At 42.5% G+C, this 72,089-nt stretch overlaps 3 protein-coding genes across 3 annotated transcripts in view; 1 reads left to right on the top strand and 2 right to left on the bottom strand.

Annotated features, from left to right (window-relative positions):
- LOC146561482 (tumor-associated calcium signal transducer 2-like) overlaps nt 1–1,303 on the bottom strand; it is a 2,772-nt gene extending 1,469 nt beyond the window's left edge. Inside the window, exons 1-3 of the mRNA XM_085297599.1 lie at nt 950–1,303; nt 280–387; nt 1–184 (exon numbers count right to left, since the gene is read on the bottom strand). The exon at nt 1–184 is cut by the window's left edge and continues 78 nt beyond it. Coding sequence (XP_085153725.1) covers nt 1–184; nt 280–387; nt 950–1,007 — 350 coding nt within the window. The 5' untranslated portion in view covers nt 1,008–1,303. The remainder of the gene's footprint in view (nt 185–279; nt 388–949) is intronic.
- Nucleotides 1,304–26,974: 25,671 nt separating this feature from the next.
- On the bottom strand, nt 26,975–29,166 carry LOC146561481 (tumor-associated calcium signal transducer 2-like). The gene is made up of 9 exons (XM_085297598.1): nt 29,059–29,166; nt 28,509–28,616; nt 28,152–28,413; nt 27,997–28,062; nt 27,842–27,905; nt 27,652–27,750; nt 27,357–27,563; nt 27,227–27,268; nt 26,975–27,129 (listed from the first exon to the last, which is right to left on the bottom strand). Exons 1-9 carry the CDS (start codon nt 29,117–29,119, stop codon nt 27,106–27,108), a joined length of 933 nt encoding a protein of 310 aa, XP_085153724.1. The 5' UTR covers nt 29,120–29,166; the 3' UTR covers nt 26,975–27,105.
- An 11,562-nt stretch (nt 29,167–40,728) lies between these two features.
- LOC146561480 (uncharacterized) lies at nt 40,729–71,875 on the top strand. The gene is made up of 25 exons (XM_085243196.1): nt 40,729–40,979; nt 47,690–47,745; nt 47,834–49,912; nt 50,581–50,703; nt 50,843–52,828; nt 53,708–53,841; nt 54,264–54,431; nt 54,637–54,816; nt 55,581–56,172; nt 56,303–56,452; nt 57,315–57,532; nt 58,009–58,084; nt 58,507–58,797; nt 59,116–59,352; nt 59,445–59,597; nt 59,849–60,027; nt 61,568–61,754; nt 61,851–61,970; nt 62,055–62,174; nt 64,440–64,460; nt 64,576–64,637; nt 64,736–64,922; nt 65,441–65,566; nt 65,784–65,922; nt 71,734–71,875. The coding sequence occupies exons 1-25, from the start codon at nt 40,729–40,731 to the stop codon at nt 71,873–71,875; spliced, it is 7,977 nt and encodes a 2,658-aa protein (XP_085099322.1).
- The last annotated feature ends 214 nt before the right edge of the window (nt 71,876–72,089 follow it).

Below are 72,089 nucleotides of genomic sequence, written 5' to 3'. Positions count from 1 at the left end.
CAGCACACATCTGTGTTGTTGCACTGCTTGGCCTTGAATTTGCCGTCATTCTCACATTCAGGGTCATAGATGCCATCGTTGTCCACAATGGCGGTCTCATGTTGCTTTCCTCCAATAGTGCGAGTGCTCAGGCCCCTTCTAGCTCTGTACATTTCAGCTTTCATCAAGAAGCACTTGGGGACCACTGAGGGGGGAACAAAGTGCACACCATGAGCAGGCTGGAGTGTCAAACAGAGGACATGAAACAGGAAGGAGCCCCTTTACCACTTCTAAACTTACATGCTGTGCAGTCTATGGGCTGTCTTGTACCATTACCAATCAGAAGAGTACATAAACATGGGGGTCCGTCGCACGTAGCCCACTTCATAGTGGCACATGTTGTTGGACCTAAAGAGGAAAAAACACCACCACACTAGCAGGTTATTAACAGGAACTCAAATACATAACCACATTACTATACTGTGACTTCCCGAGGCTTAACACACACACACACACACACACACACACACACACACACACACACACAGCTGGAATACAATAGAAAGATGAATCTTTGGTATGACAGTGTTTGAAAAGATTTAGTCTTTTGTCTTCCTTATAGCTCGAAACGGAGACGTTAAATCGTACAGGTAGACCGGCAGGTTTGCCTGGGCGTTGGTTTCTCCCCACAGAGCGGAACAAACCTTCCCAACCCCCACCCACCTGAACTAGCTAGTGTTACATTAAAAACAGATTTTTGGTCCAACTCTGGCGGCTAATTACATTATTTTAACAAATAAAACAAGCAAAACTACATCTCATAGAAAGATAATGTATCTATGTCTTAAATAAAGCTGGTTCAAACTTTAAAAATGTTTGTTTTTGCGAAAACTTCCATCAAATCTACGTCAAAATGAACTGTGCGATTTTTCAGCCGGATACAATTTTATATCAAATTTAAACTACTTACACTGAGCCGAGGCTCCGACCGCGAGAGCGGCGAGAACAGCAAAAATCCACATTTTCATGATCAAACAAAAAAAGTCTTCGTCTGTCCGCTTCCTATGCGTCCGTCTCCCGCAGAGGTCAAAGACCGAGTGAAGAATGCCCTCGACGCGCCCAACAAGGCTCCTTTTCTCGGCGCAGGTGTGTCCCGGTCAAACCTGTTTTAGAGAGGAACTAAAGCGCGCGCACTCACAGGTGAGACGAGGAACCGAACGAGCGCGAGCACACGCTTAAAAGTTGAATTCAAATTCAAAGCAGAGCTTATCCTGGATTATATTCCGTTTGGTAGTTGTTGCACACCTGATGGAGGAAGGACCTGAGCAGTAAAATTTATAAGAGAATTACTCTCATGACGTCAGGCTAATTTGCATAGGCGGCGCAGTGCGGAGTGGGGAGGGCGCGGGGGAAACGCACCTATATCCGGTATGACCATATTTGCCCTCTCTGTCTCTGTTGAGATATTTTCATTTTCAAATCATAAATAAATTTAACGTTTACCCTTGTGACGTCATCGTCTTGTTATATTTATCAAAAATTATCTGAAACTGGTTTAAAATTTGGTTGAATTCATCTTTAAATACCTTTAAATGCCTATGTAACCATCGGCTTTTAGTGTTTTGGGTTCACTAACACAGAAAGGAGTCCGTTAGGAACTGCAGGGAACTGGTTATTAACGTGTTTTCCCCTCTTTTCCCCTGTTTTCCGTGTTGATATTTTCCTGACGTGCTTGTTGAGTTTCGTGTAAAACATGTAGAAAAAGGCAAACTCTCCTAGGCTATAGAAGCCATGTCATGTGGTGTTGATTCATGTCATAAACCTTACTTTTAAACAAATAAAAGCGTTTATTATAATTATTATTCTCAACGTATTTTGTTGTAAGACCGCCATCATAATATTCCCGCAACATTTTGTGGCAGATAACTAGAAATCCCATGTTGCTACACTGAAACTACCTAATGGTGTCGTTTCACTTTAAAATACATAGTGTTGTTCATGTAGATGTTTTTCCTTGTTATGAATTGTGAAACACCGCGATGCGATGACATCATCAGCAGGTATCTAACAGAAACCGGAGAGGGAGAAAACATTTCTCAGGTGTTGTGAGTCACATTCTCACGGATGAGTCACAGCCTCGGGTCTCTGTCTGAGAGATACTCTCACCAGCTCTGCACAAATCCTTTCCTACCTGATCTAGCTGGGATCAAGTGGCATAAAGTGTTGTTTTAAAAGATTAAACTTTTAAGTTGGGGACAGTTCTTATTTGGGCTTCATGCACAGCGAACCAGACGAATGCTCTGCTGCCACCTATGGCACACAGTGTGTTTTTTGTGTTTTTCCTGACACACCTTTCTTTTTCATGAGCGTGTTTACAGATTGAGAATCTTTAACTGCCTCTTCTTCAGTCTGGATAGTTACCCGTTTAAAGAAGACAGTTGTTAAACACTTAAAACTTTAGCAGGGTTTTATATGTCACTCCAGAAACACGAAAGGAAACAAAGACACATATTGGAAAGAAATCGCTTCACTAGGAAAAACTGAAAAAATGTGTTGCATGTATTTCCCAATTAAAAAACACGCCCTATTCTTTTTGTATACCATAAACAAAGTGCTTTCTTTATATTTTTTAGACATAAATATTGTCTACAAGCAGATACTTGTGATTAAATGTACAAAATTTGGTGGTAAGGAACAAAAGGTCTGCTTTTAGTGTGATCGCTAGTGTCCGAGCCAATCTGACAAGGCCGAGAAGGTAAACAGTTTTTCAAAAGTCTAATGGATATCATGCATTAAATTCAAAATGATATAGATCTTTATTTCAATTAGTAGCTTTTTTAATTCATCTGCATACAAAAGCCGTGCCTATATGAAACAGGAAGTTGTAGCCCATAACTACTAAGTACACAGAAAGGTCAGGCGAACACCAAATGGGTTTCCAGATTTGTCATGAGAACAACATATTAAATCTTTGGAACTAAATGTAACAAGAAAGTGTGATGTCTGTCTGTTTAAAGACACCAGATCGTATCTGTAAGTGGTGTAAGTCTTTCATATCGTGCACCAAAGTTATTATAGTTTACTAAAACTAAAACTGGAAACTACATGAAGCAAACCTCCACCGACACAGCTCACTCACTGGTATTTATTTTGAAGGCAAGAGTGTCGTATTTATATATATTTTCTATATATTCATTTTGTTTTCTTTGTTCTTTTTAAAGAGGAAAAATAGAAGAAATATGTATGTAGCTTGTTACAGCTTCTTTTATTTTATTTGTATATATTTTGCATATCTTGTATTTTTACTTTATTTCTCAAATGCTGTGTCACTGGAGAGTGCCATACAATAAAAATGTTTACAATTTTTTTTTTTTGTAAAAACATGGCTTTGTGTGTGCACTGTAAAAAAAAAAAAGCACTACAGTCATTTCAGAAACAAATGGTTCGAGATATTTGTGCTTCAGTTTTGTTGCTGGAGGTTCTGGTTTTTTAATTGAAGGCACTAATTAGCAGGTCACTGTGTCACTGTGCCTGGATGACGCTGGTTAGCCTTAGCTGGTAACGTAGCGCTCCATTCTCTGGTCACATTTAACTTAAACAAAAAGGAATTGCCTTTTAGCTACAATAAAAATGAGGCCGATTCATAAACACAAAGGTTAGCCAAATTGTTCAAAACAAGTACACATAGGTGCAAAAGTATCAGTCTTACAGCTTTTCGTATTAGCTCTACATACTAGATATTATAATCTCATGTCTCTCATTACAGTCTGTGATAAACTATTAGCTGTAATTCCAGCTCATGGCAGACATTTGCGGTAGGAGCAGCACACAAGTAACAATAGTTGTTGTGTAAGGAGTGACAGTCTGAGTAATGAACAAAATAACACTGAAACCAAGAACAAAAGGACAGCTCACTGTCATCGTCCCAGGGTTTCCTGGACTGTCTGTTATTGTTTTTCCTTCACTCCTCACCACCAGGGTGGAGTCTGGCTCTGGTCCCCGCCTCAGTACTCATCTGTTCAGCTCTACTCACCTGTCTGCCATCAGTGATAATTACACACATGCCATCCATTGCTGCTGATTACTCCTGCACTACTTAAGGCCTTGGTGGAGGCTGACTTGTTGTTGAAACTTATGGTTCACCATGGCTAAAATGCAGCGAGAATTACAAAAGGTGGAGGGGTGGGCTCTGGAATGGGGGTTTAGGTTTTCTGTTTCAAAAACAAAATGGATTGTTTTCACACATAAGAGAATAAATTGCTAGTTGAGTCTCAAGCTATATGGGAATGACATAAAAAAGGTTGATTGCTTTAAATACTTAGGTATTTGGTTTGATGAACGGCTTACATGGAAAATGATATTTTACTATGTTTAAAAGGTAATGACTGGGGTGCAGATAGGACAACATTGAGAGCTCTATATGTAGGTCTCATTAGGTCAGTGCTGGATTATGGGTGTCTGGTTTATGGTTCAGCAGCTAAAACTTTGCTAAATGACCTGGACAGAGTTCAATATGAAGCTCTGAGGTTGTGTTGTGGGGCTGTTAAGACTACTCCAGTGGCTGCTCTGCAAGTGGAAATGGGGGAGCAACCATTATAACTAAGGAGGCGTCAAATTGCTTTGACTTACTGGGCAAATTTGAAGGGACATAGTGAAAGTCATATAGCGCAGAGTTTTACTTAAGCCTTGCCAAGAAAAAGGGATTGGGCTATAGGGAAAGAAGTCAACAAGATGGGATTTAGTGGCACAGACCTTAGCCCAGCAGTAGCCTTGTCAGTGTTGCCACCTTGCTTATATGAGCAAATAATTCCTGACTTCTATTTCCTACGTAAGGGAGGGGGGGTGACTACAAGTGTTGGATAACAGAGTGGGTGTTGCATTTGTTCTCCCAGACATAAGTTTCGTGGCGAGTGAACGAATTACAGATGATTTGGCAGTTTATACTGGGGAGCTTGTAGCAATTTTACTGGCTTTGACCTGGATGGAGGACGCACCAATAGGGAGGTATTTGGTTTGCTCGGACTCTAGCAGCGCACTAGTGAGTATAGATAATGTCTTTGAACTCTAGACAAGATATTGTTTTTGAGATATTTCATTTATTGTAAAGAATTAAACCTAGAGGGATAGAAGTGGTTTTCTTATGGGTTCCTGCGCATATCGGTGTTGATGGTAATGAACAGGCCGATAAGTTTGCAAAAGGTGCAGCAAGAAGGAGTCATGTAGGTTTGCCTGTAAAATACAGCAAAAGTGAGGTGAAAAGTATAATCAAGGTAAAGTTAAAGGAGAAGTGGCAGTCACAATGGGACGGAGAGGGGAAAGGCAGGTATTATTATAGCATGCAGAAAACAGTCGGGCAATGTAGAAGGAGCTTTAGAAGTAGAAGAGATGAGGATATCATCTCGAGAGTAAGATTTGGTCACACAGGCTTGAATAGCACACCTAAAAAGATGGGCAAACATGACACAGGGACTTGTGACTTCTGTGGACAAGAGACATTTGAGCATGTAGTGTTGGAGTGCAAAAAGTACACGCGAGAAAGGGAAGTATTGAAGTCTGAATTGTAAGAAAATAGTGTTCAGTGTGTTCAGGGTGAGGGACATATTTCAAAGGGATGCAGGGGATGTTATTTATAGGGCAGTGTTGGGCTTTTTAAGATCGACGGGTGCGTATCCGAGGCTGTAGATTACAAAACTGTTCCGACCCACACTCCATTCCAGAGGGTGGTGGTAAATGCACCTAAAAGTTGTTTGCCAACCGCCATTAAAACGTAGGAGGAGAAGAAGAAGACTTGTTGCTGGAACTTACAGGGTCAGGGGACGGATCACCCTACATTAGATGTACTTAGACCTTGCTGGGAGAAGGGCGGGAGGGAGTTAAAGAGTTTTGGATGGGTGATAAGATAAGATAAGATAGAACTTTATTAATCCCTCGGGTGGGTTCCTCTGGGAAATTCAATTTCCAAAAAAAGCACAGCACCGACAGAAGTTACAGAGTTACAGAATATTATATATTGTGTGTATATATATATATATATAGCAGCTGGATAGCGTAGTGGTTAGACTACACGCCTTTGGAACAGAGGATCGCAAGTTCGATTCCTGCCTGGGGCGTCTGTATCCAGTAAGGGTCCTAAGGCTAGACCCCCTATGCTAAGCAAGCCTACCGCAGACATGAGCGAGACAGATAAATATGAAGGCATGCCGGCTCGGACGTCGCCCGGATCAACAAGGTCCGCGTCAGGTGTTGAGGAACCAGGGCACCCTGACGAAAAGTGGGCTACTGGAACAAGAAGGCATCGTTGTTGGAATGCTACTACGCAAGTAACCCCGGCGGAAGGGGCTACATGAATAGGATGAGGGACCTATGGATTCTTCGATACCCAACATCCACAATGACGGCGAAACAACTAGTAGCTCAGTGTTCCAACATTCGAAAGAAGGGACTGCTCTCACAGCTAGAGATTGACGAGGTACAACACAAATGCTACGGCAAGGAGGAGTCAGGACGCCAGGTCAGGGGGGAGATATCATCACCCCCACCCGAGATTGGGTACATAGCCCCAAGTGTGATAGGAGAAGGATCGTTGAGTGCGAGAGGAACTGACCTGAAAAATAGGATCATGGCCAAGCTTGAAACCTGGATCCCCCGTAGCTGGTTACCAAGATTACGTGAAGTACCCTCAGAAGGTCTGCTATATGATGTTAATGCAGCACTACGGGCAATACCTACAACCACGATTACCGACACTAACAAGCTGATCTACAATACGGCAGCAGTGATCAGTGAGATGCTTGGCTACAAGTTGAACAGCGACAAGGGGCAGTACCCTCCATGGAGAAGGAGGCTAGAGGGCAAGATCAAAGTAGCACGGAGAGAGGTTAGCCAACTAACGGAGTTGCAGAAAGGTGCGACGAATAAGGTGCCTAAGAAATACAGCAAGCTGTCCATACCTGAGGCCTTGGAAACTGCCAAGCAAAGACTCACAGCCTTGGCCAGCCGCTTGAGGAGGTACACCAGAGAGATAGAAGGCAGGAGAATAAACCAGCTGTTCTCCACAGAACCAGCAAAGGTACTCTCAGTGGCAAGGGAACAATAAGAGAACAGCACCACCAAGGCTGGAGATGGAGCAATACTGGAAGAGCATATGGGAGAAGGATGCAACCCATAACGGCAATGCTCAGTGGCTAGAGGATCTGAGGGCAGACCACAGCGACCTCCCTGAACAGGGTCCAGTAACCATCACAGTGGCAGATATCCAAGAAAGGGTCTCCAGTATGAAGAGTTGGACAGCACCAGGGCCCGACATGGTTCACGCCTACTGGCTGAAGAAGCTAACTGCACTCCACGAGCGTCTGGCAGCACAAATGAACCAGCTGCTAGTTAACGAGAGACACCCGGAATGGCTAACTGAAGGCCGGACGGTCCTGATCCCCAAGGACCCAAAGAAGGGACCGGTCCCCTCCAACTACCGACCAATAACCTGCCTCAGTACTACATGGAAGCTCCTGTCAGGCATCATATCGGCTAAGATGAACAGGCACATGGGTCAATACATGAGCGGGACACAGAAAGGAATTGGCAAGAATACCAGAGGCGCAAAACACCAGCTACTGGTAGACAGAACAATCAGCCGAGACTGCAAGACCAGACTGACCAACCTGTGCACTGCCTGGATTGATTACAAGAAGGCCTATGACTCAATGCCCCACAGCTGGATACTGGAATGCCTAGAATTGTACAAGATCAATGGGACCCTAAGAGCCTTCATCAGGAACTCAATGGGGATGTGGCGTACAACACTAGAGGCCAACTCCAAGCCCATAGCACAAGTCACCATCAAGTGCGGGATCTACCAAGGAGATGCTCTGTCCCCACTGCTGTTCTGCATAGGCCTGAACCCCCTCAGTGAGATCATTAACAAGACTGGCTACGGATACCGACTACGGAACGGAGCAGTTGTCAGCCACCTCCTGTACATGGATGACATCAAGCTGTATGCCAAGAGTGAACGAGACATCGATTCACTGATCCACACTACCAGGCTATACAGCAATGACATTGGAATGTCGTTCGGACTGGAGAAGTGTAGTCGGATGGTAACAAAGAGAGGGAAGGTAGTCAGAACTGAGGGGATTGAACTACCAGAAGGCAACATTGCAGACATAGAGGACAGTTACAAGTACTTGGGGATCCCGCAGGCGAATGGGAACCATGAAGAGGCCGCAAGAAAAGCTGCAACCACCAAGTACCTGCAGAGGGTCAGGCAAGTCCTGAGGAGTCAGCTGAATGGTAAGAACAAGATCCGGGCCATCAACACATACGCCCTGCCCGTGATCAGGTATCCTGCTGGGGTAATAGGCTGGCCAAAGGAGGAGATAGAAGCCACTGACATAAAGACAAGAAAGCTCCTTACCATGCATGGAGGGTTTCACCCCAAGTCCAGCACCCTGAGGCTGTACGCTAAGCGGAAGGAAGGGGGCCGGGGACTGGTGAGTGTCAGCACCACAGTCCAGGATGAGACAACGAACATCCAAGAATACATTGGGAAGATGGCCCCAACTGACCGAGTGCTCAGTGAATACCTCAGGCAGCAGAAACCCAAGAAAGAGGAGGGAGACGAGGAACCATCATGGAAGGACAGGCCCCTGCACGGTATGTACCACCGGCAGATAGAGGAGGTGGCTGATATCCAGAAATCCTACCAGTGGCTGGACAAAGCTGGACTGAAAGACAGCACAGAGGCACTAATCATGGCAGCACAAGAACAAGCTCTGAGCACAAGATCCATAGAGGCTGGGGTCTATCACACCAGGCAAGACCCCAGGTGCAGGCTGTGTAAAGATGCCCCAGAGACAATCCAGCACATAACAGCAGGGTGCAAGATGCTAGCAGGCAAGGCATACATGGAACGCCATAACCAAGTGGCCGGCATAGTGTACAGGAACATCTGTGCGGAGTATAACCTGGAAGTCCCGAGGTCAAAATGGGAGATGCCCCCAAGGGTGGTGGAGAATGACCGAGCTAAGATCCTGTGGGACTTCCAGATACAGACGGACAAAATGGTGGTGGCTAACCAACCGGACATAGTGGTGGTAGACAAACAGAAGAAGACGGCCGTAGTGATCGATGTAGCGGTTCCGAATGACAGCAATATCAGGAAGAAGGAACACGAGAAGCTGGAGAAATACCAAGGGCTCAGAGAAGAGCTCGAGAGGATGTGGAGGGTGAAGGTAACGGTGGTCCCCGTGGTAATCGGAGCACTAGGTGCGGTGACTCCCAAGATAGGCGAGTGGCTCCAGCAGATCCCGGGAACAACATCGGAGATCTCTGTCCAGAAGAGCGCAGTCCTGGGAACAGCTAAGATACTGCGCAGGACCCTCAAGCTCCCAGGCCTCTGGTAGAGGACCCGAGCTTGAAGGATAAACCGCCCGCAGGGGCGTGCTGGGTGTTTTTTATATATATATATATATATATATATATATATATATATATATATATATACGGCCGTAGTGATCGATGTAGCGGTTCCGAATGACAGCAATATCAGGAAGAAGGAACACGAGAAGCTGGAGAAATACCAAGGGCTCAGAGAAGAGCTCGAGAGGATGTGGAGGGTGAAGGTAATGGTGGTCCCCGTGGTAATCGGAGCACTAGGTGCGGTGACTCCCAAGCTAGGCGAGTGGCTCCAGCAGATCCCGGGAATAACATCGGAGATCTCTGTCCAGAAGAGCGCAGTCCTGGGAACAGCTAAGATACTGCGCAGGACCCTCAAGCTCCCAGGCCTCTGGTAGAGGACCCGAGCTTGAAGGATAAACCGCCCGCAGGGGCGTGCTGGGTGTTTTTATTTATATATATATATATATATATATATATATATATATATATATATATATATATATATATAATATATATACATACAGACACACATATATAAATACAGAGACAGATATAAATAAAATATACGAAGGGGATAAATAGAATAAATAGGAATAAAAATACAAGTGAATTGCACATTTCAAGTATTGAGTCTATTGCACTGTTGACTATTTACAAAAAGTATTGCACAAGGTATTGCACAGTGAGGTGAAGAGGCACTACAGCTTAGTTGTCCCCCCCTCCTTTGTCCTCCTGTTTCCCCTCCCTCTCCCCTCCTGTTTCCCCTCCCTCTCCCCTCCAGAGAGGAGTTAAACAGTTTGATGGCGTGTGGGACAAAGGAGTTTTTAAGTCTGTTGGTTCTTGTCTTGGGGAGAAGCAACCTGTCACTGACTCTTCTGGTTGTTTATGACCGTGTGCAGAGGATGCCCAGCATTGTCCATAATGTCCATCAGTTTCTTTAATGTCCTTTTCTCTGCCACTGTCACCAGAGTGTCCAGCTTCATGCCGACCACAGAGCTAGCCTTCCTGATCAGTTTCTCCAGGCTGGATGAGTCCTTCTTTGCTGTGCTGCTCCCCCAGCACACCACAGCATAGAAAAGTACTCCAGCAACCACCGACTGGTAAAACATCCTCAGGAGCTTCCTGCAGATGTTAAAAGACCTCAGCCTCCTGAGGAAGTACAGTCGGCTTTGGGCTTTTTTTATACAGGTGCTCTGTGTTGCATGACCAGTCCAGTTTATTGTCCACCCACAGCCCGAGGTACTTGTACTTGTTGACCACCTCCACCTCCTCCCCCTCTATCTGAACCGGCAGTGGACCTTCTCTGGACCTCCCGAAGTCCACAACCAGTTCCTTGGTCTTTGAGGTGTTGAGTTGCAGGTGGTTTGTGTGACTCCATGCGACAAAGTTCCTCACCAGACTCCTATACTCCTCTTCCTGATCATCCCAGATACACCCCATGATGGCTGTGTCGTCTGCAAACTTCTGAATGTGGCATAATTCAGAGTTGTAGCAGAAGTCAGAGGTGTACAGGGTGAAGAGAAGAGGGGACAGCACAGTTCCCTGTGGTGCTCCTGTGCTGCTGACCACAGTGTCAGACGTGATGTCCTTCAGCCTGACGTACTGTGGTCTGTCGGTGAGGTAGTCGGAGATCCAAGCCACCAGGCAGGGGTCCACCTCCATCCTGTTCAGTTTTTCCTGAAGCATACAGGGCCGGATGGTATTAAAGGCACTGGAGAAGTCAAGAAACAGGATCCTGACCGTGCCTTTTCCCCCATCCAGGTGTGAGTGGGCTCTGTGTAGGAGGTACAGGATGGCATCCTCCACTCCGACACCCGCCTTGTATGCAAACTGTAGTGGGTCCTGGGCATGTTGTACCTGTGGTCGGAGGAGGTTGAGGAAGAGCCGCTCTAGAGTCTTCATAAGATGTGACGTCAGTGCCACCGGTCGGAAGTCATTCAGCTCATTGGGCCGGTTCCTTTTGGGGACCGGGACGATGCAGGATGTCTTCCATAGGGCGGGCACTCTCCCCAGTCGCAGACTGAGGTTGAAGACTCGTTGTAGCGGCTCCCCAAGTTCAGCAGCACACGCCTTTAGCATCCTAGGACACACCTTGTCTGGGCCTGCTGCCTTTCTGGGGCGAAGCTTCCTCAGTTGTCTCATGACCTGATCCACTGTGACACTGGGAGATGTTGGGGAGGAGGGGAGGGGGGGAGATGTCTTGCTGCTGAGAGAGGGATTGGAGGAGGGGGGTGGTGGGGGGAAGAGCTAGAGAACTTAAATTGGAACACTTAGACATATGTCAGCAAGTGCTGAGGCCTGCAATCCCTCCATGGTTACTTCCTGAAGCAGCTGTAGATTTTGCTTTATTGTGCCAGAAGAGTAAGGACAGGACAGGCGGTCTAGACTCAAATATAGTTCAGGGTTACATCGATCAGTATTATGGTTATGTGCAAGTATATACGGATGCTTCAAAGAAACCAGCTAGTCAAGTGGGGGTGGCAGTAGTAATTCCAGACTTTATGGTAAAAATTGGGAAGAGGATTAATAATGGATTGTCTGTGTTTACAGGAGAAATGATAGCGATTCTATTAGCAGTACAGTGGGTGGAAGATTTGAGGCCTTTGAAACCAATTATTTGTTCAGATTCAAGTGCAGCCTTGGTCAGTCTACAGAATGGTCATTTGAAAGGTAGGTCAGATATTTTAATAGAGGTTCAGCAAACTCTTTTCAGGATACATATGATGGTCTGTCAGTAGTGTTTGTATGGGTCCCGGCTCACTAAGGGGGAATGAAGCAGCGGATAGGTTAGCAAAGGAAGCCGCTAATCATAAGATGGTTGATCTGGCGGTGAATTTTGGTCAGGAGGAAGTATTATTAAGCTAGAAATGAGGGGTAGATCAGAATCAGAATCAGAATCAGAATGGGGTTTATTGCCAAATGTTGAGCAGGTTTACAACATTTGGAAATTGCTGCGGTGCTTCAGTGCAAACATGCTGTCATAAATAGCACTTAAATAGACATGAAAAAAATAAAAGTAGGGATAAGAATTAAGAGTGCTACGTTGAAAGATATATACATGAGTGCAGGTGGTGATCAGTGCCAAACATAGAATGATGCAGTGACACAGCGTAGGGTCATGTGTTAGTGGCGGGTACAGTCATATGGTTATTGTTCATGTGTCCAGCAGCAGAGGGGAAGAAACTGTTCTTATGGCGAGAGGTTCTGGTGCGAATGGACCGGAGCCTCCTGCCTGAGGGGAGCAGGTCAAACAGACTGTGTCCAGGGTGAGAAGGGTCAGCTGAGATCCGAGCTGCACGCCGCAATGTCCTGGAGGTGTGCAGGTCCTGCAGAGATGGGAGTCTGCAGCCAATCACCTTCTCAGCAGAGCGCACAACACGCTGCAGTCTCTGTTTGTCCCTGATAGTGGCTCCAGCGTACCACACGGTGATGGAGGAGGTGAGGATGGACTCGATGATTGCAGTGTAGAACTGCATCATCGTCCGTGTTGGCAGGTTGAATTTCTTCAGCTGCCTCAGGAAGTACATCCTCTGCTGGGCTTTCTTGATGACGGAGGTGATGGTGGGCTCCCACTTCAGGTCCTGGGTGATGGTGGTACCCAGGAAGCGGAATGAGTCCACAGAGGTGATGGGGGTGTCAGTCAGGATGATGGGGGGGAGTGGAGCTGTGTGCTTCCTGAAGTCCACAATAATCTCCACTGTCTTCTGGGCATTCAGCACCAGGTTGTTGTGGCTGCACCAGGACACCAGACGTTCAACCTCCCTCCTGTAGGCAGACTCGTCCCCGTCCGAGATGAGTCCAATAACGGTGGTGTCATCTGCAAACTTGATTAGCTTGACAGACTGGTGGGTGGAGGTGCAGCAGTTGGTGTACAGGGAGAAGAGCAGAGGAGAAAGAACACAGCCCTGAGGGGAGCCGGTGCTGATGGTCCGGGAGTCCGAGACATTCTTTCCCAGCCACTGTTCTGCCAGTAGATGGCAGAAACAGTGGGACGAAGACAGGAGGGGAAGGTGGTTATATAAAATTCAAAGGGGGGTGGGAGTGAGGACAGCCACAAGAAGGAGTAGGCGAGAGGAGGTGGTGGTGTCAAGACTGAGATCTGGACATACGGGTTTGAATTCTACACCATTCTTGATAGGGAAACATGCCTCAGGGAAATGTGATTATTGTGGAGAGGATGGAACTTTGGAGCATGTTATTTTGCAATGTCGGAAGTATAAGGAGAGGAGACGAGTGGCCTAAAATCTCAGTAGCATTGCTATGAAACTTGATCTTGTTGGGTTATTACAGGAGTCGGGGGATAAATGTTATCAGGCCTTGTTTCAGTTTTTGAGAGAAGGAAGGTTGTTTGGGAGGATATGAAGGTTTTTTTTTTGTTTGTTTTTTGAGCGTGATTCCTGTCCACACTCCATACCAGTGGTGGCGGTAATGCACCATGCAGTTGTTTGCCAACCGCCAATAATACGTACAAGAAGAAGAAGACTTGTTGTTGGATTGTTGTGCTAACCTGTGTCAGTGTAACCCAGCTCACCTAGTGATTTCTTCATGCGCTTTGCTAACGTTGACTTTCCCCTTGTGTATGGACTTCCCTGAACCGCTTCCCTTCTTTGTGAACCCTGAGTGGATAAGGGTCCAGCTTGGGCTGGAGTGGCTTTTGGATTATTGTGAGTCACTGGCAGTGTGAAAAGGAGTTTGGACCTTGCTCTGCACCCCCTGCCCTGCCCCAGAACAGCACTATATGGATATTCTCACCTGGTGTCACTTTTATAAATAAACCCCCTTTTGACTTTCATTCAGACTGAGTCATGAACCTTGACACTCACAAAGATTATGTTGTTAGTGACACAGATGTAACTAATAACATGAATGTGTGAGGCCCCAAACCTGTAGTTCAGGTATTTGTGGTCCAAATCTATTCTGTCTACTAAGTGATTCTAGAAATGTGTCCAAAAGCTGCATGAATAAGTTTTGGTTCCCCCATAAGATTTTTATGTTTTATTATACAGAATTGTTTAAGTAGACTTTTTTTAGTAACAGTCAAAGAGCACACCTTTTACCAGTTTAGACATTCCTCAGATTTTGGCACATGTTGACATGACAGCATCACACATCCATGATGTGAGTCTCTGGTTTCACTACTTCCCAAAGGTGCTCTATTGGACTGAGATCTGCTGACTGTAGAGGCCAGTGGAGTGCTGTGAACTCGCTATCATGTTCACGAAATCAGTTTGAGATGATCTGAGCCTTGTGACATGGTGCGTTATCCTGCTGTAAGAAGGCAGAGAAGATGAGTACGCTGTTGTCATAAAGTGATGGGAAGAGTCGGGAACAAGACTCAGTTAGGCTGTGGTGTATAAACAATGTTCAGGTGGTACTAAGGAGCCTAAACTGTGACAAGGTCAGGTCAGACTTTACTGTAAACAACCATGAATCTGTTCTGCCTTTTATCAGTGGTTCAGACAGCTGCTGGTGGTTCAACATGTATTTTTCCTTGAGGTTACCTGGTGTGTGGAGGGACAGAAACTGTGTGTGAATTACCAATAGAGCTTCTCACACTGCAGGTTCTGGTCTCCCTTGTCAGTTCGACGAACTCCAGAGTTGTTGACGCACCAGTAGTGATGGGTAGATGAGGCCTCGTGAAGCGTTTCAGCACATTCCCCAAACTGTATCGGCACAGTTTTGCTTTTTTGCTCCATACTGACACCTGCTGGACCTTAAATATCATTGCAGGCAACTTACTTGAGACTCACAACAGACACTGATTCAATGACCTAGTCATACTTATATACACTGTATACACGGTAAGGTATTGTACTTTCCATGGAATCATTTTATATCTTCTATATTACAAATATTGTAGACATCTTTAAAATATATTATGAATGACATTAAGTGAAAATTAAAATGAAAGTATTGTGAATGTAATATTACCCATTTGACTCAGTTTATTATAAATTTCTATTCAGAAAAATAGGTTTATCCAATGTTTTTGCATTCAGTCTATTGCGGTTGTTTTTTTGTTTTTTTTATACACCATTTCCCCAGCTTTGGAAACTCACAGGAACAGATGAAGCTGGGGTACACAAAAGCTGTAAAGCCAGGTGGATAAGGTTCTGATAAGATGTCTTCCTATTCCCCCAGTACGTTACACTCACTCTCCACAATACTAAGGGGTTGGCAGTCTGGTTCATCCGTTTCACTCAACAATCCGCTTTCCCCCTTCTCGTTCTCCGTTGCCGCTGTGCTTTTTCGGCACTGCGCATGCGTGTTTTACCCATATTCTATCACGATATTTCATTTTCTTATCGTTAGCATTGTACCGGTATTACCGTGAACGGTAGTGATGTGCGATACCACTGATTTCCTTTCCGATCTGATACCAAGTAATATTCAGGGTGGTATCGACGATACTGATCCGATACCGATACTTTGTACAAAAACTTATTTTATTTATTGTATCTCAAATTATAGCATCATAATGATTACAGGGCATCAGATTACTTGTTCTTATTACTTAATAATGCAGGGTTCATCATATAGAAATAAAAAATCTGAAGTTCTGCCTATTTGAACACTTTGCCTGCCTGCAGCACTAAAGGGCTCCGTGAGAGACGTCTGTCTCGCCCTAGCAGCACCTGTCCCTCTCCTCCTCTTCAGTTCGTCTCAACATACGCTCGTCATATTCTGTGATATGATTTACTCTGAGGTGTTTGACAAGGTTAGTGATGTTGCCACAACCATACATGCCAACCCTCCAGATTTTTCCGGGAGAATCACGAATTTCAGTGCCCGTCCCGAAAATCTCCCGGAGCCACCATTCTCCTGAATTTCCCCCGATTTTCCACCCGAACAACAAAATTGAAAAACCGTATCGCAGAATTCATAGCGTGGCCCAGCCAATTCCAGCAATGATGGCAGCGACTTAGTTTTAATATTACTCTTATTTCTCTTTCTGGGTCGCAAAAAAAACTTTTAACATATTTTCAGGTGAGAATGTAGCTGTGTAAACTTCAAATATCTGAGCCGACCGACACATCGTCTTCAAACCCCCGCGGTCTTTCGCTACTCGGGTTAAACAGGATATATAAGTCACTTTGATAACTTAAAAATGTTATTGTTTGGCTTTTTCAGTGTTTTATTTGTTCGTGGGTAAATCGGTTTGGCTGAGATTAAAGTTATTAGATTAGATTAAATTAAACTTTATTAATCCCTCGGGAGGGTTCCTCCGGGGTTTTCACACAGCTGAATAAACATCAAACAGAAAATGATTAAACAGAAGAGTCTACGCCAGCGCCCTGTTATATCTAGATAGCAAGGAGCAGACGGCAGAGTTTCTCTCCACCGAGGGAGCCTGTGATGCACTACCCGGCTTTCTTTAGACCGCGAAGGCCGGGTCCTCAGGTGGAAGCAGCCTCTGAATTTGGACACCCCCGCTGTTTCCGGGCCGGCCAATAATAACGGTGACATTTAACGTATTTTATCCTATAAATAAACCCTGTAAAATGTATTTATCCCCCCCCCCCCCAACAGGCGTTTTGAATGTCTCCCTAGTATGGCCACACCTCACTTTTTTGCCAAATGTATTGCAAACCACGTCTCAGCTGTTTGTGGAGGTAAAATACATCCACACAATTACGCTCAGCCATCGTTGTGAGTGCGCACGCCAAGGGGCGGCGAGACATTTATACAGACGTATTTCGCACATGACTATGAAAGGCGGAAGAGGAAGTAGTTCCTTTGAATGTAGACAATCCGAATGTTATAGTTTCCTTCCACTGTGTTCCTGTTAATGATAAACTACAAATTTACTCTAAATTACTAAAATGTCGATATTGTAATGTGAGAATCGATTTTAGAACATAAATGATTAGTATCGGAGGAATCGATATTTCAGGATCGATCCGCACATCACTAGTGAACGGTATAATATGGCCCAGCCCTACTTGGGGACCACTGATGGGGGAACAAAATGCACACCATAAGCAGGCTGGAGTGTCAAACAGAGGACATGAAACAGGAAGGAGCCCCTTTATCACTTCTAAACTTACATGCTGTGCAGTCTATGGGCTGTTTTGTACCAATACCAACCAGAAGAGTACATGAATATGGGGGTCCGTCGCAGATAGCCCACTTCATAGTGTAGAATAAAAAGGGGATGTTTTTTCCTCTTCTAGTTTCATCATTTTAATATGGCACTATTAGTTCATTAGAATCATATAACCAGCTTTGCATTAAATATATACTGAAGTTTTGATCTTACATTAGCCTTTGTACTACAGTGATTGTTATAACTCTAGTTTGATTTTTTACTTACAGGTACCAGAATAATAATATGATCTTTCATTGCAGATGTGACCATGATCAACTTATACATATTGCAGTTTGTTGCTTATTATAGAGTTGTGCTCAAGTTAATTAAGGGTTAAAAGCTACAGTCAGCGTGAATGTCTGACTGATCTATTGAGGGGAAAGGCTTCGAGCATAGAGGGCCGCACACGCTTACATACCACTGATATCATATTATTCTTTGTGGTCTTCTATTCAATTATGTTTTGCTAAGTTTAAAGTGGTAGTAATTAAATGACATTGATTAAAATATTAAATGCCTGAGTCAGTTTCCGGGCTTTTTTAGAGAATCAGTGAAAAGCATAAATCATCACTTTCATGTTTAATCATTAATGATTGAAATGAACTGAATAACGTTTAGAAGATTTGTTAATTTGTTTGTCTTTTGTTAAAAAGAGTGGTTTCAATAATTTCAGACACACCTTGCAATTGTGCTTATGATGAGTTGGCACTTGGTCTTTTGAAGGTCATAAGCTTCGTTCGGCGTGATGGTCCGGACTGATATATTGCAGGTTTTGACTTTGAGTGCAGAGGGCTAAATGCAAACATGCTTACACAGCACTTATACGATGTTATTCTTGGTGATCTTGTACTCAGTTATGTTTTTTGTTATGTTTTAAGTAGTGGTAGCTGACCAAGCATTATTCATTTAGTATTATACACTTGTTTTAGAGCAATACACACTGATCGTCTTAATCAATGTGGAAGTCCTTGTAGTTGCAATGTTGTGTCTCTGCAGGGGACGGATGGCTCCAGGAGATGGGGGGCAGTCAGCGTCTGCCCTCGGGAAGGAGACAATGTTATTTTTCTGTGTTAAATAAAACTGTCAACATTGATTGTATAACACCTGTCATTACGCATGAAGGGGCGTTCTAATACCCTGATTTTTACAAAACTATGGAGATGTGTTTTTTGTGATGAGATCTGAGGCTGTCTGCATACAGTTTCCATCTCCCACGTGTGTGACCATTAAAATCATCGTTTGACTTGACCCGGCCGGACCAGTGTTGTTATTGTGGTGTTTCTCTTGTCTCCATCCCCAATATTTTGAACCTTAACAATAGTGGCACATGTTGTTGGAACTAAAGAGAAAGAGGAAAAAAAACCACCACCACACTAGCAGGTTATTAACGGGAACTCAAATACGTAATAACATTACTGTACTGTGACTTCATGAAGCATAATTTTTTATTTTTAAAAGATGCAGTATTATATAAGGGTGAATCTTTTGGCTGTGAGTCCCAACACAGCGGAACAAACCTTCCCAACCCCCACTCGCCAACAAAACTAGCTACAGCTTTTTGGTTCAACTCCGGCGGCTAATTACAATATTTGATCAAACAAAACAAGCAAAACTACATCTTATAGAAATATATATCTATGTCTTAAATTTAAATTTGTTGTTGTTGTTTTTCTGAAAATGTCCATTAAATCTAGGTCAAACTGAACTATGCATTTCTTTTCAGCAGAATAAAGTTTGTATCAAATTTAAAAATAATAATATTAATAACAATAATACATTTGATCTAAAAGCGCCTTTCAAAACACCCAAGGACACTGTACAAGAAAACAAACGTAAACCACTCGGAGTATAACTCAACTTAGAATATAATCTCACCCAGATGAAGTCTAAAACATAACATGACAGCTTGTCTTGACCATGTCTACATACTGCATTGAGTTCCTGCCATGTGATTGGCTGATTAGATATTTGCATTAACAAGCAGTTGATGCATGCACACTTCCTTTAAAAATAAGAGAGAGAATGTTTTTTTGTTGTTGTTGTTTTTTCCATCTGTCCCGTTTCGTTCTTTAGCCGTCAGAATTGTTGTCTGAAGGTCAACAAAGATACCCAACGGATTTACAAATGGATCATCACGGCTTTGCCATATTGGTCCATTTGATCGACCTTTTTGTTATTATTATTTATTTTATTTTATTTTTATTTTCAGTTGTTACAGACGGGACAGACATGGCTGGGGGATAAGAAAGGTAAAAAAGAAAGATGAAGGAAAAGAAAAACAGAGGGGAAGAGGGACAGTGAGAAAAGACACTTAAAAAAATCTCCCGGATCAACTGTTGAGAGAAAAAAAAAGAGAAAACAAAAAAGAGAGCAGCATAATAAACCCAACACCATCACATTAATCTAGCTATGTGTAAAAAACAGTAAATACTAAATATTGAATGTTGTTGTGCAGCACGTAGGACCAACAGCGCACAATGTGCTTTGAGGTAGCAGCCAAGAAAGGTATGGTTTGTGTCTATGAACAGTGCACACCTGTGTGGATGAGCGCGCTTGTATTCAAAAGGTTTCTCCATGTAACGATCTGCTAGCCGGTGTGGGGGGCCATGGCCCCGTCCCCCAGGGCATGAAGCATGCATGGAGTACATCCAGGCCCCAGACATCCAGAGGCCCCAGAGTGTGAGAGCCCAAGGAGGACCACCAGAGGGGCATCCGTGCCACCCTTCTGGGAAGAGCAAAGGAGAGCCCCTGACGAAGGGTCACCAAGCAGCTACGGAGCAGAAGCCAGAGGGGGCTGCAGTGGCGTGCCCATGGGCTCTGCCGGCAGCCAGCTGTGCCAGAGTGAACCGAGCCGCAGGCCCAGAGGGCCCCCCAACCGAGTCACAGCGCCCGGGCCCATGTTTTACGGTGAGCCGGTACATACCTGAGCGCCCAGCCCTGGACACCAAGAACCACCAACACACCGACGCCTGAGGGCATCAGCCACTGGCAGGGAGTGTGGTGAAGGCAGAAAGGCCTCCATAATTTGGAGGGCCTGAGAGAGAATGGTTCATTTTATTTTCTAGTGGGAACACACATGAACACAAACCATAAACATACCCGAAATCACAGACTCACACATACCTTTGTACATTCATTTCATTACCTCAGCTACTTTTTGCACAACCCACTGTCATTGTTGCACGTTTCTATTGCACCGACTAGTGTATGCATCGTTCTGTTGCACAGTTTTTTTTTTTAATTTTTGCATACTTGCACTTTATGCAGTCCTGTGCTGATTTACTGTTACATGTAGCACCATGGTCTCAGTGGTTGAAATGACAATAAAGCCACTTGAGCTTCTTTTTTAAGTTATATAAAAATAACTACTCATACTTAAAAACGTAGCCTCCTAGCTTACTTTAAGGAAGCTTGTAGGACAAGTTTGGAACTCTGTGTGAAGCCATACAGGCTATTTAATGCATCCAGTCTGGATGCCAATTAGCCAACAGCTAAATTTGGCTTTTTCAGCACCTGCCTGAACAAGCATGCAGCATAGATGCTGAGCTTGTAACTGTTGCTTGTTGCTGTGCAAAGTCTATCACTGCTACATGTAACCAGGGTAACCAATTGTGCAGTCAAAAGAGATCAGACACCTTAATCTTTATAACAAGCCATAAGATTGTCCCAGTTTTCTCACCAGTGGACAGAGCTAATAAACCTGCGCAGTATCTGTGGCTGTTTTATCATCCAAGGATTTATTACTATGTCATTCTGTGACGTGAACAGAATGGCTGAGAGATGGCGCCACCATGTGACTGGTGCTAGAACTGACTGGCACACATTTCAAAACACTGTCACTTTGTTGTGAACTGGGCCCTATTTCAGGAAGCCGGTTTAGTGCAAAGTCTGACTAAGTATACCCTGAGTTAACGAAAACTCTGGTTTTTCGGTTTCACAAAGCGAGTTCAGCTGAAGCCTGAGTGAGTCACTATGATGACACACTCCGTGAAGCTAACCTGCCCCCTAGCAGGTTTACTTCAACTAACCCTAACTTTCTCCGCCTCTTTGTAGGAAACCTGACTGCAGGAAGTGTCAGACATGGCGTGTCCCTTCCTTGAAGAGCCAGTAGATGTTGAAGCCCAAATTCTCCGCAGAGCTCTCCGCCGGGAGAGAGTGATTAGAGCACGTTCGGACATTTTATCATTTCCTGATGATTTCCTGTGTGAACGTTACCGTTTTTCAGCACAATCTATAATTTATTTGAATAACATCTTCAGGCCTAATATTGCTCATGTGACACATCGCGGACATTCTCTCAGTTCTGTACATATTATTCGTATTGCACTTCGGTTTTTTGCAAACGGGAGCTTTCTGTATAATATTGGTGACGCTGAGCACGTTTCCAAGGCTACCGTCTGTCGGGCAGTCAGGAATGTTACAGTTGCACTGAAACGTCTCCTGTACTCGTTTGTGGTGTTCCCCGGTCATAGACCCACAAGATTTATCAAAGAGGGATGCCACAAAATTGCAGGTATCAGGATGAACAAAACTTAATTCATGATGTGGTGATACTTGAACTGCTACTTAAATTTTACATTTATTCTCACGGTTCCCAGGCGTGATTGGCTGTATAGATGGCACTCACATTCCAATCATTGTTCCTTCAGTAAATGAAGGAGACTATGTGAACAGGAAGTCTTTCCACAGCATTAATGTACAGGTACATAGTTCCCTGTAGCATTTCAAACTAACAAATTATGTCATTATAGTAATGGATGCTAATTTGTGTTCTCTGCACTGTGAAGATCATATGTGATGCTGCCAACATTATCACAAATGTGGAAGCCAACTGCTCAGCCTCTGTGAGTGGTGGTGGTGGAGGACCCCCACCTGTTTTTCAGGCCTCCGCTTTTTTTCTGTTGGCTATAACGGGTCACATTTGAGAATATAGAGTAAGCAAATATGTACTTGTAATGTGCTCAGATAATTTCAATAAGTGCTTACAGACAGAAAATTAATGTAGCCTCTAACTGCAATTGATTTACATAGGACAAACAGACCAAGCACTATGGCTCATAATACAATTACACCTTACCTGTTTGGACTATATTTTTATATTTCATTTTTACTTGCTGCCAGGAACGTTTGGGGCCTGTTGGGTTGCACCTGCGCTCAAATCACATCACAAAATAAAATGTATGAAATAAAAAATAAAATAAAATATAATAAAATAACGTGTTAAATGGGTGGAAATCCCTAGATCAATGTTTAAATTAACACTCACGCATCGACTCTGTCGGCTATGTTTTGCCATGCATGCTCCCTTTCTTTTGCAGCTGAGGCTGTGTTACTTTTTTTCCGCAAAATTTGCATGTTATCGCCCACCCCCGTGACATCACGCTCCAAAGCCCTATGCTGCCATCAGAATTTCGGCCTCAAGCGCTGTAAAATACATTGACCGCGCCTTCTTTCCCTCCGTCTCCATGGTGACTCGCTTAATCTGTGCTCCACTAATCAGGGCTTTATGTATCCTCGTGCGCGCGCTTAACTTGGGGTTAAAGCAACTCCGCGTTGATTGAACTAATTGTTATCAGCCTTTCTGAAACCGAATATTCCGAGTTGGACAGTTCGGGGTTACTCAACCCTGAGTATCGTTTTTCACTCTGAGTTTTCCAAACCGGCTTCCTGAAATAGGGCCCTGATCTTCGTGGCAAATTCAACCCAAATCAAGAAAATTCAATTAGATCTTTAAAAAAAAAAAAAATCCCACAAAGAGCCTTGTTACTGTCATCAGTGTACATTAGTAATACAAACCAGCTAAAGCTACAGTTAGAATATGTTAACATTATTAAATACCAGGAGGGGTGAGAAGCATGGCTCTAAAACCTTTTACAAAACCTGCTTTTAGCATGAATTAAATTCATAAACATGTTTTGGACATTCCTCAGAGATTTTGGCACACGTTGACATGAAAGCATCATTGGACAGAGATCTGCCGACTGTGGAGGAACCCAGGTGGTCTTCCCCTCTCTCCATCCTCCACTTTCCTGTCAGTCTTCACTGTGCCTATCAACATATAATAATTTTCTGAAGTAAAAACACTTATTTTGATCTTTTTTCCTTTTTTTGCAGCTGAAAAAATAAGATATAATATAGAAACATGTCAATAAAAAAAAACTATACATAAACTACATAAAGTTTTAACAAGACTAAGAGTGTTCATGGCAATGGACTTCTTATTTGTCATTTGCTAAAGCAGGTTGTTACGACCCATCTAGGGGCCAGGCAATAACATGAGTGAAGGACTCGCTCGCCCCACAAGACCGAAGCAGTGACAGGAAACAAATCAGTTTGTTAAAAGGTGATTTATTTACAAAGTGATAAAACAGATACAACAAAACAGGAGTGTCAACACGTCGGGGTGAGCTAAGGCCAAAATAATAAACAAAACGAATCTAAACTGATTCCCACACACCTAACCTTCCAAAACATGTGCCAAAAACGAAGACAGACTCTGACCTCCTTAACTTACTCAAAACAGGAGAAAACAGGTGATCAAAAGAAACGGCAGCTCACTCCTACCCACTCGACTTCCTCAACTGTCACAATGTCACTGAAGCAGGGCCGTGCAGAGAGGTTTAAAGGGGCGGGTGCTCAAAGTTAAAAAGGGGCACATTGAACCAGGCTGAATAACAACAACACACATTCATCAAGAATCTAATATGGGAAGAGAAGGGCTGTGTTGATCTGAGACTGTAAACATTAAAAAGTCCATAGGAGAGATGGTAGCTGATTAAACAAGTGTCATGAGATAATAACAAAATGCAAAGATTGGTGACAGCGCTTGGAACCATAGGGCAACAAAAAACTGTGAGAAATAATTTAGGCTCTGCCTGTGAATCACTCTTTGCTTCTCTTCTTCCTTCCATCATTTCATATATCACTCTCCACTTGCTATGTGAGAACAAGTCTTCTCTCACCCCCGTTCTCTGCGGCCTGCTGGAGCGGGGGGGCTAGGAGGAGGAGTTGGCCGTCCGACTGCGGTCTGGAGTGTGGGGCCTCCCTGCTGCTGCGGAGTCGGGGCGGTCTGCCTCCCCCCACCGCAGGGAAAAGGGTAACACCACCTGGGTCTGGGTGCAGTTCCCCCCTCCAGGGGCAAGGGTACCTAGACCCGGTTCGTAGAGTACGCTTGGGGAGTGTGATCGTGTGTACAGCGTCTCTTTATGTCTGTCTCCACGTTGGTTGAGTGGGGAGTAAGTGCATATGAGAGCATGAGGGTGGGAATGGATGTTTGTGTCTGTGTGTGCCTGTATGTCTGTGTCTATATGTCAGGTTGGGTATCAGACGCCACCTCTCTGGGGACATCTCAGGCCCTCCAAGGTTTGGAGGCCTATCTCCACCCACCACCACTTCCCCTGCCAGTGGCGGACTCCCTCAGGTGTCGGTGCGTTGGTGGTTCTTTGTGTCTGGGGATGGGCGTCCAGGTACACACCGGCTCACTCCTTGGCGGCCGCTTATCGGGGCCTGGAGCCTGGGGCTCGCTCGGGCCACTTCGGAGGTGGGGTGCCCCCGGCTTCTCGGCCTGGGGCTCGGTCACTCAGGCACAGCTGGCTGCCGGCGGAGCTCACGGGCGCGTCAATGCAACCCCCCCCCTGGCTTCTGCTCCGCGGCTGCTGAGTGAGCTCTCATCTGGGACTCTCCTCAGCTCTTACTGGGACAGTGGCGCGGCTGCCCCTCTGTTGGTCTTCCTTGGTCTCTTGTGTTCTGGGGGCCTCTGGATGTCTGGAGTTTTGATCTCCTCCATACCTGCTTCATGCCCTGGAGGACGGGGCTGTGGCCCCCCCACACTCCCTAGCAGATCGTTACATGGAGAAACCTTTGGAATGCAAGCATGCTGATCCACACAGGTATGCACACAGGTGTACACACGGGTATTCACAGACGCGGACTACAGCTTTCTTGGCTGCTGCCTCAAAGCACATTGTGCGCTGTCTATCTTGCGTGCTGCACAATATCGTTTATTATTTAGTATCTACTGATATCTACTGCTAGCTAGTTTATAGTGATGGTGCTGTTTTTTTTATTATGTTGCTCTTTGTTGTTTGCTTTCTCTTCTGTTTTTTTTCTCCATACAGGTGACCCAGGTGTTTTGTTTCTTTTTGTTTGTTTTTTTTTTCTTTCTTCCCCCCCTTCTCACCGTCTCTTCTCCCCTTTGGTTTTCTTTCTCTCCCTAAAAAAAAAAAAAAAAAAAAAAAAAAAAGAACAAGGCACAACTTGCTATTGCAATAAACTATAATCTAATTGTCCACACCTAACAACTCTTGCACTTAATCTATAATAAAATGATGACAGAAAAATGTTATAGCACTGCCTTTAGTAGCCTCACACAGCTCCTACTGTTTCCTCCTCAGGTCCTTACCAGGCATGTCTGGACAATGTTATATCATGAGTAATATATATTTTTTTTAAATCCATCTAAATAAAACACACACATGCACACACAGTGACATTTTAGACCTTCTTCAGAATACTGTATATACTATGGGCATCATGGTGCTGATCCAGAATCCTTACATTATTATTCATTACTAGAGCTACAATAATAAAGCAATGAGGAGGGGGAAGTAATAAATATGAAATAATGTATTTATGATGATTCCATTTGTTTCACTATCCACTCTGTGCAGGGCAAAGCTTATTACATGTTTAAACTGTAGAGATACAATCATTTTACTGCTGTAAAATCCAACTTTTGTCTTATTTAAAATATAAATCTAATATAATCTGCTTCTTAATGTATGTTCTTTAAAATACAGCTTGTGTTTTTTAATATATTATAATAATTATTATGTGGACATGCATATTAGATCGTTTTTTAGTGAAATATAATCCCTCCAGAAAGGCAGGAAAAGCCCGGAAACTTACTTTAAAACTAAATATGTTCCCTAAAACGGTGACAGAGCTACAGACCCATGACAGCCTTGCACAGGTAGCCAGCAGCTATGACCAGCACTACCTGTGCAGTTAATAAAAGGACAGGTAATGTTTGTTGCGCTGTTGCACACACAGCACGCTCGTTTGTTTCAGTTCGTCAGTTGCAACAAGACAGCTTACCAACGTGTACGTAATAAGCTAATACTCCTGGGTGCTACACACTACAGTGTACGCTGTACACCTACTTACTGGTTTTGTCGCATCAGTCTGTGTCTCTGAGTTAACTTGTGTTTCTCCTACAGCTCCGGCGCGTGCTCTTTGTGAGCTCGTTCCCGGCTCGTAACCAGCGCGTTCTGCCGTCGAGGGCGATCATTGGTTAAATGTGATCATGTGACTGATGCAAGCCAGATCCTTTTATTTAGCAAAACTGTGATTAATAGTTAAATATTATTGTTGAGGGGCACAGACAGGACTCCGCACGCACACACACACACACATAAAAAAAATAATAACTTTTTTTAAAAAAGTTGCCTCAACAAAAGGGCACTTTGGGCACCCATCAGGAAAGGGGCGGGTGCTCAAGCCCCTCTAGCCCCCCCTCTGCACGTGCCTGCTCTACAAATACACTCGCCACAGCAATCACAGCAATCGCTACCACCACGATGACAGCAATGATCCTGCCTGTCAGGTACGCGTATGCGTCGACTCTTCACACTCTCTCTGCTTTACATTTGCTCCATCTCTCTTTGCTGAATTGGAGGAAAGAGCAGACACACCAAAAAAGTTTATATAATGACCCTTTTTTCTCAAAAGATAAATTTACAGACAGCAGGTCGTTTATCTCACCTGAGTTTTTTTGTACTTCCTCTGTCGCTTCTGGACAAAGAACTACAAACACAGAGAAGAAACTAAATTATGGCCTTTTGTTTTAACATTTGTTCTTTAAACGACACTTCTGACATGCAGATGCGCTCACCACAGCAATCACAGCCAGCAGGCCAGCAATCACAGCCAGCACCACCACCACGATGACGGCGATGATCCCGCCTGTCAGGTGCTTCATGGTCATGGTCGGGGGCTCCTCGTCCACATAGTACACGATGATCTTCTCCATCATCAGAGTCTGCCCATCCACAGAAGCAGTAAAGGTCCTCTGCTCAGTAAACAGTGGCAGCGCCTTCACCTGCAGAAAGTCACATGAAATGATGAAGTTAGCCAGTGGGTCCATTATACAAAACGTGCACACACACAAACACACAGGTTGTACATACGTCTTTCTCCATGTAGTAGGCCATTCTGGACAGGTCACTGATGCGCTCTCCTTTTGGCTTAGTCACATCAACCACAATCATGCGAGCGTCTGGGTCATACTGTAGAATGACAGGATGTTAGTTAGCATGGCAGTGGTGCTTTTTGCTTTGTTCTAAATTACAAGCAGTTTTTTGTTGGACTGTCACTCACCTGAACCTCCTTCACCAGGCTGGAGTCAAGTTTGTAACGGCTGTTAAGTTCATTTGCAATAGCACTGTTTTAAAAAAGACATTAGGATGGTGAGATCTGGAAATGTCAGCCTCAGCATGTTTCTTAACTTTTAATAAGGGCTGAAGTGGACTTACGTCTTCAAATTGTCTTTATTCACGTTGGTGGGCCCCTCCTTGTGTGTCAGCTGAAGACGGACCCAGCTGGAAGAGGGAAAAATAAAATAAAGAAATGTTGAATACTTGAACTATTCATCCTCACAGCAATCCTTCACTATAGTGAAATCACTTACTTGGTCTCCACCAGCTTCTCACACTGGAGGGTCTGGTCTCCCTTGTCAGTCCGACGGACTCCAGCGCTGTTGACGCACCAGCACACATCTGTGTTGTTGCACTGCTTGGCCTTGAATTTGCCGTCATTCTCACATTCAGGGTCATAGATGCCATCGTTGTCCACAATGGCGGTCTCATGTTGCTTTCTTCCAATACTGCGAGTGCCCAGGGCCTTTCTAGCTCTGTACATTTCAGCTTTCATCAAGAAGCACTTGGGGATCACTGAGGGGGGAACAAAGTGCACACCATGAGCAGGCTGGAGTGTCAAACAGAGGACATGAAACAGGAAGGAGCCCCTTTACCACTTCTAAACTTACATGCTGTGCAGTCTATGGGCTGTTTTGTACCATTACCAACCAGAAGAGTACATGAACATGGGGGTCCGTCGCACATAGCCCACTTCATAGTGGCACATGTTGTTGGACCTAAAGAGGAAAAAACACCACCACACTAGCAGGTTATTAACAGGAACTCAAATACATAACCACATTACTATACTGTGACTGTACAGTATAGTTAGTATTATATAAGAATGAATAAGAATATAAGAATGAATCTTTTGGGTGCTGGTCCCAACACAGAGGAAGAAACCTTCCCCACCACCAACAAAACTAGCTAGTGTAACATTAAAAACAGCTTTTTGGTTCAACTCTGGTGGCCAATTACAATATTTGATCAAATAAAACAAGCAAAACTACATCTCATAGAAAGATAATTTATCTATGTCTTAAATAAAGGTGCTCTGAACTTTTAAAATGCGTTTGGGGGGGGGGTTGTTCGTTTTTGTGAAAATTTCCATTAAATCTACTCAAACTGAGCTGTGGCTTCTTTTTAGAATCAAGTTTGTATCAAATTTAAACTACTTACAGCTCTGAGCTGAGGCTCCGACCGCGAGAGCGGCCAGAACAGCAAAACCCCACACTTTCATGATCAAAGGCGAAGAAAGAAGTCTTCGTTTGTCCGCTTCCTATGCGTCCGTCTCCTGCAGAGTCCGAACGAAGAATTCAGTCGAGGCTCCGGTGGGCGTAAGTTCGTTCAAACGAAAGTCTTCAGGAGAACGCAGCGCGGTGGTTCTACAGTATGAACGGAAGTGTACTTGATGACATCACAGCTTAGCTTAGTTTTTAATGCCATCCCCCCTTAATTTAACTGTGATTAATATTTGCAATGGAAAGTACAACTGGTATGAAAAACATAACACGAAGTAAAAGATTTCTTTAAGAAAAAAAAAGATCATTTATAACGTTTATAAGCACTTTTTCAAAAATTCCCTTTTACATATGATCTCTTTCGCTCTTTCTTCCAGTATGGAAGTTCTTCCAGGATGTAAATCAGTAGTGTTAACTGAAAGATAATTCTCTGTTTTTTATTGAGATGTGAATCTCACCCTGAAAATTTCAGTTGGTACTAAGGAGCCTAAACTGTGACAAGGTAACATCAAGGAAAAATACATGTTGAACCAGCAGCAGCTGTCTGAACCACTGATAAAAGGCAGAACAGATTCATGGTTGTTTACAAGGAAGTCTGACACTACAGCAGCAGAACTCAAGACTAATCAGACCAGAACATTTTAGTGATCTTATGTAAACGATAACCTCGGCTTTCTGTTCTTTGATACCAAGAAGATTTCCCTCACACCATTACACCACTACTGGTAGCCTGAACCATTAAGACGGAAAGGGGCTTTCATGTTGTTCATGCCATATTTGGATCGTACCATCTAGATGTTGCAACAAAATCGAAACTCATCAAACCACATTATTGTGGTGAGCACATGCAAACTGTAACCTCAGTTTACTGTTGTTTGCTAACAGCAGTAGCACCCGGTGCAGCCCATTTGCAATTCATTTAACATGAATTCAGAGACACTCTTCTGCATAACGTGTTTGTAACGAGTGGTTAATTGCGTTACTGTTGCCTTTGTGTCACGTTAAAGCAGTGTGGCCATTCTCCTCTGACATCAGTGTTTTCTCTTAGACCATTTTCTGTCCACCCAAAAGATGTTTGTGTATCAAAATCCCAGTAGATCAACCGTTTCCAGAATACTCACCTGCCTGGCATTAACAACTATGCAAGGTCCCAAATCAATTAAATTAAACCTTTCTTTCCCATTCTGATGCTTGGCTTGAACTCCAGCAGCTCGTGTCATGGTGAGCTGTGCGGCAAGCAAGGGTTGGAACAAATGCAGGACTCTGAGACACAAACTTTAAAATGAACTAAAAACAAAGCAGATGAAGGAAACAAAATAAAGACAAATTAGAACTAACAACTGCAGAGACTTGAGACCATGGAACTACAACACACAGCTAACGTGGAGGATGTGACAACAAGCAGGGAGACTGAAGACTTAAATACACAGGCAGGATAACGAGGGGACTGGAACAGGTGGTTACACAACTGGGACTAATCAGAGCTGACAAGACAGGGAGGAAGCAAAACTAAATACGCTGAACATCAGAATAAAAGAGGAAACAAGAGACACACTCTAAACATAATGAAAGAATGACTAAGAACCCGAGACCCACACCGTAACAGAAACTCGTGATCAAACTTCTGATCAATGATCAAACGAGAACAGAAAACTTCAAGAAAACAAACATAAACCACTCAGAATATAATCTCACCCAGATGAAGTCTAAAACAGAACATGACAGCTTGTCTTGACCATGTCTACATACTGCACTGAGTTCCTGCCATGTGATTGGCTGATTAGATATTTTTATTAGAAAGCAGTTGAACACATGTACTTAAAAACTTGGCTGGATGCATGCACACTTCCTTTAAAAATAAGAGAGAGAATGGTTATTTTATTTTCTAGTAGGAACGCACATTAACACAAACCATAAACATCCGAAATCAGATTTTATCTGATCTTCACTAAGAGACTTTCCTCCTGAGTTACAGCAACCCCAGAATATCCACAAGCCTTTTCTACTCTGTACCAAAATCGATAAACTCAAAGGCTTAAACAGGACCAGAGGACTCAGAAATATGAGGTGAGGAAGGATCGACTTTATTCTGCTTTTATTTTATTCTTTTGTTGGGGGCAAGGCACTGTCATGACTTAGAGTCACCCAGCCTCACGTAAAATAATCGTTATTGCGTTTTACTAATGCACTGATATTTTTATTAAAAATTAATGTCAGCTTGAATATATGAAAGCTTCACTGGAGTGTTACATGTGTCAGTTTGTGACATACTTTGGCAAATACAAGTGTACGTTAACTGTGACCTGCTGTCAAAGTCGTTTTGCATCGAGGTCCACATCCAGCCCACTTTAATCTTAAGTGGGCCGAACCAGAGAAACTCCCCTTTGTCTCAGTATAAAAATGTTTAACCATGCCTTTAATCCCCTTTAATATAAAAAGAAGTGAAATTTCAAGAGTGTTAACATTTAGATGGTAAGGGATTACTTTAAAAAAGCATTTTTAAAATTTCCTTTAAAAATTAAAAAAAAATTGGACAAGGAGGACGAGATGCATGAACAGTCGGGGGCTCCTCATCCACGTAGTAAATGATGATCTTCTCCATCATCAGGTTCTGCCCATCCACAGAAGGAGTAAAGCGTCTGCTCTGGTCAGTAAACAGTGGCAGCATCTTCACCTGCAGAAAGTCACGTGAATTGACGGAGTTAGCCAGTGGGTCCATTATACAAAACGTGCACACACACAAAAAGGTTGTACATATGTCTTTCTCCATGTAGTAGGCCATTCTGGACAGGTCATAAGTGCGCTCTCCTTTCACCTTCTTCACATCAACCACAATCATGCGAGCGTCTGTATATGTAACCACATTACTATACTGTGACTTAAAGATGTTTAAATTAAAAAAAAAAAAACTTTCAGTATTATATAATGTTAGATTTGTGTTCTCATGAGTAAATATATTGATTTATTTTATGTTGGGAGAGACGTTTTTCTGATTGTCATTTTATTTTGAGAGATTTTACTTTGGTGATTGTTTTTTTCATTTCCTCTTCCTGTTCCGTGTGTGTGTTCAGTTGGCGCGAACTGCTGCAATGATGTATCGCATTCCCTTCCTGTGTTGCTAACAATAAAAGAAACGGGCAAAGTAATCAACCAAGTGAGTGTATTATTAAGAGAACATGGCCGAAGAAGAAGAAAACTCTTCAAGCTCAACAGGTTATGGGCCCAGGCGTGACACAACAGGAGGAAGATGGCAGAGGTTAGTGTTCAACGGAGACGAAAACAGTTACGAACTTTGGGAGGCGAAGTTTCTCGGCCACATGCGGATCATTGGCCTAAAGGACACTATATTATCAGTCACTAACCCAGATGCAGAGAAGAATGCTGAATGCTACGCTGAACTGATACAGTTTCTCGATGACAAAAGTCTGTCACTGGTAATGAGAGATGCGGCTGACGACGGAAGAAAAGCTTTAAAAATACTACGTGACCACTACGATAGTAAAGGCAAGCCCAGAATCATCGCACTGTACACAGAGCTGACGTCTTTACAGAAGAAACCAGATGAGACAGTGACAGATTATATTATCCGAGCTGAAAAAGCAGTGACCTCTCTAAGAAATGCAAAAGAAGTCATCAGTGATGGACTTATTATCGCCATGATCTTAAAGGGGCTTCCTGAAACTTACAAGCCATTTGCTATCCACACAACTCAAAGCAGTGAAGATTTAACATTCACACAGTTCAAAAGCAACCTACGAAGTTACGAGGAAACAGAAAAATTTGACAACAAAGTAAAAGTGGATAGTGTGATGAAGGTTGATTTAACATCAATCACCTGTCATGGATGTGGAAACAAAGGACATTTTGTAAAAGATTGTCGCCAAAAGGGAACACCTAAGTGGTGTAACTACCATAGAAGCTCGACACACAGTGATGAGACATGTAGAAGAAAAACCAAGTACAGAGATGACGCAAAACTAACTGTAGTAAAACTAGAGGGCAAGAAAGAAGAGCAGACTTTTGTATTTAAAGTCAGTCAAAGACCTCTGACTACTGACATAATGAGAGAAGGACTAATGGTGGACTGTGGTGCGACTTCACACATCATTACGGAGAAGAATAAGTTCATAAAGTTCGACGAGACCTTTGATCCTGGGGAACACTACATGGAGCTCGCTGATGGATCCAGGACAAACAACGTCGCACTCAAGAGGGGAGACGTGAACGTCTCTCTACAAGACACACAAGGACACTGTACTACCATCACACTAAGAGATGCTCTGTTCATCCCATCCTACCCTCAGAGCATATTTTCAGTGAAGGCAGCTACAACCTATGGAGCACAGGTGGTCTTCAAGAAGGGACAGAACGAACTAGTGAACAAAGATGGGACAGTCTTCCCCATCGAAGAATACAACAGACTCTACTATTTGAAAATGGTAAACATTGAAACATCACTCAATGACATAATGTCCTGTGATACTGTTAATCTGGCTTGTGATGTAAAAACATGGCACGAAATTTTAGGACATTGTAATGTTAGCGATGTGTTAAAACTACCCGATGTTGTAGATGGCATGAAAATCACAGGCAGGGGGATGCTAGATTGTAATGTGTGCACAGAAGGGAAATTCACTAACAACAGAAACAGACAAAGTGACCCAAAAGCGAGTGAACCATTACAGTTGGTACACACTGACCTAGCCGGCCCTATTGAACCAAGTGGCCAAAGTGGTCATAAATACGCTATAGTATTTACCGATGATTTTTCAGGGGCAGTGTCAGTTTACTTCCTAAAACAGAAAAGTGACACGACAGAGGCCACAGCAAAGTTTCTAGCCGACTGTGCACCATACGGCAGTGTTAAGTGCATTAGATCGGACAATGGCACAGAGTTCACAAGCAGTTCCTTTCAGTCTCTTTTAAGGGAAAAAGGCATAAAGCATGAAACATCTGCACCATATTCTCCTCATCAAAATGGCACAGCTGAGAAGCAATGGAGAACTCTCTTTGAAATGGGGAGGTGTCTCTTACTAGAAAAAGAGCTGCCAAAAGAATAATGGCCTTACGCCATTCAAAATGCAGCTCACACCCGCAACAGCTGCTACAGTAACAGGACTAAAAGTACACCATATCAAATGTTAACAGGGAAAAGACCAGATCTCTCAAAACTGTGGATATTTGGATCAGACTGTTACGCATACATACATAACCACAAGAAACTTGATCCCAGATGTGAAAAAGGAATATTTGTGGGTTATAGTAAAAATAGCCCAGCATACCTGGTCTATAACCCTCGCACAGGAAAAGTGTCAAAACACAGGCTTGTGAGATTTATCAAGAAGAACACTGTTGAACAACAAACACAGACTGATGAATATGACTCAGAAATTCAGACTTATGAGTATGTAGTACCCTCAAAAGAAAGTACAGGACAACAAAACGAAAATGCAACAGAGAACAGACCCCCTAGAGATGAGGAAACCACCACAAACGAACCAAACCCTGACATAGAAAGACATGAGGATGATGAGCAAAAACAAACTGAGCGCTATCCTAACAGAGAAAGGAAACCTCCCAAATATCTAGAGGATTACACATCTAACTGCAAAGATTTAACAAATGTAACCTCTGTGAGTGTTGATTACTGTTACAGAGCAACCTGTGGAATCCCCCAAACCTATAAAGAGGAGCTGAAATCACCAGAAGCACCAAGGAGGAAACAGGCAATGACAGAAGAAATCAACCCTCTGAAAGAGAATGACACATTCGAACTGACTACTTTACCTACCGGTAGAAATACCATTGGAGGAAAATGGGTCTACTCCCTCAAAGAAAACGAACAAGGACAAATATTCAAAGCCAGGTTTGTAGCAAAAGGTTACAACCAGACACAAGGGATAGACTACCAAGAGACATTTGCACCAACAGCAAACATGACATCTGAATGCAAACCCAGATCCACACCGTGCGAACTAAAAACGGATACTACCACGTGTGGAGAAAATGATGGAAATGAGACTGTTAACTCAAGAGAGTACAGAGAAATAGTGGGCAGCTTGATATATGCCATGACGTGTACGAGACCAGATATAAACTGGGTTGTTAGCAGACTATCTCAAACACTAGCTCAACCCATGAGAGAGGACCTAGTAACGGCAAAACAAGTCCTCAGGTATCTGAAAGGTACAAATGACTTTGAACTGATCTTTAAGAAAAACAGTGACTCAGACTGGGCATCCTCTGTAAAACAGGCTACTGTTTTGCACTTACTAAAGAGGGACCAGTAATATTTTGGAAAACAAAGAAACAGCCTACAGTGGCACTCTCAACATGTGAAGCTGAATAAATTGGTCTTGCAACCACTACTCAGGAGAGCATGTATTTAACCCAACTGTTAAACGGCATGGACAAGAAAAGATACACACGTACGAAACTGTTTGGGGACAACCAAGGGGCCATTGCTTTGAGTAAAAACCCTGTGAAGAGACAGAGGTCCAAACACATTGATGTGAAATATCACTTCATTCGTGAGGCGGTAAATGAAGGGAAAATCTGCATTGAATACTGTCCATCAGAAGAAATGACTGCAGACATACTAACAAAACCAGTCACAAGAGTGAGACTCAGAAAGTTTCAAAAATGGTTCTTTGGAAATGCATAAGATGCTATGGGTTGATAGCATGAGAACAAGGGGGGGTGTTAGATTTGTGTTCTCATGAGTAAATATATTGATTTATTTTATGTTGGGAGAGACGTTTTTCTGATTGTCGTTTTCTGATTGTCATTTTATTTTGAAAGAGATTTTACTTTGGTGTAGGGCTGGGCCATATTATACCGTTCACGGTAATACCGGTATAATGTTAGGCAACGATAGGAAAATGAAATATCGCGATAGAATGGGAGTAAAACGCGCATGCGCAGTGCCTTTGTTTTCATACGCACATGGCCGATTGTTGAGTGAAACAGATGAACCAGAATTGGTTTGTAAAAATGGTGCAACTTCAGTGATGTGGAACTGGTTTGGTGTTTGTCCGTCAGATACACGACAAAGCACATTTTTTTTGCAGAACATGCAAGCGGCCGTTGTTATTGTCATATTTGTCGGACTAAGATGCTCTTAAATCTGGGAGTAATCTGGGTCCTAAACTCCGTATGCTTCAGGTCAAACAACACTGCAGCGTCACTTAGAGTTAAAAACTGTCTAAATTCTTTCATCTTTAATAAAACGATCAGCATTGCTGCTTTACCAGGTGTAACTATAAAGTTTAACTTCCAGGCATCCATGAAAACAAAAGTTATTACATTTAACGGAGTTAGAAGTTCGCAGGAAGCTAGCGGAAGTTAGCTCGCTAGTTTCGCTAGTTACCTAAGCATGATATAGCACGTTCTGACGGAGAGATTTCTGAAAAAAAATCAAACGTACAGCTCTGCTATCACTTCCAACATAAATGAAGACAGGAAACTAAACAGCAGTGACGTTTGTAGGGTTACTGAAGTTGGGCTAGCTAGTATATAATGATGTGCTACGTGATCGCTAGCGACACAGCTATGTTAGCATAACATAAACAGTGAAGCTGGAGGACGAACACTAACACTTTTCCACTTATAAAAGTTAACGTGAAGGTTCTTCATGGTTAGAAACAAATGCAATCGCATGGCAGGATGCTGTAAACGGACCAAACTTCAGTCAGGAGAACAACTGAGATAATCCATCCACAATACGAGGTTAGTCATTAATAGACTGCAACAACATGGGAATAGAGCAGCTGCAGAGAATTCAACATTAATGAATCAATGGTACAGAAGTGGAGGAAGCAAGAAGAATGAGTTTAATAAAGTTTGATTTATCTGACTGCTTTGTTTCGCTTAATGTGCCTTATAATCCCGTGCACCTTACGGTCCGAAAAATGCATACTGCACACTGCAGTTTAATGTTGCAAAGCACCTCTTTTTAACTTCAGTGGATATTATACATGGTTATGCTCAGGATATGTCAGCCCATTTCTACTGGAAATGCCTTTTGGTTAAACTTTCAGCAAGGAATTTGCATTTGCACTGTTACATTTTTATAAAGCTTTAATGTACATAAAAACCAGCTTCTTGTGTAAGTGAAAATAAATGGAAGGTTGTCTTTTTGCGCTAGTAATGTTGTGGAGTTGTATTTTGTCTCGCATCAATTATATCGTCGGTTATATCATTATCGCAAATTTTCAAATATATATCGTGATAAATATTTTTGGCCATATCGCCCTGCTCTACTTTGGTGATTGTTTTTTTCATTTCCTCTTCCTGTTCCGTGTGTGTGTTCAGTTGGCGCGAACTGCTGCAATGATGTATCGCATTCCCTTCCTGTGTTGCTAACAATAAAAGAAACGGGCAAAGTAATCAACCAAGTGAGTGTATTATTAAGAGAACATGGCCGAAGAAGAAGAAAACTCTTCAAGCTCAACATATAAGGATGAATCTTTCGGCTGCTAGTCCCAACAGAGCGGTACAAACCTTCTAAACCGCCACCCACCAACAAAACTAGCTAGCATAACATTAAAAACAGCTTTTTGGTTCAACTCTGGCTGCTAATTACAATATTTGGTCAAGTAAAAAGCAAAACTACATCGCATATAATCATAATATATCTATGTCTTTACTTTGAAATGTGTTTTTTTTTGGGTGAAAATTTCCATTAAATGTGCATTTCTTTTCAGCAGAATAAAGTTTGTATCAAATTTAAACTGCTTACAGCTCTGATCCGAGGCTGCTACTGCGAGAGCGGCCAGAACAGCAAACATCCACATTGTCATAATCAAACGTGAAGGAGAAAGTTTTCGTCTGTCCGCTTCCTATGCATCTGTCTCCTGCAGAGTCAAAGACCGAATGAAAAATTCCGTCCACGCACCCAACAAGGTTACTTTTCTCTGCACATGTGCGTCCTGGTCAAACCTGTTTTGGACAGGAACCAAAGCACAGGTGAGATGAAGAACCAAGTCCGTATCGTTCTACAATAGGAACTGAGCTGTACTTGATGACATCACAGCTCAGCTTAGTTTTTACTGCCAGCCCCCTTAATTTAACTGTGATTAATATTTGCAATGGAAAAACATTACATTAAGATTTCTTTAAGAAAAAAAATGCACCTGCCTAGACGATGCAGAATAGATGCTGAGTTTGTTACACATACAGACACTGATAGCAGTGCAGAGTCTATCACTGCTACATGTAACCAGGGTAACCAATTATGCAGTCAAAAGGGACCAGACACTTAAATCTTAGTGAAAGGCCATAAAACTGTCCCAGTTTTCTCAACAGTGGACAGAGTTAATGAGCCTGCGCAGTATCTGTGGCTGTTTTATCATCCAAGGATTTATTACTGTGTCATTCTGTGACGTGAACAGGATGTTTAATTGATGGCGCCACCATGTCACTGGTGCTAGAACTAACTGCCACGTTTCAAAACACTGTCCCTTTGTCATGAACTGACCTTTGCTGCAAATTCAAGTGCAGACTGAAATTAGGGCTGAAAAAATACCTGCTATCACCCTGCGGCAGCAGTCGTGTGGTGTTGTAAGAATGAGGACCCAAAACGTTGGCACTGGCTGTGATGCGAGCGAGCTTTATTGCAGACGGTGTACACAACAAAAACGAGGGAAAAACCAAAACAAAACCTGAACTAGGAACAACTAAAGAACACCTCTCTATGACTTTCATAGAGATAAGGTACCGCTGTACCAGACTCAGTGCCTGAAGAGATGGCTGAGCAGGTTTTGATGATGAATCTACTGGATGACACATTAGTTGACATTGCACAGATCAAACGTTGGACAGCTAAGGATGTCTTATTGTTGCAAGTTCGTGAGTACACCTTAAAAGGCTGGCTTGTTCAGACCGGGGCCTGTTTCAAGCCATATCGACAGAGAAAGCTGGAACTGAGTGTGAGGGATGATTGCGTGCTCTGCTGAGCCCGACTAATTATTCCCACCAAAGACAGAGACAAAATATTGAAACTCCTGCACCAGACTCATACAGGCATGTCGAAGATGAAAGGTTTGGCAAGGTCTTATGTATGGTGGCCTGGGATGGATGAGAACGTTGAAATGGAAGTGCAGGCATGTGAGGAGTGTCAGAAACACCACAAGTCTCCACCTACGGCACCATTACACCCTTGCGAATGGCCGGAGTCACCATTGTCCAGGATCCATGTGGACTATGCAGGGCCTTTCCTCGGGGAGATATTTCTAATCATAGTGGATGCTCCTTCCAAGTGGATGGACATTTACCCTGTGAAATCCTCTACATCACAGGTGACTATAGAGAAACTGCGAAAGAGTTTCGGTGTGTTTGGACCACCTAAAATGTTAGTTTCAGACAATGGAACATGTTTCACAAGTGCTGAGATTGAGTCATTCATGAAGCAGAATGGCATTGACCATGTGAGGTCAGCACCTTTCCATCCTTCTTCCAGTGGGTTGGCTGAGAGGGCGGTCCAGTCCCAGGAGGGGATGAAGAAAGTAAAAGGTGATACCTTGCAAACCAGACTGTCCCAATTTCTGTTCAGTTATCGCATCACACCGCATGCCACTACTGGTTTATCACCTGCAGAGTTGATGATGTCACTGAGACAGCAGATATTTTCAGGAGATATTTATGAATGCTCATTAAAAGATAAAATGATCTTGCAGGCCGACAGGTTAACCCAGAAATGTTTCCAAGTGGAGATCAGGAACCAGCTTATGAGCCTATTGGTGGACTCTGGGACTTACTGAACAATCTTTATCTTGATCTCTATGATATCATTTTTTGGAGGCTGAATGAGCTATTAGATTAAATGGAGGCACGATATGATGAGGACTTTGACACTGACTTTGACAATATCATTGAGAACAATGTAAACATTCTCAATATTAATGTGAGAGACAATAATGCCAATGTTGACCACAATGAACTGCATGATGATCATAATGCTGTTGTTGTTGTTGGCATTGAAAGTGATGATTCTGATGAGGCATTTGAAGACTGTGTGGATGTTCACCAGTACATCCCAGAAGAGGATCCTCAGCCAGCTGTATCCAGGAGGAGGTCTAGAGAGATGGATGAAGAAGATGTGGAACCAAACAAAAGAATCAGATGGAGCGAGGAGTTTTCTGATGATGACTCTGACTTCATCTCTGCTTGTGACACTGATAGCAAGGGCTGTCCTCACGTTGGTAATATTGCTGATGAGGACATCAATCAGCAGGTAACAGAAGAAGAACCGCTGCCTGGTGGATCCACGAAAAGGTCCAGAAAAGAAGATGTAGATGAAGAAGAGCGTAACAGCAAAAAATCCAGGGACTAGCTCAACTGTCTTTTCCTCATCTTTTCCTTGTTTTGATGTAAGAATTCCAGGATCCAGAATTTAAAAATATGTAAATAAGAAAATATTTAAATTGATTTTTTCTGAGCAACACAATCAAACCTCTAAGATGTCACTAGAAGGCTTCAGATCTCTTTCACCTGTGCTGAACAGGTGAATAGAAATAATTTTGCCATCTTTTGTCTGCAATAGAGAGGACAATCCAGGGCCTCTGGGTCTGTTCCACTTATTGTGTGTGAACTGATACATCAGGGCAACATGGGTGTTCCCCTTCCCAGAGGTTTAAGATGTCAAGGCAGTGGACAGTATGATGCGATGGGCTATTGTACCCAGAGGGGTGGAGAAATCCAGGTAGAGTTGGAGGAGAAGAAAGCGACAGAAGCTGCTCGAGAAATAAAGTTTTACCTTGTGAGGAAAGAGCAGAGAAAGAGAAGGATCTGGAGGTGGCAAGCCCACACTCTCTACCCCATTTCAGACTTAAACAGGACCAGCGGACTCAGAAATATGAGGTGAGGAAGGAGCTCCACTACTTTATTCTGCTCTTATTTCATTCTTTTTTTGGGGGCAAGGCACTGTCGTGACTTAGAGTCACCCAGCCTCACGTGTAAAGGTAACGTAAAATAATCGTTATTGCGTTTTTTATTGAAAAATAATGTCAGCTTGAATATAAATAAAGCACGAAAGCTTCACTGGACTGATAGTGCCTCGTTACATGGATCAGTTTGTGACATTGGCAAATACAAGTGCACGTTAACTGTGACCTGCTGTCAAAGTCATTTTGCGTCGAGGTCCACATCCAGCCCACTTTAATCTTAAGTGGGCCGAACCAGCAAAATGCATTTAATCCCCTTTAATATAAAACAAAAGTGCAATTTCAAGACTTTTTCTTCTACACAATAAAGAAATGCTGCTCAGAAAATGTTTTTCCCCCCCGTGGACTCCAGTAATCCCCTGTAATCGGCACATTAGTAATACAAACCAGCTAAAGCTACAGGTAGTTGTTAAATACCAGGAGGGGTGAGAAGGGTCGCTCTATAACCTTTTACAAAACCTGCTTTTGAATGAATTAAATTCATAAATATATTTTGCATCATTTTTACAATCTGGGAGCAAATAAAGTTTGAAAAATACAATGTGGTTTTTTATAGAGGTGGGAAGTACAAATTCTACATTACTGTACTTTCCTTGAGTATTTATCTTTAGGTAATTTTACTTTTACTTCCAACACTTCAGCTTAAATATCTTTACTTTCTGTATGCATTTTTTCCACCTCTGGCTTTCACAGAGGCTTATATGTTGCACTATTTCTTAGAAGGCTGCCACTTATTTTGGTCTTTTTTCCTTTTTCTTTTTGCAGGTAAACAAAGAAGATATAATATGTTCACAAGCCTGTCTCTTTTACTTTGGGCTGTGTAGGGAATATCTGTTTCCATGTTTAGAGTCTTTGTGCTGTGCTAAGCTAATCAAGTACAGCTTGACATGAGACTGGTATTTTTTTTTAAATAAACCTTTTTACTCACAGAAAGTGTAGAGTACGGAAGAGCAGACCAATTAAAAAAAATCAGAGGACATAAAGTTTTAGCAAGACTGAGAGCGTTCGTGGCAACGGACTTCTTATTTGTCATTTGTTAAAGCAGGACTCCCCCTTAAACAAGATTAATATGATTTACACTAGGCGTGCCCATATTGATGCAACTGGAGTCAGCCTCAGTACTGACTGTCCATCCAGAACCTTCTCCTGAGACACAGACAATAGTGTTGCATGCCCTGGAGACAGTCTTAACATTTAGATGGTAATCTGAGCAGAAGAAACGGGATTGTTGGTATTATTCTCATAATTTAGCTCAGCTGTACTCTGGGTGAGTCATTTCCCATAAAAATGCTTTGGTGGCGGGAAAACTACATGACATTATGCCAAGAAGATTTTAAACTAAAGCCCTCACCTCAAAACTAACTCACAGTTGAAACTCTGAGTTTAATTTATCAACTATAGTTACATATGTAAAAGGAGCCAATACTTATGTTTCCTGTGATAGGTGTTCATATTAAAAAGGTCAAAGTTTAAAATACTGAAAACCTGAGCAAGTGTATTTGTTGGGTCTGTCTAGCACAGGCCCACTGCTGAAACAAGACAATTTAAAAACACAGCAAAAGCATTGAACACTGCTGATGTTATGAACACTCTACACACGAGTCAAGATGCAGAAAAACTGCTCACGGAAACGCTGCACACTCCAGTTATCACAGTTATCATAGTTCTGTTTCCCTGTCTTTGATGAGTTCTCAGCCAGCTCTCGATCTGATAATGTGTAGCTTGCTAATCAGCTCAGAAGAGACCACAACGCAACCTCACACAGTGGTTGCGTGCTTTGCCCACAGTGGCAAAGACCTGCACTTTCATATTCAATTCAGCTTCTCCATCAAGTAGTTTTCAGCCGCTTCATACAGGGTTCAGCATATTAGTTGTTTTCGCAGGTGTGCTCTATATCTCAACAACGGCTCATAATAAGACGACAGTCTTTCAAACAGGTCAAGTGCCTCTATGCACATCATTAGTTAAAATATTTACCTATATCACTTCACCTCATATGTCATTGTACTGAATTTGAGCAACCCTAAGCTTAATGCAGATTACTTTTAACAACTGACACAGACGTACACAAACAACACAAACAGGCCTATAACTTTCCCCAGCCTGCGTGAACCCGCACGGCCGTTGAGCTCCTGGACTCGCGTGTACCCGCGCAGTCACTGAGCTGCACCTGCCTGCGTGAAACCGCACGGCATAGGCGTTGCTCTCTTTCCTTTATAAGCCTGCGATTAACCGCACGGCTCAGGTCCGCGTGAACCCGCGCAGCTACAGCGCTCTTCTTTGTACAGTACTTACTTGGTGCTGTTCTTGCATTAATCTCGAATCCCGTCAATCACCATCCAGCGAGGAGAAAAAACAGACAGCTAATCCACCGGCCCGATGACAAATTCTCACGTCTCAGGACTTTACTACAGGAACTTCTATACGTCCTGGCTGACGTCTTTCGGCGTGTCTCTTTTTCCCCTCGGTGGATGTCAATTCTAGGGATCCGGCATCGAAGGACCAATTAATGTTGGGTCTGTCTAGCACAGGCCCACTGCTGGAACGAGACAATTTAAAAACACAGCAAAAGCACTGAACACCAAGTAGGCAAAGTTCTTCGTGTTACTCATGCATAAGGGAGACCTGCCTGGAGCCAAGTGTCGTTCCACCACTTGACCTCCGTCAGACTCTCAGCCAGGTTCCCCATAGCACTCCTTTTATTGTGGTTACATGAATATGCATAGGGTCATTAACACATAACATCTTACATAGGTATACATGTGAACAAAGAATACTGTGAGTGTGTGTGTGTGTGTGTGTGGGGTCAGAGTGTGACCCCATAAAGACTTCCCTAAACCTGCTGGTCTGGAAGTCCAACAGTTCATCTAAACAAAAGGCACTTAGACTAAAACAGATATAGCTACGTTTATCCTACCATAAGACAATAAGAGAAGGTACGACCTCTCCCATCCTCCCAGAGTGCTCTCTAATGCACACAAAGTTTGCAGACTATCAAGGATCAAACCTCTACCAATCTACAACTAATTATAAAACTCTAAGCATATATGGTTAAATATTTCTAAGCATAAATGACAATCAACAATACAAAACCTAACAGTATTCACAACCAATTTATGTGAGCTGAAAAAACAGAAATTAGGGTGTTTAAAACACTCTAATACTTTCTCCATTTTTTGATTTGCATACCATCAGTGATAGGAGATACCTCCAATTCAATCCAATTCAATTCAGTTTTATTTATATAGCATAAAATCACAACAACAGTCGCCTCAAGGCGTTTTATATTGTACAGTAGACCCTATAATAATAGATACAGAGAAAACCCAACAATCACATGACCCCCTATGAGCAAGCACTTTGGTGACAGTGGGAAGAAAAAACTCCCTTTTAACAGGAAGAAACCTCCAGCAGAACCAGGCTCTGGGAAGGGCGGGGCCATCTGCTGCGACCGGTTGGGGTGAGAGAAGGAAGACAGGATAAAGACATGCTATGGAAGAGAGACAGAGATTAATAACAAGTGTGATTCAATGCAGAGAGGTCTATTAAAACATAGTGAGTGAGAAAGGTGACTGAAAGGGAAAAACTCAGTGCATCATGGGAATTCCCCAGCAGCCTATGACTATTGCAGCATAACTAAGGGAGGATTCAGGGTCAGCTGGTCCAGCCCTAACTATATGCTTTAGCAAAAAGGAAAGTTTTAAGCCTAATCTTAAAAGTAGAGATAGCGTCTGTCTCCCGAATCCAAACTGGAAGCTGGTTCTGTCAAGGTTGGCTGAAAAAGAAGCCAAACGCTGGACTTTTAGAATGGAGAAAGTGTGTTTATTTACAGAGAAAACAGTGCCAGTAATCCACAGTGCGTGCTCTCCCAATTCCCCGTGCTGTGATTCCTCTCCGTGATGCGTGGTACTGTTTCGTCCTCCTCAGTGCTGTGTTCAACAGTGTGCTGCTCCCTCCACACGTTTGCGTAATCACCCTGGAAACAAGAGATGCCACGATGAGTGCCGTCCCATCCACCGACAGACAAAACACATCAACTATTCCAACAAGAGAGTAACTGAAAACACGATTATACGAGCTGAGCACTAACTGTATTTCTAGATTAATAATCCTGCGCTGAGTAGAGCTCCTTGATTAGGCAGATCAGCAACAGGTGAGTGATTGTCACAGGTGTGGCTGGCTCCAAGGCAGGGACTCTGCAGGCCTGGTGGGGCAGCAAAGCTGACATAACAACACACAGGGAAATGAGGAACCAGGAGCAGATCGCACCACAACCATAAATAATTAAGAAAGACGAATAAAACTCATAATATTCATTCAACTCAAAAATAACACATGATCCCTGGGTCACAGACTCAGACCCATGACAGGTTCCACAGAAGAGGGGCCTGAAAACTGAAGGCTCTGCCTCCCATTCTATTTTTAAATACTCTGGGAACAACAAGTAGGCCTGCAGAGCAAGAGCGAAGTGCTCTAATAGGGTGATATGGTACTATGAGGTCATTAAGATAAGATGGGGCCTGATTATTTAAGACCTTGTATGTGAGGAGCAGGATTTTGAATTGAATTCTGGATTTAACAGGACGCCAATGAAGGGAAGCCAAAACAGGAGAAATCTGCTCTCTCTTTCTAGTCCCTGTCAGGACTCTTGCTGCAGCATTTTGGATTCACTGAAGGCTTTTCAGGGAGTTTTTAGGACTTCCTGATAATAATGAATTACAGTAGTCCAGCCTAGAAGTAATATGATCTGCACCAAGTCCCAGTAATTAAGGAGGTTTTTTAGACCTCAACCAATCAGCAAATAATACCGGCTGACAATATTGCCTGCCATTGTTAGCTATTTGCCATTTTATCGGCGTTGCAATTTATCAAAGTTAAAAAATGGTTTTAAAGTAAAGAAGAGATGAGAAAAACACATTTTAACTATTTTATGAGGGTTGCACAGTCTTGATCACCTTTTTTTGAATAATGGAGACATTTGAACTCTCATTCAGCAGCCTCGCCCAGTTTTAATGCGACTTAAGGAGAGTTCCTGGTATTTAGCCTGTAATGAGGTTGTCCTCTCCACTCACATTAATACAGCATTTTCAAATGCTCAAGACATAAAGACACAGGAATATTTATTTTACTATGTAATGCATGTTACATAGTGTTACACAGTAACATGCATTACAACAAAACAAAAAAACAGCAGACTTCCTTTACTTGACTTCCTTTAATATGTAAAATCAATATTCCGTGGTGTTAATACCAGTGTTTGAAATGCCACAAATACAACTACCCAGCTGCTGAGCAATCGGTGATAAGTGCAAGTGAGTAGTTTAAAAGAAAACATATAACAAAGGTTATAAAAAACGGTTCTAATTTTGTGTGTCCAAATAAATTTTAAAAAGTTGTCTCATATATTGGAATATAGTACTTTTAAATCCCCAAATACTGGTATCCAAAATCCATTAAAAATCCTATAGCTGTCAGCTGTAATTACTTTTAACCTTTAATCATGCAAAGGAAGTAGAAAATATGGCAGTGGAATGGCGAACTGTGTTTCTTTCAGTTTACAACACAAAGAGGATGAACAGGTCAGGTAAATTAAAAAAGAACCTAAAACAAAACCAAAAAACAAATGAATAAATAACAAAAGTGCTTCACTTTTTTCATTTTGTAAATCAGGATTATCAGAGCAGAGCATTGTAATTACCTTAATTTCTTATTACTTCTCTGAAGTCAACAAAAAACTGAAAATTTTGTCATCATAATGCCGAAAATTATAACGTCATCAACAGAAATGATTTTTGCTTTTTGATCTTTAATACCATCAGCCAGTTTGTGCAGCACATGACATTTTTTCAGACGCCAAATAACTGCCAGATCTTACAAGTCCACAAAATCGATTTCTCATTGTGAGACAAAAGACAAATTAATCACACAAAGACCTTTAATCGGGTTTGGGGCGTTTATTTTTAGGTGAAATGAAATATTTGCTTTAAATATAAAACTCAATGTCTTCATTTATGGTAAAACCAGGTTGGAATATTTAGGCATGCTATGTCTTAGAAAGTGTTACGATTACTTTGACATTTCTTTTATTAAGTGAATGCATTAACTATAGGAGATCTAATTTCATGGTATGATGTAGCCATAGTATATTTTTAGGAACTCAACAAAAACATGTTTTTTCTTATTGCAAACGACAGTCCTACTTAGATGGTGAGTCAAGATAACCCCATAGGTTTATTTGTGTTAAATCGACCGTAACAATGATGATGAGTGATGAAAGTAGGCCTGTAAGTAGAGTAAAAAAGGTAACACATGCTCTCTGGTTACAAAAGCCTAGTTACACACCAAAGCTTGACAAACAAACCTGGATAACATTTCACCTCACTCTACATAAGGTAGAAACTGAGGCCACTTGGGTATAACATGGGTGTTTATCTGTACTTAGAGAGCTATAAAAAGTCCAAGTTGGATGAAATTCCTCTCTCCTTACCTTTGTATACCTTTGTATGTACTCTTCTTGTTTATCCATTGTCCAAGAAGAGTACAGAATGTTTCTAGAAAAAGTATATTGTTGCATATGCTACTTTAAATAGTTATGTTCCCATAATTTTCTTTTCTTTGCCTTCACAGGTTTTCACTTCTGTGGCTGTTCAGTCTATTTGCAGTGCTGGATTACTGCGGTGCAGGTGTCAGACTTCTGCATAATACTTTCAGGTGACACATGATCAGGTGCATCTTCTTTCAAGCTCATTTCTTGTCTTTATGTCTTTTCAGTTGATCTGAGGGACTGTGAGGGAGCAGGCAGCAAATGTAACCCCAACGCTGACTGTATAAGGATCAGTAACACCTTTACCTGTGCGTGTAGAATGGGCTACCAGGGCGATGGTCTGACGTGCAGCGACATCGACGAATGTGGCAGTGGCTTGAACAACTGCCACAAACAGGCAGACTGCACCAATACCTTAGGCAGCTATAACTGTGTCTGCCGCAGTGGATACACTGGAGATGGTACAACCTGCGAGGACGTAGATGAGTGTCAAAGAGACAACGGGGGTTGCCATGAATATGCCCTCTGTACTAACTTTGAGGGAGGACGAAAATGCCAGTGTAAAAGTGGCTTTAGTGGTAACGGCTTTCAGTGTACTGATATTAATGAATGCACAACACCGAATATTTGCCATTGGAACGCCACCTGCACCAACACCCCAGGGTCTCACGTCTGTGCCTGTAATCCTGGTTATAAGGGCAATGGAAAGTACCTATGTCTGGATGTAGATGAATGCTCAGAGACTCCAAATGTGTGTGCTTCTGGACGTGGCTACAGAGGTTGTAGAAACCTGCCTGGATCCTACAGTTGCGTATGCAGCCCTGGCTTTGAAAATATTGGAAGGAATTGTGTGGACATCGATGAATGTGCCGCTAGCACCTGCAGCCGTTTTGCAGATTGTGAAAACAGCTTAGGGTCATACACGTGTACTTGCAAAAGTGGCTTTGCTGGGAATGGGCTGACATGCGTAGACATAAACGAATGCAATGGAAACAATGCATGTGACCCCAGGGCGGTGTGCATCAACAGGATGGGCAGTTATGAGTGCTCTTGTCCAGTTGGTTTTCTTGGAAACGGAAGACAGTGTAACGACATAAATGAGTGTGAAAGAACTAACATCTGTCCTTCTACCACTACCTGTGTGAACACTGGTGGCTCGTACTACTGTGACTGTGGCCGCGGCTTTATCTTTAATAACTCCCAGTGCATTGACGTGGATGAGTGCGTGCCCGGCCGCTGCAGCCCCTACGCAACCTGCACGAATTCACCTGGGTCCTTCTCTTGTCAGTGCTTGGAGGGATACAGGGGGAACGGTTTTACCTGTGAGGATGTGGATGAATGCTCGCAGGCTAAGCAGTGCCACACCAGTGCTCTGTGCATTAACCTTCCAGGCTCCTACAACTGTACTTGTCAGGTGGGTTATTCTGGAGATGGGATACAGCAATGCAGGGATATAAATGAGTGTTTGGTGGATAACGGAGGTTGCAGAAACAAAGCTACGTGTGTCAACAATCAGGGATCCTTTTCATGCCTGTGTCAGCCTGGCTACGTCTTGATTAACCGTACTCTTTGCCAGGATATAAATGAGTGCAAGGAATTGAAGAATCCCTGTGGCGTGAATGAAGAGTGCAATAACACCGACGGGGCGTACCAGTGTCCATGCCGGGTTGGGTACTACCGCCCTGGTAGCAACATGAATTGCATCGATATTGATGAGTGTAAAGACAACCCATGTCATGTCCATGCCACGTGTATCAACACGCAAGGCTCATACACCTGCACCTGCAAGAGTGGCTTTGTAGCAAACGGCACTCAGTGCGTGGATGCAGACGAGTGTTCTCAGAAGGATATATGCCACGCACGAGCAAACTGCACTAACCTAATAGGGAACTTCTTATGCACTTGTCAGGAGGGTTTCAGGGGCGATGGCTTCTTCTGTCAGGACGTGGACGAATGCTCCATCTCTAATACAACCTGCCCCGCTTTCTCAACATGTATCAACTCGGCCGGTTCTCACGTCTGCTCATGTTTGAATGGTACAGTGGCCTTTAATAACACTTGTGTGCCACCCAGCCCACTGTGTGACCCTGCGTGCGACAGTCGCGGCCTGTGCCACCGTTCACCAACTGGATACCAGTGCGTTTGTGACCTGGGCTACACGGGCAATGGACTGACTTGCTCCGACATAGACGAGTGCCAGAGGGAAAATGTTTGTCCTCAAAATGAAATGGAGTGTAAAAATATCCCAGGATCATTTTCCTGCACCTGCAAACATGGCTACACTCTCAATGGAACTCAGTGTGTCGGTAAAACAAACTTTTCATATGTCTCACAATTACTCTGTCAAGGCATGTTTAACACTTTATTATAAAGTTAACAAAACAAAATTCTCAATAATATAAATGCGTATCTCTCATATACGGTTTGATTGGGCTTTTTATTCAAACTGTTTAAGAAACCAGGCTTAATACTGATTAACAAACCACCTGCTCTTCCTGGATCCAGAATAATGAGTTACTTCATTTATAGTATTCATTTCCTAATATTTGTTTTAACCTCCTAAGACCTGGCGTCCAATGTGGACATCACATTTTGGGTTGTCTAGACTAAAATACAAAATTTTGCTCTACAAGGGCCTGATATACACTTACAAGGACGTTATACCGCCACTCTTCTATCTGAATTTAAAGCGAACATCCTTATATGCGGATCGAATTTTTCTCAGAAACAAAAATCAGGTTAAAAAAAAATCACATAATTGTTTGTTTTTACATTCATCAGGTCCCAATCAGCCCAAATAGCAAAGAGAAATTAAAAATGCATGCTGTGGAAGAGTTCGGGTCTTAGGAGGTTAAACTTATATGTATTTTATCTCACTTCTAGATTAAAGTTTGCATATAACATTTTTTTAATCTATATTATTTTCCTTTTTTTTCTACCCTACCTTACACCTCATTTCCTGTTACCTTTGTAGATGTGAACGAATGTGAGACAGGTCAACAGGATTGCAGTGAATTTGCTAAGTGTGTCAACACAGTGGGCAGCCATTCCTGTTTCTGTCTCAGCGGTTTTACGGGTGATGGAAAAAACTGCTCTGGTAAGTAATAAATCCTCATTTAATCTTCAATTGGAAAAATTGGTTCTTTTGCACCAATCAGTGGACTTTCTTTGAGCTTTTTTTTTAGCACCATTCGGAGCTGTTTCGCTGACACTGTCCCATTTTGGATAAATTATAGACTTCGATGAGTGCCAAGGCCAAAACGAAGGATGCCACCCAGCTGCCAGCTGCACTAACACACCTGGATCATTCTCCTGTGTCTGCCCACTTGGCATGGAGGGAAATGGCTTTGACTGTCAGGATGTGAACGAATGCCAGGAGAATAGTACCCTGCCACACAACTGCAGCGCCTTAGCTTTATGCCTCAACACCAACGGATCCTACCGCTGCCAGTGCAAGCATGGATACCAGGGTGATGGCTTTGTGTGTGATGATGTGGATGAATGTCAGCTGGTCACAGCCTGTAGCAAGAACATGACGTGTAGCAACATTCCCGGATCGTACACCTGTTCATGTATCTTGGGACGGGAGTACAACAAGGGAACATGTGTGAATGAAACAACCTGCCTGAACGCTAGTGCCAACTGCCACCCACTCGCCAAGTGCCTTCCACATGAGGGTTCCTTCTACTGTCAGTGTGCAGATGGTTATGAAGGAACAGGAACTGACTGCTGGGATGTGGATGAATGTGGCAAACTACAGCATCAAATCTGTCCTGCCTTCTCCAACTGTTTCAACACAAATGGTTCCTTCATCTGCACATGTTGGAGTGGTTTTCAAGACAACGGGACGCACTGTCTGGATATAGATGAATGTGCGATGGGTGACTTCCCTTGCCCTGACAACAGTACCTGTACTAATCTAGAAGGGAGCTACAAATGTACCTGTGACCCTGGTTTTACAAGGAATGGCACTCTGTGTGTGGACATAGACGAGTGCTCACTTGGCCTTACTCTGTGTCCTAAATTTTCCAACTGCTTAAACACAATTGGATCTTCTTTTTGTAAATGCTGGGAAGGTTACCGAGGAAATAGCACTGTCTGCGAGGAGATCAATGAATGCCTAGATAACATTACCTGTCCGGAACATAGCAGGTGTATCAACACCAATGGTAGTTACCTGTGTCCTTGTGACAGAGGATTTTCCAGTGTCGATAACTTGTGCGTGGACATTGATGAATGTAGTAACAAAGAACTAGGGGAGCTTTGCACCAATGGAACATGTGTCAATGCTATTGGCTCATATTTCTGTGAATGTGTCGAAGGATTCTGGAGTAACAATACGGAATGTGTAGATGTGGATGAGTGCTCAAACTCTTCAGTGTGCCAGCCCCATTCCACATGCGTCAACATCCACGGGTCTTACGACTGCCCCTGTAATGAAGGGTTCAAACTGAATGGTACTGAGTGCCAGGACGTGGATGAGTGTCAGGAACCAGAAAACAGCCAGTGTCCAGAGCACTCATTTTGTAACAACACCATAGGGTCCTTCCTCTGTCGGTGCTCTCCGGGGTACAAAGCCATTAGCTCAGGCTGTGAGGATATAAATGAATGCAAAGACACCAACGCCTGCCGCTTTGACCAAGTTTGCAAAAACCTGCCTGGATCATACAGCTGCTCTTGCCCATTGGGATATCATGAAGAGAAGCTGGCATGTGTTGACACCGATGAATGCAAGGATTCACCTTGTCACCCAGTGGCACATTGCTTGAACACACCTGGATCTTTTTCATGCCACTGCCCAACAGGTTTCAATGGAAACGGCTCCTGGTGCAGAGACGTGGATGAATGCGCTGCCTTGAGTAAACCATGCCACCCTCTTGCTCACTGTCACAACACCCCAGGCTCATTTGTTTGTATATGTATGCCAGGGTTTATGAGTTTGGGGCCATTGTGTGTGGATATTAATGAATGCAATGCCATGAATGGGAATTGTCACTCTGCTGCCACATGTATCAACAATGTAGGAGGTTTTAAATGCTCGTGCAATCAGGGCTGGAAGCCCACCAATGACAACGGTCATGGAAAAGAAGGATGTGCAGACTTGAACGAGTGTGCGTCACTCCATCCATGTCGTGGGGAATCGTCCTGTATTAACCTACCAGGGTCTCATACCTGCTCCTGTCTGAGAAACAGCACATTATGCAGAAGGATAACTATGACGGGTTGGCTATGTCTTAGTTAATCACCTTAATAATTATACACTGATGTTTGTGTTTGAAATGTGAATATTTTCTTATTTTACGTTCTCAAAACTTTCTTTTGGTCAAATTATGCATTATCTAAACAAAAGGTTTTCACTGTGCTACAAGCATCTATTAGACCTGCTGGCAAGCTAAATTTGGAAATTCTATTTGAAGCTGTCACAATCACTTCAAAAACAGCCTGCAAATAATGCTAAGCCTTGAAATTAATTCATGTAACTTCATTAAAATATATCGTGTAATTAAAAAGGCGTTTGTTAGTATACCTGCGTTGCCTTACTGATTAAGCTAACATTCCTGCAAAATGAGAAAACAAAACGAAAACAAAAAACAAAGAAATAAGAAAACCTTACCTTTATTTACACGTTTTCAGTCGATGGTTGTGGATTCAAAGTGCTTCCTTATATTACCACTGAGGTGGTTAAATATGTTTATCTAACACAATGTAGATTAGGCTGCTAGCTGAACGTAGTGTTTTCATTGGGAGAAACACTTCGTCACTCATCCAAGTGACTCCTTCAGTCCTCAGTGGAGACTTGGATCAGTGACAAACACTACCTTCAGATTAAAAGAATCAACTTTATGTACCTTTCTGTCGTTTCTGGATGATTGAGCATGCTTTAAGAAAGTTTTCAGCATGTTGTATTAGCAAAAAGGACAATAGTCTAGCTCACAGCATGTTGGGGTAGCAGCAAAGCTCAGTCGGATTACTTTTAATGACACATAAACAATCAAAACAATAATTGTGCATGTTTACAGCAAACTGATTTGGATAGTTGATGACTTTAATATGTTCACATTAAAATGTAACTTATTAATTTTCTGTTATTCCCCCCACAGAGGGAAATCTGTTTCCCTATGGAGATGATGTCGGGGATAATGAAGTAAACATAGACACAGAAGATGGAAATTCTCCATATATCACACCACCAATGGGCTTCCCCTTCATGGGGAAATTGTACGACAGAATTTATGTGAGTTCTTACTACGATTATCTATAAATACTGGAACAAAAGTGCCCAATTTATTATAATGTTGTAGAACGTTCCTTCAAAGTAGCAGCAACTAATGAGTAAATCGTGATGCAAATGCAGTAATATAATAGAAACAACACATTTCAGAAACGAGAATGACATTTTCTTACTTATACATTTGTTGAATTACGCATACTGTACATGCAATGTACTAATTGCAGCAGGGTATTAGCCACAAAATATGCAAATAATGTAGATTTTACTTAAAGGTTTACAGCAGTGGGAGTTCTTGCACTCAGCTCTTTATAATGAAGTAAATATAGTGAGGAGAGCAGTAAAATTAGCCATAAATATTGAGTTTCATAGGAGAAGATTGGTATTTTAATGTGTGTCTGATATTGTCTCTCCTTTTGTTTTCTTAGTTTTCTGATAATGGGCTTGTCCAGTTTCAATCTGTTGTTGAGAATGAGCAGTATCTCCTCCCGTCTCCTTTCGCCAGTGGTTTCCCTGACCACATGAACTTGACTTTGTTAGCTGTGTTCTGGGATGATGCAGACCTCACTCAAGGGAATGGACGGCTCCTCTATCAGGTTCAATGCCATCAGATGTCATTGTTGAGCTAGGATCAAAATGACTTTTGAAGTTCATTTTACATGATTTTGTTTGGTTGAAACAATAAAGTAAAACCGAGACAAAGAACAACCTAGTTTTCTTTTAAAGAGATACAGCTTACAGAGCAAACTCACCACAGTGTACTTGCTTTGTTTTAATACTCCCTTTCTTGTTAAATGTTAGGAATACCACACACGGAATGTGTCAGATGTCTACTCCCAGGTAGTGGTTAATCGTACGGCTGAGGAAGTAACAAAATTTGAGCACCTGAAAAACAAGCCAGCTTTTACCCCTGCCTGGATCCTCAAAATCACCTGGGACGATGTGATGCCTGTCTCCTTCCAGAAGGTCAGCTTCTCAGAGGTGAGTGTCAGCCAACACTTGCATTCTTATTTTATATGGACATGTCACACAAACATTGCATATGGTCATAATCAGTAGTTTCATAAGAAAGCAAGATAAAAAGAGCAAAAGTGGGTTTTGATGTTAATGATGTTTGTAAAAGTTTTGCTTTATTATACTATTTTCAAAACTACCAAACTCCGTCTCACAACAATGCATCAACATGCTTTTTTGTGTGTGTGTTTTTTTACTATAATACTGGGCTAAATATGTTCACATTCATAGTGTTTACTGGAAAAGTTAATGACCAGTTTATAATCTGAACCTCTGATTCAGGCTCTACCTGTTCCTGAAAGCTCTTATGTACCAGTTCCAGTAAAAGGTTTGATTGAGCAGGGAGTGCAACTGGTTACTTGTCAGATTGACCTCATTTACGTGTTATTCTTTTATGCAACGTGAGCCTTTTGAACAGTAAGCTGAAAGAAAGGCATTCAGTCCTGAGTCCTGGAACATGCTGTTTTATTTAGCTCTGGTGCCACCTTGGGGCTGTGTTGCCCTGAAGGACTTGAATGCAGAGTGCAGTGATATCTGCTGCCACCAGTCTTCATCAGATCACTTTTACACTGTATCTAAGCTCTTGTTGCTCTTTTGTACTGACAATACTAGAAGCAAAGTACATCAAAACAAAAGCACACATTTATTAGCCACTTTGAATAAGTGATTGAATTCATTAAATTTACTTTTTGTTGCAACATGTTGAGTTAGTTAAAGTTTGTTATTTTTAGAGCAACACTTTCCAGTGTATCCTGACCACAGACGGAGCGCGTTCCTTTGCCCTCCTGCGATACGGGGAGATGAAATGGGGCCCAGGTCAGAGAAAATACCACGATGCTCTTATCGGCTACACAAATGGAAAGCTGTCTATCAAGGAAATCCCAGTCCCTCCTGAAAACCTCTTTGGCCCTGGGGGAAGATACAGGCCTCAGCAAGTGAAAGGAACCATGGGGAACTTAGGCCAGCTGGTCTATGATTTGACAGGACCGACGGGGTCAGACGTAGATCCCGGCTTCAGGTGCCAGGAGTGGGCAGTGATGGAGCCTGATCCTGATGAGTGGACAAAAGGGCTGCCTGCCTGTCCCTGCACACGGAACCAGGTTCTGGAGGATCTGTTATTTATGCAGGATACATCTGTGCCTAGTCCAACTGTGGTGAAGCTGAGGGGTCAGCGGTGGGGGAGTGCACAGGGGCAGACCTTCCGCTCAGTCCTGTCCAATATATATGGCTCAGGGAAGAGGTGTGTGTATGAACCTGATGGTGCCCTGCTAGCTGGATACAATGAGCACTACTTCTCTGGATACAGCATACAGAAACATATTGGTAATACAGGCATTTTCAGCCACAAAACTAGTATAACTACTAACTAACATATTAGTGTAATGTACAAACTTGTCACGGCCACTTGATGAAATAACACGACTATGCTATTTTATTAAACTTCTCTCTTCAGATGACGATCTCCTGCCCTTTCAGTGGTGTTGTATGGAGTCTCCACTTTGCCACTTTTACCTCGACAAGAGGCCGCTGGACCGCTGTCAAGGTTACAGCTGGACTAGACCTGACGGCTTCACCCAATCCAGGAAGGTGACACAGGGTATAGGTGAGCGGCTGCTCCATTTTAAGAAAAACTAATACATATCAATCTGTCTGTATAAGTAAGTGTCACGGCTGAGAAGCCGGTGTGTTTTTGATGTGGACCCAAGTGGATGACCGTTAACAAAAGGCGAGTCGTTTATTTTGCCCAAAAACATGAATACAAAAGGCAAAAAATGAACAGTGACGAAAACTGAAACGAAAACCCAAACTAGTAAAACCTAGAACTTTCAAAATAAAACAGAAATATAATGGAATGTAGACATGACAACACAGGCTTGACAGTAGACATGGAAACACAAACACATGACTCACTGGGGAAACAGAACAAAAAGAGAGACATACTGGAACAGATAAGGAAGACAAAAGCACGGCATAACTACACGTTAAACATAGAGGACGCCCATATGGAAACGATATACATAAATCTTATAAAGTTTCTTGCATGAAACTTGTATGAAAAGCATACAAGAGTGAAAACAGATATAAGATCCCTTGAAAAATTATATAAATGAAACTTGTATGTTTTGGATACTTACTAAAACAGTATATGAAAGTAATGAGGAAGTGGCCACTTTCATGAGTAAATCATATAAGCCTGATATGATTCACTATATGAAGTAAGCCAAGTCTTTTTTTCTATTTCTTTTCCATATGGGCAAGACAGACAGAAGACTGGAAAATACTCATAAACACATGGATGAAATAAAAACTAGAATAAAACTCAACTAAACCCTGACTAAATAATAACACAAAAACTTAACATTATTGCAATCTAACATAAAAAATCTAAAAGCTGGGTCACAGGCTCAGCCCCTGACAGTAAGATGTGAAAAACTTTTTAATTTCTCAATCCTCCCCCCGTGCAGCAATGGTGTATGGCAGCCTCCATTTCATCACCTTCGATGGGAGAACGTACTCCTTCAAGGCCGTGGGAGAGTTTGTGATATTGCGTCTCTCATCTGCCACCGGCTCTAATATCTTCACCCTGCAAGGACAGATTGACAGGCTACACCCAGACGCGAACAGGATCACTGAAGTCCCAGCGGTGGTGCGCATGGCTGCCTTCTACCAAGGCATTGGCAAGGTCAGGATAAGAGCGAGAAAGTCTGTGTGCGCTAAAGGAATAGTTCCAGTTGGGAAAGCATACATATTCACTTCTGGGAGTTAACTCAGGAGATGGATTTTTAGCTTAAGCGAGATTTTCTAAGCTAAACTTATCATCTCCACTTCATTATAAAATGCACATGGCAGTAATCCTCTAACTTTCGGGAAGTAAACAGATGATTACACTTTCTTTATTTTCCATAAAAGAGTAGAAATCTGCTGCACATAGATCTATATCAATTTGACTGAACATGTGCGATCATCTCTGTTGTGGCAGGTACATGAGGTTCAGTGTCAAAATCTTTAGGCAGTAATGAATTTATCTGAAATCTTAATTCCATATTTTTCCTATGCTTCTTTCGTTGCAAGATGCATGCAGGCTTAAATAGATATTAGATGATACTGTTGATATTCCATGGATGAACCAAGCTCCAGATAAACATTTGAAATTTTCAGATTGAATGGAGGAGTTCAGAGAAGGACAGCAGACTGCGAGTTTTGGTGGATGACGTTGAAGTCCCAGTCACCGTTGGTAATAATCACCACACACATCTCAAGTGTATATTTTTATTCTTTAAGTGTACTAGAGAAGCTTTGCATGCCGCTGGTGGGTGAGGAGTCTGTGATCACAGCCTGAGCCGTGTGCCTGAGATGACCAAATAAGGCTCATTCAAAGTGAGCAAAGTGAACCAGTTGGCTCAGAGAGATTTCCTTGTTATTACCTCATTATTTTAAATTTTCAACACATTTAATACAATCATCCATCACTGTAACAGTGTATACATGACTAAAAAGGAGGAAAAGCAGTAATAATAGATCCCTTTTAAAAAGTATGTAACAATTATATAACAGTAAATCAGGCACGTGTATGAAGTATTACAGATTTGAAACCTATTATAAACAACACATTACAGTCGTAACTATATGATGCATATATGTTTGCTGTCCATTCAGGTCTTGTACATGCCAGTAAGAATAACTTTGCAGTGCGCTGTACCGAACTGCAACGCTGCGCGGCTGTGTATGCCAACGGCCTCCACGTGGTGGTGTGGCGAAGTGGGGGTAGCAATCAGCTGTGCGCCTTAGTGGAGGTTCCTGAGACCTTCTTCAACCGCACCGTGGGTCTCATGGGCCTCTGGAGCGCCAACCCCTCTGATGATTTCCTCATGTCCGATGGAAAGGCCATTCGCTCGACGGATGTCAGCACCCCTGCAGAGGAACAACTGCATCTCTTTGGTTTGTCCTGTGAGTGGATCATTGCTGTTTTTAGAAACAGGTTGGGGCATTTTGAGAATTAGCTTAATACAAATCATTTCTGAGAGGAGTGTTTTTATTTGATGTTCATCAGTTTGTCTGAAGCACAACTCCAAATGAATGCTATGCTGCCACTAGGTGGCCATTTCTGGCCCAAAGATAACAGGAGATGAAGCATAAAACAGAATTTGCTCATTTTAATGGTGTATGTGTACTTTTAAACGATGCAGTATAATTTTAATCGTGTGTGTGTGTGTGTGTGTGTGTGTGTGTGTGTGTGTGTGTGTGTGTGTGTGTGTGTGTGTTTAGGGGCAGTCCCAGGCCCAGAGAGCCTATTGTCCTCTCTAACTCCTATGAATTCACTGGTGGTCACCCCCACTGAGAACCTGCTGAAAAGCATCAGTCCTGCTGAGATTGAAGAGCTGACAAGAACCTGTAAAAGCAGCATGCAATGTGTCCATGACACACTAGCAGCCGGTGTTCCTGAACTGGGCCAGGGGACTCTGAAAGCTGAGACAGAATTTCAAAATCTGGCCCTGATCAAAGGTAAACTCGTCTGAACTCGTCTCTAAAAAACAATGGTGCATTTTTATCACTGACCTGTAATAATTAGATACAGTGTTTTTGTGATCTGGCAGGTAACATGCCTCCCATAGTGACACAGCCCACAGTGATCCGCTCTCAGGTCAAATCCCAGGTCAGCGTTCAGATCATCGCTGAGGATGCCAACAGAGACAGCATCACTTATTCGCTGCTCTTACCCAGGCCTCCCCAAGCTTCGATCAACAGCGGTGAGACACCTACTCAGACTCTCCGTAACGTCAACAGATGACATGTTGACATTTGTTAGAGGGATGGAGAGGCTGCCGCTGTAGCCGGCAGTGCAGTCTGTCAGCAGATGGGACATTTCAGAGCTGAGTCAGTAGACTGTAATGCTGAGAGTGACTAGCACAAGACACAAAATACACAAAACATGAAAAAATATGAAATGCTGTTTCAGTGATGTAGGTGTTTACAGCCTCTTGTGTTCTCTCCTGTCCAGGTAATGGCTACCTGACTTGGACCCCTCTAAGTACCCAGCCTGTCCAGCTGAGCATCAAGGTCAGTGACAAACTGGGCAGCTCCCTCTTCACTCCCATCCTGCGTGTCTGCAACTGCCTCAACGGAGGAACGTGCCAGTATGACAGCATCACTGAAAACCATCTGCAGGGAAAGTTTCAGGTGCTCTATTGTCTCAGTTGAGCTGACACTTTCATCTAACTGCAGCATTTCTTGTCATGGCATTCATAATTTCTGTTTACAAAATTGCAGCTTTGTGCCAGTGTCAACTTTGAACAGCGATAAGCAGGTGTAACTGAAGATGATGTAGCGGCAGCCCTGACAAGAACTCATAGTATACTGAATGTTAATCATCCCTAAACGAACAAAAATATATGTATTTATATCCTCCTACTCTTTGACTAGGAGGTGTCACAACACAGGCAACTGTAGCCAGTGTTGCCAATTTAGCAACTTTGTCACTATATTTAGTGGGTTTTCAGACCCCCTTAGCAACTAGCGACAAATCTGGCTACTTTTTCTGGTGTTATTGGAGACTTATTTATGACGACCTTTTGACGTGAAAGCGCATATCGCTCTTCTCAACAAGCAGCGGTGCTGCCGTGGGCACCTCACCCGTGCCAAAGCGCTCACGGGCAGAGGATAGTCCTCCCCCAGCTGCTATGAGGGCAGCAGATGTTCACACCTGTGGGTCCAAACTGCAAATGAATCGCGCATGAGCGAAGCCGCTGTAAAAGAAAACGCAGTCAGTTCTTTTACTGTTATGCCGTTTTGTGGATCACAAGGTTTAGAACTGCTTATAAACACACACACACACACACACACACACACACACACACACACACACACACACACACAAAGTAACTCCACCAGAGTGCCTTTTTCAGGTAACTTTTGCCGGTGGAAGCCTTGATAAAGGAGCAGGGTTGGAATTGTTACATTAAAAAAACAATAATTACTAAAAGAAATTTAATTTGTAGTTCTAAATAATTCTAAATGCATTTAGGATGTTTTTTATTCACTTTATGTCTCTTCCACGACGTTATTTTTCTCTCCTACAACGTAGGTTACAATTACATTAGCATGACCAACTATGCAAATTAGGCGATGATGTCATTTAGCAACTTCTAGTGACTTTTAGGACAACCAATAGTGATTTTCCTTACTGAGGACTTGGCAACACTGACTGTAGCTAATAGCTGTCTGTTAATACCTCTGCTAACTTAAGTCACTCAACTGGACACTTCAACTATGTTTCTGCTGTTAATGCCTTTTAGCATTATTAACTGACCAAAAACATGGCTTGATGTTTGATACAGACTCTTCAAAAATTAGTGCTTGGGTTTCTAAACTGTTTAACAGGAATTTGGACCTGTGCAATAGAGGCATACACTTTATGGAGCGTGCTAACCATGCTCGCTAACCATGCTCACTAGTTAGCTGATAGCTTAGCACTACACTCTCTTCTAGGTTGTTTTTTCCCTGAAAAGACTAAATACCTCCTTCAAAATGTCCAGTCCAGTCCTGAAACCAGTGGGCAACCTCACAGTAGCCACAACTGTGTTTTATTTACAGTCTGTGGTTTGGACCTTCTTAAGGAAAGGGCAACCAATCTGAAGAAAGTTAGTTTATTGAAAGGGAGGGCAGCTTTGTGGTGAAATAGGAACGCTATGTGTGATCTACAATGTGCCTAACCTTCCAGGTGGTGGGGTGTCTGTGTCCAACGGGATTCAGTGGGAAATTCTGTGAGAACACTACAGATTTATGTCGAGGCGAGCCCTGCTTCCGAGGAGTGCAGTGCCGATCAGAGTCTGGCCAGTTCACCTGTGGTGAATGTCCTGATAACACTTTCGCTAATGGGAAAAAAGGATACAAGTGCTTTGAAAGTAGTATGTAGATTTTTTTTTACTTGTCAACACATTATCACCTTCTAAAAACCACCATGACTGACCCCATAATTTCACCCTGCACCTTCCTTTTCCCAGACATGTGCATCCCTCCTTTTCCCTTCCCCTGCCACAAATATGCTTATTGCAACAGCACAAAACAGAGCTACACCTGCACATGTAAGGAAGGCTTTAATGGAGATGGACACAACTGCACAGGTAGTGAGCACTCAGCACTCGAGCATGAATAATAATGCAGCTTTTTAAAACGTCTTCACTTCATTCTTTGTGTCTGTATTATAGATGAAGACGAGTGCGAAGAGATTCAGAACTGTCAAAATGCCAAGTATGAGTGTAAGAACAAGCTTGGCACCTATGAATGCATCTGCAGATATAAAAACTCCAAGGATGATAAAGGATGTGGTACGTTCACCCTCACATGTAGTGGACTATTGTGGCAGTCAAAGTCTAAATGTCCATAAATGCATTAGAGTGAGTCAGATGACAGTTTGCAGATACTCATGTAGCTCTAGACAGGTGTGTAATTTGTCAGTTGTGTAATGTGAGGAATAAACAGTTTTGCGCACAAATAGCAAGCCCCAGACATTATATTTAATATTAATATTTACACTTATAAGTGTAGAGGCTGACACAATGCACTTATTTAACCTATAAGAAAAAATTGTCTTGAGAAAAAATAAAAAACTAAATAGGTTTTTCTAAGTCTTAATGAGATCTTAACCAGTTTCATATGGAGAAGTTTTTACTTAGCGAGTGAGTTGGTTAATGACTAGTTAGTGACAAAGAGTACTTCCTCTTTTTGATGACCCTTTTAAACTTTCTTTGAACTGTGGAAACTTTAACAGGTGTTCAACACATAGCTTCCACTGTAGTTACTATAATACCTCTAAAGTTACAGCAGGAAATCAAATAAATGTACACGCACTAGATTCAAAAAGCTTCAACAACCCTGAAACAGCAAATGAATCCAAACCATTTATCGTCTTTTACTTGGAACCTATCCCAGCTAGGGGAGGTCACCAGTCTGTCGGCTATCACAAGAGACAAATGAGCATTCATGCTCACATTCACATCTACAGATGTAGCTGACATACATGTCATTGGTCTGTGCATAGGAGGAAGCTAGAATACCTGCGAGAACATGGGAACTCCACATGTAATAAATACAACAGAGGATTTAAATCCAGGACCTATTTGCTATTCAGTTCAATTCAATTCAGTTTTATTTATAAAGGGCCAAATCAAAACAACAGCAGTTGCCCCACGGTGCTTTATATTGTAAAGTAAAAACCCTACAATATTCGAGAGAAAACTCCAACATTCAGACAACCCTCTATGAGAAAGCCCATGTCACTTTATAATGCTGGGTACAAAATGATTGTTTGGCTAAGGATAGTACAGATGTGCAAACATCCTCTTGCCAGCTGATACGACTCATATTGAAGCTGCTGACAGCTGGATCATGCTAAAGGAATTCAACTCTTCAATTCAGTTTTATTTATACAGCGCCAAATCACAACACTGTTGCCTCAAGGCGCTTTATATTGTAAGGTAGACCCTACAATAATACATACGGAGAAAAGGCCAACCATCACATGACCCCCTATGAGCAAGCACTTTGGCGACAGTGGGAATGAAAAACTCCCTTTAAACAGGAAGAAACCTCCAGCAGAATATTAAATTCCGTTCTTTTGAATTCTTTTGGCGACAGAGAAAGACTGAACTCAGAGTGGTCAAGCAGAAAAAATAATCTTTATTTTGCATTTCCGGAAATGGAGACCCAAACACACGAACACACACGCTCAGGTCTGAATTCTTTGCCAGCTAAATCCGTATTTCTGCACTACGTCACACCGACACACAGTTTACTTAGTTCCGCTTTTTGTTTCTGGTTTATTAATATGCCTGTGCAGCTCTGCGCTAAAACTTCCTGTTCTCTGCAAAAGCATGCAGTTTCCTGTCAGTACTTTTGGCTCAGATTCTACTCAGAGTTGGCCCTTTTAGACTGGAAGCAAACTATATTAAAAGCAAGTAACAATAAGCACTAAATAAGCACTAACAATATATTAATTTTGTGACAAGAACCAGGCTCAGGGAGGGGCGGGGCCATCTGCTGCGACTGTTTGAGGGTGAAGAGCGGAAGATAGGGTAAAAGACTCACTGTTGAAGAGAGTCAGAGATTAATAGTAACTAATGTTTAAATGCATAGTGACATATAAACACCAAGAGAAAAGAGGTGAATGAAGAGGAAACCCCCAGCAAAATAGATATATTGCAGCGTAACTAAATGAGGATTCAGGGTCACCTGATCTAACTCTATGGTTTATCAAAAGGGAAAGTTTTCAACCTAATCTTAGAGATATAGTGCTCTACATACTGCACTGTGCAGCTGAATTCAGGAATCAAAACAGGAATCCAAAACTGGATTATGACCATGACACTTTCTAAATATGCTCTAACTCATGGTGCCTACTTCCATCATTTATGTACAGCCTATTGATGAAACTGACTCTCTTAAAAGTGATGGAGTATTACAATCACCTCCACACTCAGAAAGGCACAAATTGAAGCTGCTGTAGTCTCTGCATATGTAAAAACTGTAGTTGTGCTCTACAGCAGAGCATACCTGCTGGTTTATTATAACTCAGCTAATGTGTTTCTCTGCAGGTGACTCTCCTAATCCCCCAGGTAAGCGCACCCATATAGTTTCCCCTGTAGCTTCATCACAGCTCACCTGTTCCTCTGGTGTTTTATGGAAAATTATTATAGCAAAGATGCTTAAAGCTGCTCTTTCTGCCGACAGGCTATAACATGTTCAATGTCTCTGTGACCTGGAAAAAGAACGCAGCTGGTGGGATCCAACAGGTGTGTTTGTACATCAGAGATGTCTGGTAACACGTTCATCTGTAACAGTAATACAGGTTTATCAGTAGTTTACAATCATAATCTCTTTTTTCTCTCAGTTGAATGAGATGTTAACCAGAGGTTTTACAAACAAGTATTATAACATCACCGAGATCAATCAGGGATTCACACCAGATGTGCTCGAATATCGAATCAAAGTGTCCAGTGACACCCCCCACTGGTACATCACAGACTACCTGACCAGAATCAGCAGCCACTATGGCATCCATGCCATAGAAGTTAATGGTAAAATATCTTTTATCTGTATATGCGCTGTTACTAGTGTGGATGCCGATTATAAACACAGCCAAAGTTTCAAGTAATGAGGTCAGAGCATGCAAGAGTTCAGGCTTCAGACTCCTCTAAATTCCAGGTTTCTCAAAGGTTTTAGCCCACTTGTTTCTGTAAGATGTCAATAATATAGCTGCAAGCAGAGAAGCCACACCCATCCAGCCTTCTGTTTGTGAGGGAAAGCTAATCAGAAGAAAGTTGGTTTATATGCACACAGCTTGTTTAAGACAGACGATGAACTGGAAAGCTGCACGGAGACATGGCACAAGATAAATAAAGATTATTTTTAACTTTTAATCACACAAAAAATCTACTCAACTGGAGTTCAGCATTAAAGACATTAGCATAAACGCTGTTGCATGGACGACACATACATACTCTGACGTCATTATTTGGATATTTATGCGTGTATTTTTGTGTATTTTATTAGCAGAAGCATAACAGTGTTAGTAAGACTGTTTCCCTGCCTACAGACGTGGATGAGTGTAGTAGTAACGAGTATAAGTGTGACCACCCTGCTCTGTGCACCAACACCTACGGTGGCTACCGGTGTATTTGCAACGAGACTGACGTGAATAAACGCCAGTCCTGCATCATAGGTGAGCATCTTGTGTCCGTCCTGGTTCTACATCAAGTTACCAAATTAGTAACCTTCAAAACGCTGCTCAGGTTGCATAGCAACCATTGTTTGATAGAAATCTCACTCGTCTTCCTTTTACTGAGTTGTATGTGTTGTGTCTGAGGCTGAGAGATCACGGGCCTGTAAAGACAAGACAAAGTTTTTTATTTGGCTCATTAGTGGCTGATCTATTACAGAAAGAGGCCGAGTGGGAGACACAGAGGTAGACCTGGTCCTGGGGCTGGTTCTGGGCATCTGCATCCCTCTGCTGCTGCTGCTGCTCCTGGCTGTTCTGGCCTGCGTCTTCTGCTGCCGCAAGAAGACTGTTACTGGAGAGTGAGTGACACGAGCTTATATACAGTTTTAAATTTATACATAACATGAATGCAAACTGAAGTATAAAAGTTAGTGTTTTCATTGACTAACACTACATTTTGATAGCTAAGAATTAATGTTCCATGAACTCACTGCCCTTTAAGATCCAAGAATAGCGGCGTTAATTTCCAGTGTTTCTTTTTTTTCATTCATATGACACTGTTGTCTCCTGGCGCACAGTGAGCACCATGCATCAGGCCTCATGTGTTCTGGTCTGTAATGAGCTTTACAGCCTCACAAAAGCTGTGCTGAGACAAAGCCTACAAATTAGCCAGACCTTCGTGGGGCACTAAAACTCTAATGAATAAATATAAAACACGCTTTCAGGTGGGTCAGCAGCTCCTTTGGGCAGGGTGAAACGAGGTTTATTGCAGGTCATCAAAAGATATACTGCTGCAAGGAGTGACCGGGCCAACACGCACATACACTGCTTGCGCACAAACACAGTTACACACTGTGCATTTCAAGGTACAGTAGTCAAGTAGGTCTGCCCAGAGACAATCTTCTGCAGCAACTTGAAGGCTTTAAATCCTGTCTGCTGTTCTGCTGCTGCAGCACTGTCGTCCTCCTATTTAACTTCTCAGTTGGAGTACAGACTGCCCACTCTACTGCTATATTAAACAAAGACACTTCCTACTAACAGCTTTGGGCCGAGTTATGAAATTGCACTTGGGTAACACTGAGGAATAGTTACGGGTACAATAAAGCCTAAATCAGTGTATTGATGGGGGGAGAACATTCATCGGTGGAACAAATCATTCAGGTTTTATTTATAATTAGAGACAATGTTGGCTTTCAGCAAAATGTCTAAAACAGCACTGTGAATCAGTCAGCTATTGCAATGTTCTAATGGTGGATTTACATGGTGGACCAAATGTATCTAAAATAGATGTATAAAATTACAGCAAAAGTTTGGTTGCTAGTTTTTTGCTAATTCACAGAATAATTTTTGTTTTTTAACCTATTCTTTAGTTGCTTTAGTGCAGTATGAATGACCACGTGGGAGGTCTTGATCAGTAGGAAAACCTGTAAAACTTATGAAAACACAGTTAGAAGTCCAAAATCTCTACCCTTCTTAACATTTTCCAATTGGAGTCTTTTGTGGGCTAAATCTAACCCCGGGTCTTATGTTTGATGCTCCTGTTTTAAAGAAATAGCTTAAACCTTTTTTGAAAGGGAAACTACTGACTACTATTTTCTTGTGTGCTGACTTACCTGAGAAAGTTACTACGTTTATATCTGTGTGGTAAATATGAAGTTACAGAGAGCAGGAACGTAGCTTAGCATGAAGGCAGGCAATGGGGAAACTGCTAGCTGCTAGCTTTGTGTATAATTTGGTATTGAAAATATACCCAGTATATCAGGTATCGAATTTTGTTACATGTTGATGTTAGATGTAGGTGTTGGGCACTGGGGGCACAGGCTTCAGAGTGGTCACTGTTAGACTAACGAAGGCATGAGGTCAGAAGGGTGTGTCCATGGACTATGATGTTCACAGATCACATTGTAATTTGAGAGCATGAAAGGCAGTGGAAACAAGACTGAATACATGTATGTGAATAAGAGGGTGGCAGTATCTAAAGTCATGTAACAGTGAACGTGCAAGGACTAGAGGTAGTAAAGATGGATGAGTTAAATAGCTGGGGTCAACCATCCAAAGCAACAGATGCAATGCACAATGAAGACAGTGTGGATGGGGTGGAGTGGATGCAGACGAGTATTAAGGGCGGTTAATGACAAAAGGATAGAAAGTTAGAAAGGGTTGACATGGTTTGGACATTTGAAGAGGAGGGGTAGCAGATATACAGGGAGTGCAGAATTATTAGGCAAGTTGTATTTTTGAGGAATAATTTTATTATTGAACAACAACCATGTTCTCAATGAACCCAAAAAACTCATTAATATCAAAGCTGAATGTTTTTGGAAGTAGTTTTTAGTTTTAGCTATTTTAGGGGGATATCTGTGTGTGCAGGTGACTATTACTGTGCATAATTATTAGGCAACTTAACAAAAAACAAATATATACCCATTTCAATTATTTATTTTTACCAGTGAAACCAATATAACATCTCCACATTCACAAATATACATTTCTGACATTCAAAAACAAAACAAAAACAAATCAGCGACCAATATAGGCACCTTTCTTTGCAAGGACACTCACAAGCCTGCCATCCATGGATTCTGTCAGTGTTTTGATCTGTTCACCATCAACATTGCGTGCAGCAGCAACCACAGCCTCCCAGACACTGTTCAGAGAGGTGTACTGTTTTCCCTCCTTGTAAATCTCACATTTGATGATGGACCACAGGTTCTCAATGGGGTTCAGATCAGGTGAACAAGGAGGCCATGTCATTAGTTTTTCTTCTTTTATACCCTTTCTTGCCAGCCACGCTGTGGAGTGCTTGGACGCGTGTGATGGAGCATTGTCCTGCATGAAAATCATGTTTTTCTTGAAGGATGCAGACTTCTTCCTGTACCACTGCTTGAAGAAGGTGTCTTCCACAAACTGGCAGTAGGACTGGGAGTTGAGCTTGACTCCATCCTCAACCCGAAAAGGCCCCACAAGCTCATCTTTGATGATACCAGCCCAAACCAGTACTCCACCTCCACCTTGCTGGCGTCTGAGTGGGACTGGAGCTCTCTGCCCTTTACCAATCCAGCCACGGGCCCATCCATCTGGCCCATCAAGACTCACTCTCATTTCATCAGTCCATAAAACCTTAGAAAAACCAGTCTTGAGATATTTCTTGGCCCAGTCTTGACGTTTCAGCTTGTGCGTCTTGTTCAGTGGTGGTCGTCTTTCAGCCTTTCTTACCTTGGCCATGTCTCTGAGTATTGCACACCTTGTGCTTTTGGGCACTCCAGTGATGTTGCAGCTCTGAAATATGGCCAAACTGGTGGCAAGTGGCATCTTGGCAGCTGCACGCTTGACTTTTCTCAGTTCATGGGCAGTTATTTTGCACCTTGGTTTTTCCACACGCTTCTTGCGACCCTGTTGACTATTTTGAATGAAACGCTTGATTGTTCGATGATCACGCTTCAGAAGCTTTGCAATTTTGAGACTGCTGCATCCCTCTGCAAGATATCTCACTATTTTTGACTTTTCTGAGCCTGTCAAGTCCTTCTTTTGACCCATTTTGCCAAAGGAAAGGAAGTTGCCTAATAATTATGCACACCTGATATAGGGTGTTGATGTCATTAGACCACACCCCTTCTCATTACAGAGATGCACATCACCTAATATGCTTAATTGGTAGTAGGCTTTCGAGCCTATACAGCTTGGAGTAAGACAACATGCATGAAGAGGATGATGTGGACAAAATACTCATTTGCCTAATAATTCTGCACTCCCTGTATTGAACAACAGATGTTGAAGCTGGAGCTGCAAGGCAGGAAGAGAAAGCGAAGACCACAGTGAAGATTCATAGATGTAGTGAAGGAGGATGCTAGCGCTAGGGTGAGACAGATAACCCCTTCCCCTTCTTTATGAGCAGCCAAAATAAGAAAACTGGTTCACAGGTGCAGGGAATTAGAGCTGTGAGGAAGACACACATTATTTGCGCTTTCTTTATGAGCTTGCTTTGTCTTTAATTCATGCAACTGACTTTTAGGTTGTGTATTTTTCATCTAAAATATTGACTTTAGTTTTTTCATCTCAATGGACTGGAAATGACTTCAAATTCCCAAACATGTTTTTGTTTATTTATTTATTGCTAGTTGCTAGATTCTGGTTCACAGAGTGCTCCAGGAAAGAAAGCAAGAAAGTTACAATTTACACCTTATTTTTTGGACTTTATGCGCCTTATAATCCGGTGATTATAAGGCGCATAAAGCGAAACAAAACTGTCAGATAAGTCGAACTTTATTCAACTGATTCAAAATAACTCTCAACATTGTTCAGTTGTAACACAAAAAGTGTAGAACAATACACTCGCTTTTTCAGTTCATTCCTCTTCCACAAATCCATCAAATTCTTCATCTTCAGTGTCTGAGTTTGACAGTTGGGGGATTTCAGCGTGTCTCTTAACAGGTGCCATTTCGGGGTCCTTATACACACACCATAATATTATGTTGAAGCACAGTAGGTATTACTCTGCAAGACTCCTGACTATAGTAGCAGTAATGCTCCGACAATCTAGCGGTGCGGCTTCATAGCTTACCAAAGTACCACATAAAATCAGTTCGAGGTCAGTAAGCACAACCAGAATTAATACATAAGGCACACTGTTGATTTTTGAGAAAATTAAAGGATTTTCAGTGTGCCTTATAGTGTGGGGGGAAAAAACTGTATTTTGAAATGTCTTCTTCAAAAAAAACCAACAACAAAAACTGTAGTTTTTGATCTTTTTAAGCTTTTTATATTATGTGTTTTTTATGTAGTCCTTTCGATGACCTGATATATCCAGATAAATATTAAATATATATCTGTGTGTGTGTGTGTGCGTTAAAAAGTGCACCGCAGATCTGTTTATGACTTCCGCACGGACGTAGAGCATCCAAACAAGGTAATAGAGTGGCTTGCTGTTGGTTTTCTGAGGCCCAGGATGTAGAGCAGATCAGCTACTGACTGGAAGGTTGGTGGTTCGATCCTTGGCTTCCCCAGTCTGCATGCCAAATATCCTTGGGCAAGATACTAACCCCAAGTTGCTCTCCGATGTGTCCGTCAGAGTGTGAATGCATTCACTGAAGTGCAATTGGTGAGATTGCACTTGAGGATATATTGTATGAGTTGGTGTGAATGGGTGAATGAGGCATGTTGTATGCACACTTTGAGTACTCCGAGAGTAGAAAAGCACTATATAAGAGTCTGACGTTTGCCATTTACCAAGAGACAGGGAGGGGACGGTACAAGCATTCTGAGATTGTTAAAGTAAAGTGAACAATAAAAATCCAGGGAGGTAGTTATCATGTTTTCAGAGAAAAACAGATACTTGGATTACTTATTAATATGATTGTAGTCCTTATGATAGAGCAGCTATAGTTTTATTTCCTTCTTTTCACTTTTTCCATCAGGCTGCATCAAATATCTTATAAAATCAGCTCTGGATATAACATTTCAACACTCCGACTGCAGTTTAGACAGCAATATCACAAAATTTACTCTAATAAAGAAACAAACAAAGGGTCTGAGGAGGTTTGCACATTCAATTGGCAGCATTACAAAGAATCACTTGGCAAGATATGTGTTTTTGTTTTGGGTCTGTTATTCACAGAATGACTCATGGTACAGCAGGTTCCACAGCCTGTACCTCATTATCATTGAGGATATACATATTTGCACAAAGAACAACTGTAATTATACACCATCAGACACCAGTGAATGGCTAATCAGACGACGGTGAATCTAGAGAGCCATTCGGGATGTGTGTTTCATGTTTTTAATCAGCTTTAGCCCCAGATTTCAACCTCTTTCAACACTGTGCTGGAGCCTGCATGAATATGCATGAGTCAGTGAGTATTCCACAACAACTGCTGCCCATCCAAACATTTCCATAAATTTGACTGAAATTATTGTCTATTGTGTGGAAACGTGGACGGGTATTAATCAGATTAGAAGAAAATACAGTAGAATCTACAGAGAACACCTGCTATCGATAGAGGTCGATGCTGCAACCAGGCTGTACTACATATGGACCCATTTAATCCAAGACTCTGCCACCATCTCCTTGTCTGGAAAAATGCACATATGAATACAGAATCATGACCTGTAGACTGCGGTGATTTCATGTTTACTTCTTCAGTATGACTGGCCTGTGTGTTTTCTTCCAGAATCCCCCACCTGTATCCAAACTACATCCCGGAGCAGTACAACCCTCCACCCTTCAACTATTCAGACCCGGCTCTGCAGTACATTACTCACTGCAGCCCTCGAATCCTGGACAACTACGTACCAAGGCAGCGCCATAGATAGCACACGCTTACAGCTGCATACATCTCACGCACATTTGCATCTTATCAACCACAACATTAAAACCACATACAGTACACAATTGTGTATGCCACCCTCGTGCCCCAGATCACCTCTCAGCCATCAGCGCGTCGACATGGGACCTCTTGATGAGGCGTCTTGTGGTCTCAGCTGTGGATCATTGCGGCTGTGGGCTGTTTTAGGGCATCCTGTGGAC

This window comes from Mchenga conophoros, linkage group LG13, assembly GCF_057382185.1.
Source record: "Mchenga conophoros isolate Kocher_MC1m ecotype Shallow Benthic linkage group LG13, M_conophoros_male_GT1.1, whole genome shotgun sequence".
In the NCBI taxonomy this organism is placed as follows: Eukaryota; Metazoa; Chordata; class Actinopteri; order Cichliformes; family Cichlidae; genus Mchenga; species Mchenga conophoros.
This window is presented reverse-complemented; position numbering and strand designations above follow the sequence as displayed.

Excerpts from the sequence above, each read along its gene's own strand:
- LOC146561480 (XM_085243196.1), top strand. The coding sequence starts at position 40,729 with ATGGGTGTTCCCCTTCCCAGAGGTTTAAGATGTCAAGGCAGTGGACAG. Across the intron at positions 54,432-54,636 it reads ATGGACGGCTCCTCTATCAG|GAATACCACACACGGAATGT; the intron begins GTTCAATGCCAT and ends GTTAAATGTTAG. Across the intron at positions 58,085-58,506 it reads TGAAGTCCCAGTCACCGTTG|GTCTTGTACATGCCAGTAAG; the intron begins GTAATAATCACC and ends CTGTCCATTCAG.
- LOC146561481 (XM_085297598.1), bottom strand. The coding sequence starts at position 29,119 with ATGAAAGTGTGGGGTTTTGCTGTTCTGGCCGCTCTCGCGGTCGGAGCC. Across the intron at positions 28,617-29,058 it reads CGGAGCCTCAGCTCAGAGCT|GTCCAACAACATGTGCCACT; the intron begins GTAAGTAGTTTA and ends TTTCCTCTTTAG. Across the intron at positions 27,130-27,226 it reads GGAAGTACAAAAAAACTCAG|CAAAGAGAGATGGAGCAAAT; the intron begins GTGAGATAAACG and ends CCTCCAATTCAG.